Raw genomic sequence first — 72089 nt, 5'->3', positions numbered from 1 at the left:
GGTAGTCATCGGTTCCACTCTTCACGTCAGCTCAGGCAGACGGAAAAGCAGTGGCCAAGCGGTTGGCCGTGCGGTTCATAATGGTGGCATCTGAGCGTACAAGGTACCACCAGGCGTCCTCTTGCTACATCATCGCGCAAAACCGGCTACACAAGTCGCCGTGTTTCTCACGCGCTCACGGCAAACGTGAAGCGCATCACCGGGACCGGGATGTATCTCGTTTGCACTTCCATCGCATTGCTGCTAGCCGGGTTGGCGAAAATTAAACGAACTGTACCACACCGGTACACTCTGGCAGCTCCGGAGTGCAATGTCAGCAATGTGTCGGCTTTACAAAAGCATCCTGCTCGTGTCTAGGCGCCGCCGTGTGTCTATCACCGGCGTCGTGTCCAAGGAACGCTCATTGCCAATCTTCTTGCCATCCGTCATATTAGCTTTGGCTGTGGTGGCAGAATCTGTGCTGTACACAATTTATGTATATTCAATTCAACCGCACAGGAAATTATGCTGCTAAGAACAATCGTTCCCAACCCCTCCCCAACCGTGCCCAACAATAAAAAGACAAAGGCGCCGGGAAAAGTGCACGCAGGACGGACCAGCATGCACCGACCTTGCATTCCGGCCGGCTGGTGCTACGGGGTTGATTAAATTAAATGAAACTGGCGAGAATAAATTAAAGCAGTTTTGCCGGGGAGCATTCGCAGCTCCCCGTCGAGCGTACGGCAGTGCTGGTGCTTTTGATATGCCGTTAGTAACATTGTTGCTTTTTCCATTCACTCAAGGTGGCGTTCCTGTCATAACTATGGAGCTGCTAGAGCTGCATTGGTGATTCAACATTTAAAAATCCTGAGAGTGTTAATATAAAACAAGACCTTTAGAAGAAGTAAAAATAACTAAATGTATGCAATAGTTATGACAAAAATCGCATTATACACTTACATGTGTATTTACAAATCGGGTTTCAGCAACCAGCTATCAATTTTGTCATAATAAAATGCTCAAAAATGTTATATCATGTTCATTTCAATCACTGTCCTTATTTTCAAAACACTGTTCTCTATTTTATTACACTTTAAAAGAAATAATCGACCCCTAGAGTAGTAACAGCCCCTAAATGTATGCAATAGTCCAAATAAATGACATTTTATTAAAATTTAATGCGTATGACAGCAAGCAGATATCAGTTTTGTCATAATAAAATGCTTAAATATATAACAGTAGTTGCATTAACGTTAAAAGAGAGTACCAGCTCTGCCAACCAACGGTGCTCTAGGGCCGTTGTGTCTTTGGCACATCAACCGTTACCGGTCGGCATGTTGTTAAGTCGTACGTGTTGACGACTATACCACGAGACCGGCCCCAATACAGTTTTTTTTTTCTATAAATTAAAAAACAATAGATTAGCTTTTCAATAGACTTGAGACATTTGGAATTGCCAAAGATAGCTAATGAACTCCTGTCTGCTTCTCTATGTCTAATCTATTAAAGATAATTTAACTCATTACAAAAACTTTAAAAAATGATCATTACACTTATAAATATAAAAATACATATTGATTGGTCCGCTGTAATTTACATCACTACGCTGTATCAAGTAAACACAACCCTCCCTTTTCATTTGGTTATATGATTTATTAAGCAATTATTCAAGCCTCATTTCAACAAAAATGATTTGTTCACGATTGAATACATCTATTGCACTCTCTATCGTAATCTCGATTAGGTCAGCATTCTCGCCCTCGACCAATCAAGTTGATGATCAATTGAGCACAAGTAAGGAATTGATGAGCCATAAGTTATGCTTTTCTTTCAGTTCATACCACTCTTCTGGATCCCATTATTGAGTGCACTTTTGCAAAGCAAACAAAAAGGCCCTCTCAATGCAATCGAAACCGCAGTACGCATTCCAATCAGGCGATGGGAGAAAAAAGAATAGTTTAACTTCTCACCGGGGATAGCTCAACGGATGCAGTGCGCGAATATTCAATGATACCACGATGTTCCGTATAGTTCGATTCGGATGGAAAAAGTTGCGTCGAAAAGTGTGCGATATTTTCCCGTCCACCTCCACATACCACGCATTACGCTGCTTTTATTTTCCCCGGAAGTTATGCGCCACGGGGTTGTGGCTATAGCATTGCAGCTCATCGGGACGGGATAGGGCCGAATTCGTCCCACACTTGATAAGATGTCGTGAAATAAAAAGAAAAAGGCATCCGGACCCCCGTATCGATCATGCGGCAGAGTGGAATAAATCTTACCGAGCAGCCGAGCAGCTTCTTCCTGCTGTTTTTTTAGAGGGATCTATATTTTATTTTTATTTCTCGACGTTTTGAAGAAGCAAACGATGCTGCTGATGCTGCTGCTTAGGCACACTACATACATATACGGCGCACCACTCAGTCCCGAGAGCTTTTGCCGGTGCCATTCCCGTGGACGTGCATCGGTGTGTCCCTAAGGGATAGAGAGCTTCTTTCCTTTGCCCCGCATACACACACACACAAGCACACACTGCCGGAATTTGGTTTCATCGTTACCGTTCAGTTTGTTCGTTATTTTGCGGTGCTTTTCTCCTCGTTCGCTCCTTTTTCTATGGCCCGTGCGGGTGAAAAGTGAATATTTATCAATTTAGCTACAGCAAAAGCCAATCCCGATGACGGACCACGGCAACTGCGGTGGAAGGAGGCGAGGCAAACAACACCGAAAAAGCTTAACGATGAAGTATCATTCGGCACCCGCCCGCAGCCTGACATTCATGAGAGACGAAATTGAAATTTATGATTTTTGATACACTTCATGCGGAGAATGTAAATTATGCTGGCGGCAGCCAGAGTGGCAGCGCTTTGGAGGCGCTTTTGCGGAGCCCAGCGCAATTGAGCAGCTCGAGATGAGCAACAACAACAAAAAAGCAAGATAAATAATAAAACCGCTTGCTTAGCACACTCAAACTCTGCTTCCTTTTTGCCGTGGTAAGCTTTGCGGCGGGAAGCGGAAAAGAATTAGACCCCCAAAACGAAGGGCTCGGGTGAGTGAGCGCTGTTCGCGTATCGATCATGCGTCGTTAGTGGATTTCCTTGCTGTCGCTTGTGGCCTCCTGGGGCGGGAATAGAACACATCACGCCGTCACAAAAGCCCACCACGATCGAGCAAGAAAAAAAAAGAAGCACGACGAATCCCAAAACATCCACTCACCAGTTCGCTAACAGGCAACCAGGAAAGCACTCACACTGAAGTTTGTGCTACCGCCACCGGGCTGTCAACTCGGGCCGGTCGCGGAGTGGTTCGCGGAACAAAAAAAGGCCCCTCCGAGCACGAAATGGATCTGACGTACATGTCGTACGTAATGCGATCAGACAAATGACGAGTGACGTGACAAAGCGACATCTCACCGGGGCCGACACACACACGGCAAGCCAGCCAGCCGTCGTTTCCGTCAGTTCTCGTACGGTTCCCGTGGGGCTCGACCTTCACGTGGATCGATGTTTTGCGCCCAGTTTCCGAAACTTTTGCCCGAAAGTGTTGCCAGAGTGCCGGGTTCGTGATAATAGTTGGTTTTTTTTCGCGTGCTCTTGGTTTTCGTTTTCTTGTATATCTTGGAGCTGGCCAAAAAGTCGACACTATTCATTAGCGTCCGTTTTCCCCCGTTGGCAATGTGCTGCTCGTCGCCTTGTACGTGATGTCAATTTAAGAACGGGCAGGGAAATTAAGACACCGAACAGCATTCGTTCGCACACACTTTCTCTTTTGACACATGAGCTTTCGTTGCTTTCGAAGTAGGAAGTGGGAGGTTTTGGGTGGGGATGGAGTGTTTATTGATTTCTAAGAAATTTCTAATTGAAATTGATTTCTAAGAAACGCAAAGTATGCACACAAACTGTGGAAAGGTTATGTTGATTAATATCTCAAGTCAATCTTAGTTCCTTATACCAACTAAACCATGAGCGATTGACGTCGGGGAGGTTTTATACAGCATGAAGAAGATTATGTAAAGAATCATTGGATCTACTGCGGTCATAATACGAAGAAAGCTACCTAATTCTTGAAGACATGTTCAGGAAATGATTAATAATGGTACACTGCACCTTCCTTAGATCAAATTTTAAGAGCTTATTACGTTGAACTGAAGTCTTTGAAGTCTAGATATATTAGTTGTATTAAGTTCTATAGCTACCGATTTTCGGAATAAGTGACTTTTATGCAGCGTTTGTTGAATATGTGTAATTATTTATGAAAAGAAAACAAATTCAACCCAATGTTTGCCTTCAATTTGCCGAAAAATCAAAAATTAAACAAATGAACATAAACATTTTTATGTAGTCAGCAATCAATAATTAGAAAAGGATCCACAAATATCATCGATGAAAAAATTTATCTACCAGTGGTTTTCAAATTAATTTCCCGGGAGGCAGGCGGATCTAACGCCTTCTTCTTACATCATTCCCAAAGTAATCCACTTCAAATCCCATGCATATTACATTCCATGTAGAAAAATTGCTCAAAGGTAGGTACACATCTACAACAAAACCTCAGCGTTTTTGTACAATGAGCACGAGTACAAGATTGCACGATTGCTGCCATGTCATCAAGACCATGCTGCACATTCAATAAACATTTGTTGTGTAGGTTGTTTTTTTTTACTTCATCATGAATCCAACCCTTTTCATGTGTACGTGAAAATATGTATTGTATGCGCCACAAACATGTCGTCCCGTTGACGGCAGTACCGCTGTAATGGGCGGAAGTGAGCACGATGACAGCGGGTTTGCGCCAGAAAGGGCTACAATGGAAGCGGCACAGATAAGCCGCTAGAAGGTAGACAAATATCTTCAAGTGGCTGGATAAAACCAAGATCCGCAATCATCATTTCAAGCGGTTGGCCTCTGACCCATCATCATCCACCCGAACGCGCTCCCCCCCATGGTGCAATATTGTTTATCTCGCAGGGATCCGACCTACCCATCCGACACGGCCCGTCAAACGTGGCTGGGAAGCAGGACAGCTTAAACAACGCTCCGGAAGAGCGTTATAAAAAGGCAGAGGGCGGAGGCCACCGGATGCGCAGGCAAACCTCCCCGATCACGGCTCTTCATTATTCATACACGTTCCTCGGCACGGTGTTGGATGGAAGATGGATCGCATACAAAACACATCGCCGGCTATCCAATTCTAGACACTATCGGGCGTTATCTACCATGCAACATCCTGTAAGGCAGTTCATGAAACGGCAACTGCCTACCGCTACAGCATAAGCCCGTATCCCCGCAGTGCGGGGGTTCGCACGATATGGAAGGGTCGCTGTCGGAATAGACGTCAAAACAGCTGACAAAATAATCACGCTTCATCCAGTGGGCGGAGAGCATCACGGACCGGCTTCGGGATAAGGTTGCTCTCCCTTCGGTACAAGAAGTGATGACATAATATTTACATTATCTTTATGAAGTCGGGCCAACCCACTCGCACGAAACGCCATGCCGTGTATGTGGGGTTCTGTCAAGTGTTTTCCCCCAAACACACACTGCTCAAACTGTCCTGTCGCCTGGACACGGAAACGATTTGCTCGCCTCAGTCTTGCCTCAGTTTCGGTGCCTTAAGCGATCGTTCGATATGATTTTCACCTCCTCTACACTATGAGTTTCGTTTTTTTTTAGTAGATTGTAACGGGGTAAATTGAGCGAGATGAGCCACAAGAAAAAGGAAGCAAAAAAACAGCGACAGTATAGAGTTACTAGCCATAAAAGACTGTCTTGTGGAAAGGAGGTAACCGAAAAAAAATACAAAATAGACACAAGACATGAAACCTATATGCCCCAATGAAGGCTGATATTGGTCGGCGCTAAACCGAAATTCAGTATTGATTAGGTTTTGTGATCACTTTGTCAAAGTCCATCCCAGGTCGTTTGTTGGGTGTTCTCGGTTGGAGGGTTTGGGATGGGTTTCGGGGGAAAAGCTACACGACCACACTACAAAGTCAATCGCCGATGGGGTGATGGGGTAAAGAAGACCGTTGGAGTAGATGCTGCAGCGGAGCGGACTCGGTAATGATATTTATCTTGGCCAGAGCACGATTCCATTTGTTTGACTACGTCGTCTAGTGCGCTGAGCAGTGTACGATGCGTTTGGTTTGAGCTTCCCCTTTGGGTGAGCTCCTTAGAGAGCTAGAGAGGGCAACGTTCGAGAGCTGTCGTGGCAAATGTCGTCCGGTGCAGGGAATGTCAACCAGGATAAATCGGACGAAGGGTTTAAAGGGAATGTTTAATTAGAAGGTTAGTTTAAATTTAATCAGTAAGGTATCGTACACATGCCTATCGTGGTAGTATTTTGATAGATCATACCTATGTGACTGTGGAAACGTCTGTTTTTCCAACATTTGTTTGGTTTTGTTGAATTCTGTTGGATTTGCACCGATCAGTTCTGGGTGGTGCATAATGGTCAATTGATGTTGAGTTTTAACGACCTTCTTAGGGATACGACGTCTAGTGGTGTGACAAAGTGCTCGTTCTGATACAAAGAAGGTCTGGAGTTCAATCCCTAGTCACAGCAATTTTCAAGAAACACAAGGTTTTATTGTTCAGTTTTAGCTTACGAAGGAAACATTAAAAGGTTAACGGAATTCATGCAAAAACCACATCAGATCGGATCAGATTCTTCATCGAGTAAAAATGCAAGATTGAGAGAAGGGCGACATAATCACTACGTTCCCCAAATTTGTTTAAAATTCATGGAATTCATGGAAGTTATTGGTCAATACTATGACCCTGATTGGATGATATAATGTGTCATTGAGAAACATCAGCAAAAATGATTTCCTTTGTAATTGTTATTCAAAGTGTACCATTTCCTAACGTTACAGCTTTAATACTCCTGTTATTATGCAATGACGCCTGACATTGCTTGCCTTGCTGGCACTAATATCTTCTCCACAGTTGTTCAACTCTGCCGTAGCAAAGTATTCTAAGCTAACCAACTTGCAAACACTTTCCACTGCCCTTACACAGCCTCGTTACGCTCTCTCCCTTTCCTCAACACAAAACTGGTGCGCTCGCTGTGCCCTATGTCTTACAGTTGACACACAGCATCACATCGATACAATTACTTTTGCCACCGGTGCTGCACTGGAATCGACCGGAAACCCATTCCCAAACACAACAAACTTTCATCCTTCCTTAGGACCGCCACAACCACCACCATCACCACCACCGACGCTTTTGTCATTGATGGCGCCAGTCAACCCTTTCTCCCGTTCTCGGGTTGACGGTGGCGGTGAGGAGAGATAAACATTTTCCTTCCCTCGTCTGCTTTCAATTGTGAACCGTAAGCGACTAACCAGCCAAAGGGATATCAAAATTCGCTCAGTCGACAGTCGGCGCTGCTTCGATTCGACTCTCCTCCGCCCACGGGCCACGGGAGGAAACATATTACAGCGCCCGGTGTACGGTTTTGTAGACGACGCCAGCACAGTCGTGCCAGCACCGTTTACACTTTCACTCTACCGATAGACACACACAAACACATTCTTACTCACGCCCAAAGACATGAGCTCCCATTGGGAGCGGACGCCCTGTTTAGTTTCTGCGTTTCTTCTTCAACGAAAAGGGGATTGGGCGTGAAGCGTCCGTCGGTGCTTGTGATTGCCTTTGCCCAACTGATTTGCTGAGATTCTCATCCGGCTGTACACGGTCACACGCAAAGGGGTTCATATGGCAAAGTGTTTATGCTTTCCGGACGTACGTATGGTACCGTACGGTATCCGTCGGTTTAAGCCGGACCAAGGACCTGGGTCTGTGTCTGCCTGCTCACTGATGATATCTTTCCCTTCGCTTCTCGTAACAGCGTCCATGGTAACTGGTAAAGGTTTGATAGTTTAGTTATCCCTGTACCCTGCACTGTTTCCTGCACACACTCACCATCACCCCATTGAATGCTCCAAATTTGTTTGAACTGCAAGTAGCCCGGTGGGGTTCCGGTGTGTCCATTCGATCCAAAAACAGAATGCAATCCACACCCTTTCGGAGTTAGTTGTGTGTTTGTACGTGTGGGGAGAAGTAATTCTTCTAGTCATTTGCTGCACTGTAATCTCTCATTCTCTCTCTCTCTCGTGTTCTCTGTAGTCGTCACCGTCGCAATCACGCCGGCTGCGGTGCGGCTGATCGAACGCTTTTTAAAGTGCATTGCAAACATTCCGCTGGCAGCAGCTGTTAGAGAAGAATGTGGTAAACCCCAACAACAACAGCAGCAGCAACAGCAAACAACCAAAACAGACCAAATCGTTTCACCCGAAAAACCTCACCTCATCGATCCATCGCCGGTGTGGTGGTGCTATTTGTTTTGAGGAATGGTAGGCTATCTAAATACTAACTGTAACTAGGAGCTGAATGGTTTTGTGTTCTGTCTGGTTTATAATACGGTTCGATCGATTATTGCGTTCGATCAGGCGAACGATATGTGCATCATTCATACTTGGATATGTTTTAATCGAATGGGTAATAGAAGCGAGCGAGCGCAATTGTGAGGAGTTGAACTAAATTTTCGGGAAGACCTCGAATAGGGAAGGTTTGCTGCCTTTTTGTTTGATGCGCTCATGTAGGTCATTTTTAAGAGCATTGTAAACTGGAGGAAGATAAAAGAAATGGAATATACAGGGTTTTACAAGTCAGAATCGAATGTCAACAAATCAATTTCAGAAGCTCAAGATGCAGTTTAGCTGCCAAAAATTGTTGTATCACCGCACCGATGCTATTTTCAAAAGCGTAATATGATTTTTAAATCGCTCAAGTTGTTATTTTAGAGGCCCTTTGCATCGTTTTGCAAATTCAATCACGTATTTTGAGATTATTCGTATGCAATTCAATTATTTAGAGCGTTTCTAGCGTTATACTTATGAAATATTACATATTTAATATAAAAAAAATAATATTTTCTGTGCAAAAAACTACGAGCACTTGCGTATGTAAACATGTACAATGTTGATGTAGCTTTTTGCACAGAAATTCGTCGTTTTTACCACAAATACGTAATATTTCATAAATATAATGCTTAAACGCATAAAAGCATTGATCTCAATCATATAATCTCAAAATGCGAGTATGAATTTGCAAAACGATGCGAAAGGCCTCTAAAAAAACATCTTGAGTGATTTAAAAATCATATTGCGCTTGTGAAACATAGCATCGTTGCGGGCAAACAACAGCTTTTGACAGCTAAACTGAATCAGCTTCTGAAATTGTTTTGCTGACATTCGATTCTGACTTGTAAAACCCTGTAATGATTTCTATTTTCATTTGATGATGAATGTCTATAAATCAATCAAATGAATGAATGTCAAATCACAATTCTATCCTACTGATTGTTCATCCAGGGCCGCTGTGTTTATTTTGATGGGTACATTCGGGAGGATTTTTACGTTTCACTATCGTTTTTTGTAGGACATTTACTCTAAATGCTGACATTCTGATTCTGAATAACGTCTCTGGCTGAAAACAATCCTTGTAACATGAAGTAAAATATAAAAACTGTATTTGATGAAGTTGCCAGTGTGTGTGCAATTGGCCATTCTTATCAGAGTCCCTTGTATTGGTATTTATACCTCTCTTGGGCCCTTCTATTGCTTTAGAAACTACTGTAATTCGGTAGAAGGTCTACATAACGCGTTTCAAGGAACTCGACACACCCATTTCAATTCAGGAACTAATGCTATACCTTTATATTGTGATTACAACTGATAATTTTGTAATTTGTAATAATCTCTTTGCTGATGTTATTATATATATATTTTGATATATTTATGATATATTTTGTGATATCAATCAAGAAACCTTTGTGTTTTTTTCGTATGTGCATTACACTTTTCAAGCTTTTCAAGTTCAAATGAAGTAACATAGAATTGTTTAATTGGTCTATTCCAATCTCGAATATTTAATCATAATCATATATAATAACATCATGTTCCATTACATTCCATTGTTTCACTATTATAATTTAATATAATTCAATTATTTTGTTTGATACTTATGTATGAAGCATATTGAATTACAAAACAATTTGAAATACTTGTTAATTAAAACCATTCTGCCAAATGAGCCTTTTAATTACAATTGATTATTTTAATCTTACAATTATTCTCAATTACTGTATGTTGATGACATCAACCATTCGTACAAAAATGTCAATAATTTTTAATCGATTTAATACAATAAATGTTCATAAAATACTTCTTTATAAATGAATGTGATGAACTACCAAATGAACGAATTCGCAACGATGTTATTGAGCAAATTGAACGAAATTATCTTTAGTCCAAGCTGTTTATTCCCATCCCGATTTTTGTAGCATTAATCCTTCCAAACCGTTCAAAATCCATCTAATCTAGCTGTTCAGCCAGCTCGCCCTCCCCAGTACCAGGCTATGCTACTAATGATCACCACTTGTAACGCACGAACGACAAAAAGCATTATCGTTTAGCTGCCATTTACCAGCGACCAATGGGGTTTGCCGTTTGGCTCTTTAATTTCCGCAGCGATTCCATTTTCAATTATCGCCGCTTCCGATCAGTGTAATTAAATAGACGGTTTTGTTTCGCTGGCTTTTTTTTCAAAGACAAGCAACCGAGTATGGTAGCTTTGCGGTGTAAAAACTAGCGTATATTTTTTTATTTTTTTTTTTTCATGTAAAGCACGTAATTGCTTTTCGTCATGGTTATTGGAAGTTAATTTCCCTAAGCTAATAGTCTGCTGTTAAATTAGCGTGGAATGAATGGTTGTGATATAAGAGTAATATTTACACTTTTCTTAGTACATCTTGGTAAACGAGTGGTTTATATTGATTGCAAGCTTTCATATTTATTCACAAAGCCATTTGCTACACGATCGATTTTCATTTAAGCTCAGCTCGTTTCGATCGCTTTTTGCAAAACGAAAAAATGGCCCCTAATCAATGCAAGAACTTTTTCCGCCTCACTCAAAACTATCGAACATTTCAACCCATTGTGGTTGTTGGCCAGGGAAACTGTGGAGCCCTTTTCCAGGGCAAGGAAGAATGAAAAAGTTTAAACCCTCGCCGGTGCTGTGGCCGCCGGCTGACCATTGCAGTCAAATGTATTGTGAAAACTTTCCTTCGAGCGAAAAAAAACCGCTCCTATTTTTTCCCGTGCTTAACGATATCGCCCATGCCTGTGCAGGCGGTCAGTTAAGGGGCACGATTTCAGTGCCGTCCCGAAAACCTTCCGGAGTGGCCAGGAACTTTTGAACCGACCCGGCAATCGAACTGCAAATTGCTATCAGTGGCGTTCGATTGTGCCGAAGTTTTTGAAGGAGTTTTGTGCCAAAGTCGAATAAAATTGAAATTAATCGGTCGAAAAATTACATAGAGAAGGCCAAAAGGCCCGGAGGCGAAGCGGAAATGAACCGAGCGAAAATTCATGCATCAACCACAGGGAGACGGGGTTTGGGTGTGTAGGGTGTGTAACACAATTGACGCTGAGGTCAAGTGTTGGCATAATGTCCGATGGTGAAATCGGACCAAACAATTCCGGTGGTACACCGTACTTTGCTGGCAAGCGGGTAAAGTTTAATTGAAAATATGTAGCCCAGCTATATTCGGGCAGCAAACGGCAAAATGGTACAAGAGCCCAAAGTGAAGGCTAAATATTTGCCTTCGGGCGTACCATTTTTGTGTTTGAACTATTTTCAAACAGATTTTCACGTCGTTCATCGTTGGTACAGAGAAAAAAGTCTCTTGTCGAATTTTTATTCCGTTTGATTGTTGATGGAGAAAATGTGGAATTTGATTTCAAAGAATTAAAATGTTATGATTGCTCCAACAATGAAACATATACAAATCACAGTTGGAAGTTGAATATTGTTAAGGATGGCTTTAAATGATTTAAATCTAATTTTCCAGTCCTTTTTGTCCCATTGTAATTGCTTGCTAGCACCACCGCACTAACTTTCAACTAGCTTAAATTATAACGTCTAAAGAATCCATTCTCCGCCGTTTACCATTCGACTCAGACACGCTGCTGAGCCCCTCATCTCATCGCTCTGACATGACTTTTATCGAAAACTTTATCATAGTACCAGCTCTGCAGCTCCGTTGTTTACGCAAACGGAGTAATATGCATGAGTTACAAGACACCACTTTACAATTTGGCATTCAACTCGAGCCAACCAAATGCACCGAATCCCGTCATTCTAGCTTCTTCCACGCCCACCCCCCGACAAGAATGCACCGACGATGTGTTGGTGCTTAAAATTTTATTTCAAACATTTATTCATCTGAGTGCCATTTTCATCATCTCATCTTCACGTTGGCTCGTTACCGGCAACGCAGCGGGATGCACAGCCCAGCGTAGGGAGTGGAGAGCAGGGCCTGCAAAACATTGAATGTTGTTAAAATTTTTGCATTCATGATTACGGTAAACAATTTGCTCTTATCTGTGTGGGCAAGTGTCGGTACCGTAATAAGTACCACTCGGGCTACCTCAACCATGGCTGGGTGCTGGTGTTAAGCGTTGGACGAGGATCCCGAGGCCCCACCCGAAAACTCATTGACCAAGCAGGAAGAATAAACACTCCGGCAACGGCCTGGCACCGGTTCGGTTAAACGACCGTCGGCGACTTCCTGGGCATTCCTGGGACTCAGGGCCTGTCCGAAACTAATTGCTCTCACTGGCAAGACAAAGTTGTTGACCGGTTGTCCACCCAAAACCTGGCTCAGTATGGCTGCTCCCACCCATTTGCATCAGATCCTTTTCTGTCTGTGCATCTTTATGCAATCAGCAGGGGTGAAGATATCATTAAAAAAGCGACCAAGCTCATGCACACACAGAGCGAAGGATCTTCCCTGGGAAGGGTATGTAGACCGAGACCGTGCAACATAGGGGCATTCGGAGGGGTGGTTAAGAGCAACTCAAATTTACATCGCAAACACTTGGGTTTAAAATTTGCTCCCCACAGCACGAGCACGTCCGTGTGTGCACGCCGGTAGGATACGTTTTCCAAGTCCAGGCAGTTCCGAAAGGTATGAACGACAATCAGCAGGGCGATTTGCATCCAGCAGGCACTCGATTACGAAGGCCGCTCATGAAAATGGAAACGAACTGTTCATGATTCAGAGTTGATTTAGGACATGGCAGTTAAAATCCATGACGCATCAGTATGGCGTAATGTTTGCGGTCCAAATTTTGGTTCAACAATGGGGGTTCAACAACAGGGTTTTTATCACATAAAGTACATATAGCTATGTTTGCGTCGTAAAGCGCTGCGCCTCTAAGAAGAACCTGATTGAACTGACATTGTAGTTGATCAGCATATCTGGAGCTTGTCGTATTTAGTACTCTGAGATGGACACAACATCCTTATCCAAACTAGCCAGGATTCTGAAGAAGAATGTTCTCAATTGAATTTTAAAGTATTGCTTACAAGTGACATATTTGGAACAATGTGCATATCTAGAGGTGCAAAACAATGACCCTATTTAATTTCAACTTCAACATTCACCAACTCTATGTAAAGAGTTCTGTGTATGACAAAGTATCGTTATGTCTAAGATCTTCGAATTACAGGCCACTCTCGAGATACGACCCACTGGAGTTACGACGATACTCAGATACGACGATTTTAATTTTGACAGTACGGAATTTGCATTTGGCTGAAATTGATAGATTTTTTTGACATTTTTTACTGGTAACCGTTACATAAATGTTTATGAAGATTTGATGAACTACCCGAACTTATATATTTATGTTGTGTAAACGATTTCTATATTAAAATTATGGCATTTAATTTTTAATGTTCAGTTAAAATACACGATACCATAAATTTCGACTCTTCAGCTTCAGCTATAAATTTTGCATTGACAGATATTCGAAATATGTCTTTTTCGACTTACTTTTTGTTTTGGGACATATTTTTGGTCCCAGATACAGTCGTTCTTCGAGGGTTTCCTGTATAGAATAAATAAAAGCTCGAATGAACATGAGCTTGTGTCAGATAGTACCTAAAATCTCAATTTTTTATTCCAAATGTTACTCTGTATGACAAAAAAATAATTTTGCAGCTCATACATCAGCTAAGCACCGAAAACCAAGATTAAAAAAAATCTCTATTATAGCAAAATCAAATATTTTATATTAATAAAAAATCATGGAACATCCTCTTTTCCTAAATAAAATCTACTACCTGCGACAAAAGTAACTATTTATACCATTAGATGCAATTTAAAATAAGCATAATATTAAGTCTAGATTTCATATGTTTTCAAAAGCGTGGAATATCCAAAAGCTCTTGGGAGCATCAGCTTTTTTTGGATATAAACAACAACAAAATTACACTAATAAAAAGTACAATTTCCGACAGAAGCTCAAATTTGCTCGATGAAAGAAGGAAATTCGTCATATTCAAAGGAAAAAAATACATCACACCAATACTAAAATTGCAAAATTGTGCTTCCTATTTTCTTCGTAAAAAATCATCATCATGTAAAGCAAACACGTAAATTTGCATAATGCACGGCACGTGTCACGTGTTCATTAAATATTTTGTACCAACCATCCGGTCACGGCAAACCCATGCAACCCATAAACCAACACCACCAGAGCTGCACCATTACGGTGCATTGCAAACTACACTTTTCGGTTCTCATATTCGTTAGATGCTCTGCACTTTGCCTGTACGAAATTTGCATTCATTTCAAGATGGATTATGTGTGGCACAGTCCGGCGCTCAGTAAAGTAACATGGCTTGCATGAGCTTTTCGCTCCCAAAAATCACGACCACAATATGGGTAGCAAAAGGAAGGGAAAAAAATAACACCACCACACACACACCGCATGTTAAAACACGTCAAAAACGGGGTGGCATCGCATATCGCGCCCGCCCTACGCTAAAGATTATGTGCGATGTGTGATAAATCCTTTGCCATGGTAAATTCCGAGATATTTTTATTCCCTGCATCAACACACGATCCGCACGTTTGCCCACTGTGGGGTTCGCGGCATCTTTTTGGCTTCTTTTTTGTGAGTGTAGGTGTATGTGTGCGCGCGCGCCGGTGCTTGTTACCACGGTTCAGTGAGCAGAATTCAAACGTTTCAAGGAAAGAGTGGTGGCAGAGTTTCATGGAACGACCCCATTCCGCAGTGCTGTCTGTTCACCCGTTCTTCTTCTATTTTTTTACTCTTCTTTAGCTTGTAACATCTTCTCTGGCAAGGGTTTTCCCACACCCACGCCATGATAAAGCCCCATGCGGGCTGAAGGCAGTCTGATCCGTGGGTCCTTAATTCCGTGTGAGCTAGCATATGAGCTCGCCGTGATGCCGAAATTAACTCCAAAACGCCCACGGTCGTCCGGCACCGTCTGCTGCCGAAAAAACCTGCTCCATCCCCATCCCTGTCACCACCACCATCACCACCACTGTGACGGCTTTTAAATGACTTGAAAGACCGGAATCACCGGTTTGCTGCTGCTGCTGCAAAACCACCGACAGCGTCTGATGATCTTCGGATTTTTGCCACGGAACGAACAAGAAAGCGGGTCACAGGGCGGGAAAACCATGAAGCGCGGTGGCGCTCGTTTCCATTTTTACACCGGGCGGGTCCCATTTCCGGCAGGGATGAAATTAGCGTAGCCCCTTCGAGCTGATAATGGTTATGTGACTGCGACGGGAGGTGGTGGATCGGGTGCAAACGTTCCACACAAAGTGACACTCTGCGCTCTGCCATAAAGACTTTAGCTTGGGCGACCTCCCTCTCCATTCCCGCCAGAGGGAGTGAGGCGTCTTTTAGTGCGACAGTGAAGCTAAAATTTAAATTGTCTCTAATGTTCGCTGACACGGGAAGTAAAATGTTCCCGGGGCCCCCGGTTTTTGCATCATGTGTTGAAAGTTTTACCCCACCCGGGAAGAAAGCTGACAGGCAAATTCTAATCGGTTGCTGAAGAAATTGGTGGCTTTAATAAATTGCTATTCCTATTTTAAAGGCTGCTGATACGAATTTAGGTTGAAAAGCATACGAATATAGCCATCAAGGAATAAAAGCATTTTTACTATTATTATTTTCATTTTTGTAGCATAAACTAAAGCGAAAGCCAAAAAATTCGTTACATAATGTTAACCTTAAAGCATATCCTATCATCTTTAAGGGATTTTCGAAACAAAATTCCACTCAAAAATATAAGGTCATATAAGGTCACCTTGAAATAACTTAGGATTATAAAGTATAAAAAAGACATACGCTAATAATTTTGAATAAAATTTCATCTAAGAAAAATAACATTTGAAAAAAAATTTCATTAAAACTCTTCATCATTTCGCTGTCACATTACCTTTACAGCTCATCCCATAAATGATGTTAGTACATTTGCTAGAGCACCATAATAGTGGTTCAAAGCCATAATAGTGAACTAATTTGACATATAGCCTAACTTTAGGCGAAATGACTCATCAAATGATAAAGAGACGTTAGGCCACATGAAAGGATTGTTCGATATGTGTAATGTTTATACTTTAAAGTTTTTTTACCCCTGAATATTTGAAAATATCACTACAACACCTTTCACAGTAAATAAAAGGAACGCATTTTTCCTCCCACAGCGATCGTGAATGTATCAAGCACTACGCGGAACACAAACTTCACAGCACGTTAGCATCTTCACACCACCTAACACGCTGCTCATATTGCTTTTCTTAATCTGCATCTAATATGCAACTCCCTTACCAACCTGCCTGGGGTGTCCTACCCATCCCCAATAGTGCTAATTTCAAAACTTTATAGTCTTCTTTCTTTCCCTTCTCTCTCTCTCTCTCTCTCTCTCCTGCTCTGGAGCTGGTTAGGATGGCATAAAACACGACATGCCTTCTTGACGTTGAACCATAAATCACGCACAAACACACCCACACGAGAGACACGGATACCTTCCATCTGCTGAAGCAATCATCAAAACAGGGCGAGAACGCGCCCTGCTCCCTTGTGCTGCAAAATTAAATCCCATGTCGTCGGCACAGTGAAGTGCGCGAATGCGTATAAATTTAGCAGCACCCGGTTTGCTCAACCGTAAAGTACTTATCGTGTCTTATTAGTTGGGCTTGAAGCACGACAAACACACGCGAAGCGTGCAAAAGTGCATTCCGGTGTGTTGTGCCTGACGGGGTTTGTGGCAGCAAGTGGCACCAACGATGCTGTGCCGCTACCTGTGCTGTTCTTCTAAACATTTGCCATGAAAAGACAGTGGCGTAAGAATTCATACCTTCCAAAAAAGGACAGGTTCTTTCTGGCGAGAGGGAAGCGAACAAACTGATTCGAGTGTCGAGTTATCAACGGGAACAGTTGGGCAGGCAGCCAGGCAGGCAGGAGTTGATTGCAAGCTTTTGCCCAGAACTTTTGCCCCCAAAAACAGGTCGGCATTATTACTATTATTATCATCCCTGCTTGAATTTCTGGAAGCAATGTAGCCAAATATTTTCCGTGCTTGCGCCTACGTGAGTGAACAAACTGCACACAGGTGCACTCAACGGCATCGCACGCCCGTTTGCAGCATGCAGTTTGCGCTACTGAAACAGAGCCACTGCCAGTCGGTGTACGAGATAAAAGTCAAACGCAGCAAATAAAACGGAAGGCACTTTGCCCACAAAAGGTGAGGGTGGGAGTGGGAGGAGGAAAAGTGAAAGAAAAATGAACATTAAAACTCGAAACAGTTGAACCCCCCCTTTACCCCCCCACGAAGACAAGTTGCTGCGCGCTCGGCAGACCGAATTTGTCGGAGAAATTATTTTTCCGTCCGCTCCTCGAGATAAACGCTTCCGTGTGTTTGTTGGCATGCAAGGAGGAGAGTTGAAGCGACACGGGAATGCTTTCGGCCATAGTTTCTCCCTTCACAGTGCCTTCACAGTGCTCCTTCCATTGCCCTTCCCACCATGATGCTTGCAATTAGTTATTTCATTTCGTAGAATTTAACTTTCACGGAACGGAAGTGTCTTAGCGAGAGTGTTGACTAACGCAGTCGACTCAATTCTCGAGCACGGAAAACTTCTCCACTGCCTTCCAATAACTACCCAAGCCAGTGTGGGTGGGTGTGTGTGTGTATATATTTGAGCCGTCCTGTTGAGCTAAGCTTAGGTTATTTTTGCGGTTTTTGAGCTTCCCCGACCAGAGAAGCTGAATGCTTTAGGTGGAGCGGGTGTGGGGACTTTCGCTTCGCTTATTTACACTTCGTTACAGCGCTTAGCCATCGAGCGAGAACTTCTTTTCTATTTTCCACTGCGCTAGAAGCATCCTCTTGCCCGAGCATTCGGCGCGCTACCGTTGAGTGGTTGTGTTTTATTCAAATGTCAAAAGTGGCACCGATGATAGGAAACTTAACAATGTTTAAGTGTGGTAGTGTCGCAACAACACGCAGCTTTTGAAGAAGCACGGGAGGAAGGGGAAAGATGACGATGAGGAACTTTGAGTGGTTGGCCAATTTCTGCACTTGAAAGCATCTTTGGCCATTCTGCATCACTCCACAAACCATTGATTGAGCACGATAATCAACGTCCCTGGAGTGGTGTGCTTCGGGGATGATGATGATGACAGTTGACGGAATGGGGCCCGGTCCTGAAATGGAGCAATCGTGGAAGCTTTCGCGCTTAATGACAGCCGGTGAGCATGTTTAAGCTGTCTTAGGCAATGAGTGTGTTTTCGGTCAGTTACTTAGAGAAGATGGATGGGGCTGGGACATCACAAACGAAACTTGCAAAGATGAAAGGCTTTACCTTGATGTAAAGTGATGTCTTTGTTAAGCCTTTTTGATGTAGAGCTTGATAGTTGGGCTATTTGTTATACTTACTAACGTGTTCTCAACCTAAAGCTTTACACTTTGATGCCTTTTTGTTAATGTATGTTTTTCTTTAAGTGATTCTAAAAGATAATTTCCCTTCTTTTTAGGTTCAAAGCAGCAAAGATCGCCCTGTTTAGACATTATTCTAGCTTAGACGTTCGACAGTAGTTCGAACTTCAACGAAGACGCATTGTCTGTTAGATGAAGGACTAAGATGTAAGATAAAGAGGAGATATTTATTAAACTAAACAGCTTTACATTAACTTTAAAGGTCAGAAACAGCCTATTACTATCCGCTTCTTACATGATCTTTGAACTTTTTTAACCAATGATTGCCTGAAAGGACATATACTTTATTATACACTTTCCACCCTTGTTTTTTTATTGACGGTTATTCTCCCGCACAAGCCATTCGTTCATTTCAATGCAATCAACCACTAGAAAACATACTATTAGTTTTTTTGATATACTAGTTGATGATTTCTACTTAAAAATGCGTGAAGAAGACTCGGGGTTTAGGGGTAAAAAGTTTGAAGAGTCGGTTCACTTTGAAATTGGTTTCCTTGTTTGTTTAAGTTTCTTTTTTTTTGTTATTTAGAAAATAGTTTTATTTTGCACAATTGTATATTAACTTCATACATGAGGTCAGAGTTGCAAAATTTTATGAGCATCTCGTGGTGATCGCAACCAATAACAATGAACATATCCGTGGTAGCTAGATGTTCGATGGGTAACATTTTGCTGCACTACATGAGGCCTTTTTATCATTTTTATGTGTCGTAAGAAGTATTCTTCTGCTCGACTGTAGTTCTCATTTTGCAGCTATTACAGATTGCATATTGCAACAGAAATTACACAGAAAAATTTGTTTACTGAACTTCAGTAAATTTTTACTGATTTTTTTTTAACTGAAGTTGCAGTAATCCTGTCAGTAAAAAGAATGTTTACTAAATCATTCAGTAGTGTTCGATGCTCACCAAAATGACAGCTCGTTTACTGAAATCCCAGTAAAGCCATTTTCATATTACTGATGTTTCAGTAGTTGGTAGCGATTAAAAAATGACGAAATATTTCTTTTGAATTGAGTTTTGCCAGAGATTGCCAGTTCTTCAATTCATGTTCATACATGTTTTGTACTGTTTGATACAGTTTTTATACTGTATTTTGCCGCCGCAAATGTAGATGGTTAAGTAAGCGCTCGCAGACACCACGCAATTTCAGCAAGCACAGTGGATTGTATCAAACATTTTACACACCAGCACGGCTGCCAATTGTTTGAAATTTATCCGATAAGCCGAAATCTCACCTGTATTTTAATCGTGGAGCCTGTAAGCACCTACCAAATCAACTTTTTGCACATCACGAGCAAGTCGGTACCGCATTGTTTTATTTTGATGTTCTGACTGACAGGTCGATTTGACAGAATAAATTGCGGCATTTTCAGTAATTTGTTTTAGTGATATCCAGTGAAATGACTAATATGTCACTTATTTTACTGATTTTTAGTAAAATGCGTATTACAGGAATGCATTATTTTGCTGAAGTCCGTAAAAACATTACATTTTTGCTGAAAACAAGTAAAATATTCTATTACTGAACCGTTTCAGTAAAAAACTTTACTGAAGCTGGATGAGAAAATTTTCTGTGTAGATTCACGCCTCCTCTGTCCTTGTGGACGGTCTAAAATTACTTTACAAACTCTTTCAGATCTATGTATATGTCAGGAAAAAAAGAGCATATAATAATAATCCATGTCTCTAAAATGCGAAAGAATACTTAATCTTAACTTATTCCGCACTATTCGCTTCTACTTAATCGTATTGCTGTTCTATGCGTAAAGTAGCTCTCCAATTACTACGATATACACTGAAAATTTCCAATGCAATCATGTTGCTCGATACATAAACAATAGACCAATATAGATATTATAGTTACCGCCAGATTATACCATATTATGCGTTCAACAGTCTAGTTTTAAATTTTTATTGTCCTCTCGTGCACCCATTATCCTGGCAATGCACAGGTTGTTGAAGTTGAGAAAAAAGAGACACATCATTTAATACCTGGTAGCTAAAGACTGATTATGTTCTCATAGAACAATCAAAAACCTTTCTCCATCTCATACGAAAGAATTGCAACAAATTCGATTCAATCAAACTCAATTGTCATGCACACTTACCGCACGCTTAATGCTAATTACGATGTAATTTCTAATAATTCATCCAATCCAACCACAAACAGATATTGATTGCCTATTAATTTTATCTCATCGCCCTTCCGGGTCACTGGCGGAGGCCCACCTGTCCAACCTTCAGCCACGCAATGTCATGCTATCCAATCACAATCACTGTTCCAACACCGGTTGTACAATCATCTCGGACAACATCATTAAGATTGACGCAAACCGGAAGAGGTCAGAGGCTTCCGGGTTGGTTCCCACCGTGGCGGGGTGCGCGACCGCAGACAAAACGCAAACCCGTAGGATAATTAACAAATCTCTGACCCACCTCCAGGGACCAAGACCGTCTTCAGATGGTCTCGCTCTGCTTCGCCCTGATCGTGCTAATGAAACGTCACCGGTGCAGCGGTGACGCTACCGGTGCGCGAAAATCATTACGTCCACTCAATCAATCATCCAATCAATCGTTCGATCAATCCGCTGCCAACTTACCGGGTGGGCCAACTGGCTCGTCCTACACACACACACACATACACTATTGCATATCCATCGTGGCCGCTCACAGCGCTTTCTCTGGGGAGAGGTGCTGGAAGATGGAAAATCTCTTGCCATAATTTACTAATCCCACCACACAACCATCCAACCCACCCACTGAGCTGACTTTACATTCGTGTCGCTCCCCGAAGTGTCGAGCAATCGATTGCAAAATCCATCTACCGGCCTGTTACACCGTCTCGCTCCGCTCGCACGTCTCACACAATATGCATCAAATCATCCATCGCCAAATATCGCCATCCAGACGTTTACTCTCCCCCCCCCCCGTTTCACTCGGTTTCTTCCCGACCGATTCATACAAAACGGTTCATCCCGTGACCAATTCAACCGTGGCAACCATTTGACGGGCGATAAATTGGGTCTATATTTCAGCTGGGCAGAGCATAAAAGGTAAGGAAATTAATAAGCTATAAATTGTACGCCCCACCGTCCCGCCGGTTCGGGGCGACAATGATTATGTTTGCTTGCCAAAACCCAGCGAGTGGTGGTGGTGGCGTACGGTGAAGTACGCCCTTGTCACCAGAAAGTCGGCAAGTCGGCCTTCCAAGACGGAAAACCGGATTTTGTCCCATGTTACCACACTCCCTCAGCCTGAGATGGCTGCAGCAGTTTACGCCGAACCTCCAGCAAGCGAGTAATCAGAAATGATTGAATGATTCCATAAATTACACCGCATTTCGCAGACGTGAACTAGCGGGCTTAGCGGAGCGTTCGGGAAAGTGCCCTTGGAAGGGAGTCATCCAGCGAAAACTCCACTTCATTTTGGTGGTAGGAAAAAAAAAAGACTCAGAAGGTTTCTTTTGCTACTTTTCCCTTGCCTCCTGCACCTCATTTGACGTCGCAAGTGACAAGCCTCGTGCTTTCTTTTTTATGCCTTCCACTTTTATTGTGATCTTTTTGCAAACATTATGCTTTTTTCTGCGCCTTCTTTTCATCTCTGCGCCTTTTTTTACTGTTTTCTATTTGTAACTCCAACACTTGATCTTTGCTTTTCTTCAATCTCCCCCCGTCGAACATCAGGTTTTTAGAGGACTGTTTTTGTCCGTCTTTTCTATTCTTACAGGTTTTCGTCCGTCTTTTCCCTTCACTTGTGGGGTTTCCTTCCGCATGAATGGGTTTGATGGTTTGCAGATTTGTTTCACCCTCGTACGTAGGGGTTTATGCGTCACGTGCTTTCTTTTTTGTACGGCTGCTTCTTTCATCCCATTTCGGGATAACCTTTTGCCGCACCATTGAGAAAAGATGCGAAAACAAATACATTCAGGCAGTCTTACCCCCAGCTGGGAGTGGTTTTTTTTTTGTTTGTATGTGTTGAGATTCTATTTCACTTTCCCTTAGTGTTTTTTTGTCTGGCGGAGTGGTTTCGTGAAAGATGAAAACATCCAACACAATCCTTTTGGGGCAATAAGCATCACTAGACGGACCAGATGATGATCGCTTTTTATTTCTGGATTACATGCTGCGGGAGGAAGAAAAATTGATCCGCAGTGTTCCTATGTGTGTGTGCGTGTTTGTGTGTGGCCGTATGCTAAGAATTTTCAGGATTGATAGAGGGTTATGATTTCCCTGACAAGGGGTGGTTGATTTTTATGAAACCGAAGATATCGTTACCGCAGGGGTAGAACACTGAGTACAAATCACGCTGATACATTTAGGCCGAAGGACTGTGGTTAGGATGTTAGTGGTTCGTTTTTCACATTTCTATTAGATTTTCCGTGTATTTGTTTTATCCTTTCAATACCTTTTCCGCAAGTGTTTGGCTCGCATCGCTCTAGTTCGATTGATTTATTATGGAAATATTTGCCGTATGCGTCACTGTTGCGTTTATCATTGGAGCAATTGACAGTGAATGCTCTGCAGTAATTGAATAATATAATATTTTACATACTGCACACAGAGAGCTCACACGAAATAATAGCATAGGATAAAGATAGGAGTAATCTGATATTTTCTAACACTTTTCAATGTATATAATGTTTGCTCTAAAAAATGGATAACCATAGATTAAAGAATTAAAATTCAAGCCAGCTTGTAAAAATAAGTCTACGAACTTGCTAATTTCGATTTCTAACAATTCCTCTTCAGTTTCACGACAAGATTGTTGGAGATGGAATGGGCAGATGGGCTGCTGGGAGATGTTGGACCGGTTCTCTGAATAGGGTGTCATGTCGAAATTCATCCGAAACTCACTTAAAATGATCACATTGAGTTTTGGCGTCATTGCTTGCCACTGCGAAGCCAGTGGACGCAATTTCTGCTTCCACTATGTATGTTTGTTCATGTTCCCCATGTACTATTTTACTCTTTGGCGGGTTGCATCAACCTACTTACCAAGCAAACGCAGCAATATAGCCAAACGTAGACGCTACGGGATGCCGTTGTTTTATCACGTATGCTCCTGAACAAAGTTGCTTCACTTTTTTGGTCATCACGGATAGTGTTTGACTGAGGTACTTTTGTTGAAAGTGAAATCAACGTTTTGTTAGTTTTGATCACGGGAAATCAGTGTAAAAGCGGTAATTGTTACCCATTCATTTTCATCATCCAATTAAAATAGGAAATATTTTATTTAATGTATTATATAAAAAAATATTTAAAACTATAAAATAAGCAAACTTAAGACTTCAAGAGATATTTGTGCTTCGTTACTGCATCGAAAAATATTCTAAGCTTTTATTATCTTTTATGTCCGCGTAAAACCCTAAACCAAATATATGTGTAGCAACTTATTCCATCACCAACCCTATCGTGCAGCATATTAGAACTTTTGCCATAAAAACAAAATACAAACATTTAATTCGAACAAGCTGTATTCCAAATGAAAGCTAAAAAGTTCTCAGATAAGCTCAAATATTAGCATAGAATGAATGGATATTTCCTTATTTACAAACCCTTACGCATTACACGAAATTCTCCATCTGCAAATGAGGAATCTGCGATAGTGATAGAATATATCTATGTTATCGGTGGTAAAAATTGTTAGTGAGTATTTTCAAGTGCAAACCAATTGCGAGACATCAATCTATGAAGGGGTATCAATAATTCATTTTTCAAAATTGCGATCACGATAATAATGCTACCACAAAATTAATGAATAATATCGTGACCGTACAAACTAGGCATGTTTAAAATGAACGAGAACCGCACCGTTCGAACAGTTCGGTAAAGTGCACGAACGAACGAGATTCTTAAAAAAAAAGAACGATCAGAACCTTTGGAAGAGACTGACTACACCGTACGCGTTTGAACGTTCCGTTCAGTGTTCGACGGCACACATAAATGTGACAATGAAACGTTCGTATTGCTTTCTCGCTCTTTCTCGCACCGTGCGAACGGGTCGTCAGAGATCAAAATGTACTCTGTTGGTGTTGAAATCGCACCCATACAAATCAATTCCTCGAACGCCGTTGAATTTGTCCAGCAGTGTTCGATACGTGTGCTGTTGGTGGGTAAATCGTATCTATACGACCGTTCGAACTGGTCGATCATTGTTCGATCTGTGTTCTATTGGTGTGTAAATCGTACCTACAAAACTCAATTCCTCGAACGCGTTCGATCTGATCCGTTAGTGTTCGTTATGTGTTCTGTTGGTGTGTAAATCGTACCTACACAAATTGGTTGGTGTAAAAATTATACCTATGCAATTCTATAGATCGATCCCGTTCAAACGGATTCGTCATTGTTCGCGAATGAACTGAACTGAATGGATTGTGCTCATCATGTTGATCCATATTTAAGTTTTTTTTTTATAGAATCTTTGAGTGTGTACTAAGCATAGGGTACAATAAATGCTGGATACATTTTTGCTCGTACTAGTTTTTTACATGCTAGTTTTTGGTCGGATTTGCGATAACTTGTGTTGACCAGATGTTGAGCAGATGGGCCGAGTGTTTAATATTTTTATATTATTGGTTTCAACCGCAGAATGCGTACTTCTTTAGCTACAGTATGCGTATATGGTGGGTAAATGAAAAATATAACGAGCGTTCTTTGTGAATAAAAACCCCATGAAAAAAGAACGAAAGAATCGTCGTTCACGTTCGGTTCTTTTTGGTGAGCGAACTAGTTCGTTCGCGTTCGGTGAAAAGAATCGTTTTGCCCATGCCTAGTACAAACGTTAGTAATAAAGAAAGAGTTGATTTTATTTACGCGTGTCTCCATAATTTTCTCTACTCCGTGCGGATACAGTCAATACAACACAACGAACTATTTAGAACACAACGACCTATTTATTGTTACCTATGGATAGTCAGTCCTATGTATGAAGGCACGATCAATTCGGGGCTTAAACCCATGACGGGCATGTTGTTAAGTCGTAAGAGTTGACGACTGTACCACTAGACCGGCCTTATAGTGGACTGTATAGTGGGAAGATAAACTGCTGAGCAAAAGCCTTGAAAAAGGTTGGCACCCCGATTCGAAACTCCGCCTTGCTAACTGCGGAATTCTTATTGAGGTCTTGCCAATAAGGTAACAGGTTGGCTGATAAGTCCCCGGTCTGACACATAGATGGCGCTGCTAGTATTAAATGCATTTTTTTTTTACATAGTACCAACCTTCAAATGATTCGTATCAAAATTTGACGTCTGTATGTCAATTAGTTTGTGAGACAGAGCGTCTTTTGTAAAACAACTTTTGTTATTTTGTTGTTTCACCAAGACAACGCACCGTGCCACAAGTCATTGAGAACGATGGCAACAATTCATGAATTGGGCTTCGAATTGCTTCCCCACTCATCGTATTCTCCAGATCCGGCCCTTAGCGACTTTTTCTTGTTCTCAGGCCTCAAAAGGATGCTCGCAGGGAAAAAATTTGGCTGCAATGAAGAGGTGGTCGCCGAAACTGAGGCCTATTTTGAGGCAAAACCGAAGGAATACTACCAAAATAGTATCAAAAAATTGAAAGGTCGTTATAATCGTTGTATCGCTCTTGAAGGGAACTATGTTGAATAATAAAAACGAATTTAGACAAAAAAATATTTTTCTTTGTTAGACCGGGGACTTATCAGCCAACCTATTAATTGCCATCTTAAAATCCAACAGTCATAATGGTCATGCCATGACCATTTCACTGTTAAAATACTTCATATTTATTTGAAAAATATCACACCAAAAACTATTTCAAAGCTGTGACATAATAACCATAACGTGAAACACGTTTTGAAAATTGCCATTTTGTTTATCTATCATGTAAACTATAAATTTGTTTGTCAAAATATCAACATGGCTGACATATATTAAATACACAAACACATAAGATCAGAAGGACTTTCCTTGTCATACGTTTTTTGATATGTGATTAGACGATTTGACACTATTCAAACTCAGGCCATTTGAAATGCAATATATGTGGCTAAGTAGTGGCTCTGGTATAATAGCGGGGCACCACGTGGCAATAGTAATAGCATATCTCAGGTACAGCCTGTATAATCTGTTCCAAGTTCGCTTCATCCAAGACTGCATATGCATTTAATAAGATCAATTGATATTGATGCCGTAGTCGCAAATAATATGTTCTGAACCGTGCTTTGACGTATGTTTGAAAGACAGTCTTATAAGCGTCTTTTAAGAACAATTTTAAGGTTTTACAACTTTAGAGACTATTGAGCATTTACAAAAGACATGTTAAAACTTGGCTTAGTACACTCATAATAAAGCATTCTTTAGGCATGTTTAAGTGTAAAAGGCATAGTAAATGTTTCTTGAGCTACGAACAGTAGGATGCAGCTAGAAGATGGTAAGATACACATAAGAGACAAACTTTCTATCGACCTTAGATAGGGACAAACTGCAATATTTTTTTAAACGAAAAAGGAGTTGGGTGGTTCTTCGGTTGCCAACGTTCAAATTTCCTTAAAAAAGAAAATAAACTTAAAATTGTTCTTCAAAATGCCCAATATGTTTTTTTATAAATCTATTATGATGGATTACCCAACACAGCGGCTGATTTGAGTGAAAATAATAAAAAAAATCCTTGATATCCTGGATAAAGAGTAATGCTTCTCGCATAAGCCTGTGTGGGTGAGCTCGTTAAATGCATCAACCTACCGAGAAACGCTTCATGAATTAAAACAGTTTTAAAAAGGGTCTCACCTTTCCAAAAACTATTGAAAAGCCCTTCTGAGCTTTACGCTGAGCTCAACCCAGGGTAAACATCTGTGCCACTCTACCGATAGGATTATAATTACGCATATAATTACGCACTCACACACAGTTCCACAGCTATCCATCGTCCTTGTCGATGGAACAAACCCGGTCCAACCTTGCTGGGCGGAAAGCGTAGCCAAATTATGGCAACGATCGGTAAGTGGCGAACGCTCAAACTCTCGGAAGGGTGCTTAATTAGAGGGCTCCCGGGGACGGGCGGGCATTGACGATAGACCTGTACACCCTCTACATTTTAGTGTCCGTATCTGTACTCATCGTTATTATATCGATGTATTACAGTACAAGTATAAGTCCTTTCTAACGAACTAACGATGGGATGATTTGATCCAATATCTACAACAAAAAACGGAGTGAGCAAATCTATTGGTTTTTCATTGAGTACGGCATGTAATTGAATCTTCCAATCATAATGCGCTCAACCGTGATGGTGCCCATACACACACATACTGGTAGAGTGTCGATTGGAGTGGTCCCATCAGCGCATCAGGGCCATTTCCTGACTCCTTCTTTTCGGTACCCTCGTTTCCTTTATCGCTCATGGTCGTATTTTATCTATGTTTTTATTCGTTTCCCCTTTTCTCTCTCTATCTCTCTCCTTCCATCAGGCATCATCTAGCAACCTTCTTTTCAACGGCCCATAACGAATCAATCTGCTGTGCCAGCGCAGGGAGCCCACTTTTTTATCCAGGTACGTTCAATCACTTCCTCTTCCTTGCAATAATTTTTTTTGTTATTTGCTCCTCTTTTTTGTCAGAAACCAGAACCAGAAAACGATTACGGCTTTTCTTCATTTCATCCCTTTAACGAAGCCTCAAATTGATTCCCTGTCGAATGTAGCACATTCCGACGAAATTAAGTTCGGTAGTAAGACGAAAAAAAGGAAACCCCTTCCATCCCGATCCGATTGTTTTTTTTTCGCACCTTTTCCAGCGCTTCTTGTTTCAGCCGAACCGAAACCTTCCCGTGAAAATCCCGTTCGTCTTCGACGAGAGTAGGTTACAAGTGTAGCAAGAAGAAATGGAAGGGAGGAGACGTTAGGGTTGCATCGTACTTTTCATGTTCGGGACCGGCCCAGCCATTCTTTTATCGACAAAAGCTCAACCAGCTGTGAAGAGGCAACGAAGAAGCAAGTGGTCGGCCCCGGGACCGCTTCATCAGGTGGAAAACAGGCGCACACACCAGCCAATAATGGACTCGTACAAGCTGGGAGGCCTGTTTCCTGTTTCCTGTTCCCCTGTTCGGCCCCTTCGTCCCACACAGCTGACATATGGGATCACGAGTAAGCTGAGGTATTTTTTTTTTTGTTTCTTTTTTGTACATTTCCATCCTCTTCTGTAGTAGCAGCGTCGGTGATGGTCTGATCCGAGTCCAAAGGAATGAAAAGACAGCTCGGATAACGGAATATGAAATTGTAGTCTTAGCGGCAAAAACTCGACAAAGGCGACGGAGGGAGTTGGAGCACAAAGACAAAGGAAAGAGATACAGGGAAGCAAAAAAAGGCACAGACACCCGAGCCCCCTTTGCCCAAAATGGAAGATGTTATTATGATCCTTATGTTCATTTCTTTACATTCTTACTGCTCTGCGTCTTGCTGTGTCATTGCTCTTCCCGTGTCTTTTGAGTCTCATGCCGGATCCGAAAAAACAACACTGATCCTCTGCCACAGACAACCGGACTGAGTGAAAATGCTCCAGCCCCGGCCCAGGTTCAACGGAGGTTTGGGGGGGATAGTTGGTGTTTCCAGCTCCGTTTTCGGATTAGACTCCGAGCAGGCCATAAAAACCGAAGCTCGAAAATTGATGACTCGTCCAAAAACATGGGTTTAAAACCGACGAGGAGGCTCCGTCGTTGTTGTTTGAAACACCCGAGATCTTCACATTTGTGCCACATCATGCCGGTTAGCCGGTTTGGCAAAGCTCACCGAATCGTATCCACGCCCGGCATGCGGGAGCTAGTCGTTGCTTACCCTGGCACACCTTGACAGATGAACGCTGACGGATCAAATTTTATGTGACAATGTTTGCTCGGCGACGCGGGTAGGGCAAAGGAAGAGAGTGATGGAGAAGATTAAGAAGTTGTAATAAAAGATTTCATAATATGTTTAGACAACGCATTCGGTTGAGCGAAGAATAGCTACGGCCCGGATCGTTCAGCTTCCCATACCCGTAGCTCGTTTTGACTGACTTCGTTTGTCATCTGTTTTTTCTTTCTTTTCTTTGTAAAGGCCGGTGCTTTGAATTGGACACTATTCAAGCAGGGGCACACTAAAGCATGGGTCAAGCAGGGATGAAGATATCATCCGTATTTTCTTGTCCGTTTCACAAAACAGAGACGGAAGGGCGACGAATCATTGCACCGCAAACAAGATGTGTGTGGACGCTTTTACAACACGTGTTTATCATCTTTCTTGGAGGATGAAGATGTGGCTTAGTGCTCCCTTAGTGCTGACCAAACGGATCGGGGTTTTGAGGGTGGGTCGAGCCTATTACTTTCGAAATGGCGAATGGGATCTTCTGACACGTTCATCACAGCTAACATCGCTAGCTTATGTGGTTTATGTGGGTGTGTGTTTAAATTTAGAAATAAAAGATTCTATTTTTGATGGACTCTATTTTGTGAATGCTACAAACCGTATCCTTTTTGACGAATTGTATTCTATGCGAACAGGACGGTCTATTGCTCAAAAGTGGTTTCATGTAGATTAAAACAACATGTTTTATCAAAGACCGTCAGTGCGGTGAGTTAATGCTTTCTATACAATGTGAGCAAGGTTAAAAAACTCCCCTTAACTAACAACGAAAACAAAATACATTCTGTAGGATCAAATATTATTGAGAAATGTTTCAATAAGCAATAAACACGTTATTTTGATTGCTACGAACTAAGAATTCATATAATTCAATGATAAATTTAAAATAATCCTTAAGTTCAACAGACATTACAAGCATACAGGGATGTACCAAATGAGGTATTTTCAATTTCGGGAAAAATGTCAGCCTGTCACCTGTTTGCATTGTATAGCAGTTTTTGAACAGCTATCAAAGTGGGTATAATATAAAGATGGGTTTATCCCAAGGTGTATGTATTTAAAAGGGTGATTTATATTGCTCCTGCCTCCGAATGAAGATTTTAGGAGTATTTTTTGTATTGGTCAAGCCTCCGGAAAACTTATTTGAACAAAAAATTTCACCCATACTGTCAAAAAATGGCATTCAAATTTGGTCAAATTTGGTTATAAAAAACATGCTATAAGACCACCTGGACTACATACACTTTGATTGTAGATTCCATCACCTGATCTCTTTAATGCACCTTGGGATAAATGTAAACACCACCTTGTTTTGCCTTTTTTTTGCCAGGTACTCGAATCTAATTCTATCTTTGATGCTAGAATAATCTAGACTGATAATTGCTGGCTAGTTTTATGTGTGGTTTTGGAATGAGTGTTTACATGATTTCAGCCTCCATCTGTCAAACTCCATACAAAAAACTGACTAGAATCGTGAAGGTCAATGTCAGTTTTTTCCTGTTGTATGTAATTGCTATATATGACATGGCTGCGATGAAACGGTATCCAAAGAAAATTTGAAATGAGAAAAGACATGGTAACAATTATGGATGCACGACGTTTAAGTGATTCCAGTACAACATATCTTAAATGTAGAACATAGACAACTTCTATGAACATCAGTGCTACAACTTCTAACTGAAAGCGTTTAAGCACATGCAAAGCGTCAGCAGAGATTGAGATTTAAGTTGAAAGATTTAAGTTGAAAGAATCATATTCATGTGGCCATGTTCATGGAAAATGTTGTTTTACTTGTTGAAAAAGGCATCCTTGTTTTACATAAGCAATGTAAAGCAATGCCGTTGTAAAGGAAACAAGTATAAAGGTATCTTTAGTATGAATTTAGTATTTATTTGCTCATCCGCTCAAACTTACTATACAATCTTTCCACAGTACTCAATTCTTCTTTAAGGCCTGTTAAGGCTATTAGATTTGATATGAGAAATGCCAAATGTACCGCGTAAAATGTTTTAATTAATCGCGTTCATCTTATTAATTCATTAAATAAATCAATCAAAATCCTAGAATTCTCAAATTGAGGAAAAAGTATTTGCAATGATTGAAGATGTTGCAATTTTATGAATAAGCGACAAAAAAAGAATTAAAAATTCAAGCAAAAATACCCTATATTACCCGCATAAAAACAAAACACCCGGGTAAAGATCCGTTTCAAAACCCAAACACTAAATATTGGGTAAAAAGAAAGCTACCCCACGGTACAGGACAGCATGCATATATATCTTACATGTGTTTAATTTTATAATTTGATTTTACAGTATATTAATGCCAAATTTATAAGTTATCTGCCAAAAACTAATGTTTCAAAATGGAAGGTTTGCTACAGTGATGGGCACCTTAAATCGGGCACCTAGTTTATCGCAAGCTTTACACCAGATATGTGCCGATACTTAGGCTGCATCGAAAGCTACATAACCTGGGTATCGGCATACCCACGAGAAGGTTACGGGAAGGTTTTCCTATAGGTATGCTAAGGAACTGTTCAGAAAGCCTCCGTTAAAAAAGGAGATGTTCGAGTTTAGGTGGCCCTCGCTGTATGTTTGATTATACTAAAAACTTTTTTTTTGTTCATGACAACGTGTAAAGGGTAAAATGGGCTTATTTAGATTATCATGCAGAACTGCAAATGTTTATAAGTTATTAAAGCTAGAAATTATCAAACTCAATTAGTAAAAAAAAAAAACAAAAAAGTGAGTCTGTCGTGTAATTGGACTTTCCTTGGGAACATAGGAAGTATTGCAGTGCAGTATTTTTATGAAATAATATACTTCTTATTCGCAGGTAGTAGGGATATTTGGTTTTGCCGCTGCTATCTTACTTACTTACTTATCCGGCGCTACAACTGCTTTGCGGTCTTGGTCCTCCTCAGGAGTGTCCGAAACCGCTCGCGGTCTCGCGCCTTCGTCTGCCAGTCCGTTATCCCGGCCTTAATGTTAGACCATCTTGCCACCTCAATTTGAGCCTACTACGCCTCCTTTGTCTTTTTGGACGACCGAAAAAGACTTTACAGGCTGGGTCGTCCGTTTCCATGCGTACAACATGGTCAGCCCTGCCGGAGTCACTGCTAGTTGATTCTGAAAAAAATACTTGAAACATCTATCATCAACTCATGAATTAAACAACAAATTCGGTAAAACTGAAATTATAAGTAAAACTTCAACACAAACCATTAAATTGATTAAAATCCTTCATTCAACCACTTGCTTTGAATACACCTGTTTGAACAGCATGAAACTGACACTGCCGAGAATCATTAACGTTCATGTTCACTAAACAGAATGTTATCACAGTTGGCCAGTTTTCACATCAAAGCTTTTATCGTTCCTGATTTTATCGTGTGTGACACACGCTACATAAATAATCACTGAACTAATGCTCATTTTTAAACCATTCATTCACCCCCAGTGTTTGTGCATTCATCATTATGCTTAATTGATAGTTTTGCTCTGAACAACGGTGGTTGTTTGAGGGTGAATAATGCAGCCCTTATTGAATGTTTAGTTGAACGAGGGCATGCAGGGAGACGAACAGATTGGCAGCTGTTTCATTGATAACCTTTTGCTCGTGCGTTAAAATCGTTGAAACGTTGCAACGGAATTTTAAAACAATGTTTTTTTTTTTTGTTAAATCTCCCGCACGAACTGTAAATTTTTTACAGTAAAATCCAATAAACATTCCATTATGACTGAAATATTCTCAACCACATTACACAGCACGTTTTCGAAATCGTCATGCATCACGAGGCCCTTTCACAGCAGGACGACTTTTCACTCGTCCGAAATTATGATATGTTTGCATTAATTTCGCTTAATTACAGCGTACATAGTGCGCGCGCGTGACCGTGTGCGATGCGTATGCGTCTATTCCACGTATCTCAGCACGGGCGTACACAAACTTTATCATCAGGGCTCCAGCTAATGTGACACATGTTCCGACCATTTTCGGCTTGCTTTAGCTGTGTGTTTGTGTGTCTTTACCCGTTGCCGGTATATCATACGTGTGGTGGTACGTACGCAACAATGACACGTTGAGTTTGGGCCGCTGATAGGCGGTTGGCTGGCGTTTGCTGTCGAAACGTGCCATTCGCAAATGTATGTACAGCACGGCGAATCTTTGACCCGGTGGAAGGTAGGATGAAAGTGGAACCACTCTTCGAGGAACCTCCGACGATACGCAGAACGACGGAGAGAGCGGGAAGCGGAATGCCGTTGTGTTTGTGTTTGATTTGAAATTCATTTGCGGCGTGCAGATCTATTTGCACACCCATTATCAGGCCCAGCCTTACAGATGAAGCCGCTCGTAAGCCTCTCTCTCTCTCGCCCTTAACATTACTTCCCACCACCCTGGTTCAGCCTGTTTAACTTTGGCTTGCTGGTTTCTGATTCGATTGTCGGTTGCGGAAGCGGATCAATTGCTCACTTTGTTGTTTTCTCCCGAGGCAGCCAGTTTGTGTGTCGTTCCGTTGCGATGGCAGAGGTAAATATTTTTCCAACAGCAAATCAACACAATTATTTATTCAATTGCACTTTGCCATTTGATGGGTGTATGTGCATGCGCTAGTATGCTGCTGCTCCGGACGGGTTGCGTTTGATTGCAGCAATCCGCCGGGAATCCATTCACTTCCGGTATCATGAAAGCTTCATTTCCTGACCAATGTTTGGTGGCGAAATGTTTGAAAATAATTACGAATTTATTTTTCACTCTTCGTCTAAAATAAAACATTACATTCATTTCCATTCAAACGATGCCCTAAATGTATGCACTCAATTTATATGCGTTTATATGTATTTAATATGCATTTTATATTAAATTTTAACTTGAAACAACCATCCTTGTTTGAGTATCATTTCTTCACACTCCACTGCCCGTTTTCAAATGAGCTTCCATGGTGAAAAAGCAACGTAGAATGCAACCAAACGAAGCTTCCAGCGGCATTTTTAAACCATTCGAAAACTCTTTCGCTCGCAATTGAAGAATGTAATTTTCATTCACAATGCCGCCCAAATAACGAGTCGCACTGTGCTAATGCAAGCATAAAAACACAATGCCTTCCTCAGTGATGGAGGAAAAATTTAAATTAAATTGTAAAATGTGCACACACACACACACTCTCAGCCGCATATGCAAGTCCAAATTATCGCTCGCGCTTCAGCGGTGCTTAATATTTTATCGCAGCCCAGGTTCAACGCATCCATCGTGCGGGTGCATGCGTGGGTGTATGTGTGTGCATTTCGCATTCGAATTGCCTTTTGACGAAGCGGCTCTTGCAATTTGCCGGCACGTTTCGTGGGGCCTGATTTTTTCCAACGCACTGGCAAACAACAATGTAACTGCATACACGTAATTAAAATTTCGATTCGAGCCGTTCGCTTGCTTGCACTCCCTCTCCTGCAATTGTAAAAGTGGATTGTTTTTGTTCACAGCCCAAGCCAGGAATGCATGGTGGACATGGATGTGTCAACGTTTGGCGAGGAATCACATTTGTAAGGAACGCCTGGGCACACGATTTGCGTTCGTTTGGTCACCGGAAACGTCGCGCGGACAATTGCTGTGCACGCTCCAGCACCTTCGTGCTGGCGTTTGTGTGTGTGTTTCCATTGGGTGATAATGAATTATAGCTGTGTACTAATTAAAATAATTAAGCCAAAGCCAAACGAATGGCCCCACGGGGATGTAACGGTTTTGCACACATGACAGCGCTTCACAGCGCTATTTGCCTTGCACACTTTACTTTCCAGTGCCCCGCGTGCACGTCGAAGCAAACACTCGCCGCACCGTGTTGCAGGGTACAAAATGCAAACTGATGACACCCTCGGGAGCACAGGTGTATTCAACGCTTGTGTGAGTGTGGGTTTGTGAGTAAAAAGGAAGAAAAATTGAATTTTCTCCAACCCTGACCGCAAAGTGCCCGAGTGTTCGATGAAAAATAACCTTTGCCGGCTATCGCTAGCTTCATGCCATTAGTTTGCATGAAAAATATCGAACCAACCTCTCGGGTTCCTGTCTCGGGAGATCTAAACTTTATCTTTTCGTTGCTGGGACGCAACTCGTTGCGCGGAGAATTAAATTACTACAATCGAAATGGGTAAAGGTTTGCTCCCAGTGGTGTAATTTTCAACCACGGAAAGTGGTTCAATCCGATCTATGATACCCTTTTTTTCTTTTTCTTTCGCCCGTAATCGGTCAGTAATAGGTAACTTTTGAGCAATATTTCTCAATTAATACCTGCTGCTATAGATGAAACGTACATTTTCCCATGAGTATCTCATGTTCAGTGCATGTTGCAAACAGTGGAATTGTTATTGAAATGACGCTGTGCAGCTGCTGAGGATGAAATAAATTCATATTTTTTAACTTCGTCTACAAACCCGTACAAAACACCAGGCTGCTCCATCAAGGTACATTTTATTTTGTAAAAACAAACGCAAACGCAATGAAATATTAAAACACGTTATAAGCATTTCAAAATCAATCTTCAAAATCAAGTTATCAATCTTGTTAAATAAGAAACGCACGAACTATAACATTTTATAAATTCTTAAAATAAGTAAAAAACACCAGGCTGCTCCATCGTTTAATACATTTAATGTTATTTTTGTTCGATGAGCTGTCACATGATCTTGAAAAGTTACCTTGAAATTTTCAGTTCTCATTATGCATACAATTGTGCAAGCGACATGTCAAGTTTAATAAAAAAGAGTATTTTAATTTATCCTCTAACAGGTCTAACAGGTCCGTCTCGGATAAGTTCTGAAGCTGTCCCTGTTTCCTACGCTTCGATGTGTCAGGGATGCATTCTGGAAACTACTGACGGTGTCCAGTGTCGCATTGATTAACAAGTGTATCGGCAACTCTCACGGTTGCTCACTATCACGCAAAATCAGCGGATTCTTGACTCGTCACGTCACCATGGTCGACACGTGCGGGTGTCTTATTACATGTGTGGCCACATTACTATATAATAAAAAATTCTCAAGTGTTTATGGTAAAAAAACTCAACTTTGTAACAAATTCCACAATATTTTCGAAACATTTTTCACTGTCCAATCTCATCCTTTACTAAACGAAATACAAGTTGACTATGACTGTCGTCTTGGAGGTGAGTATGACTCGATGAGTTCTTTCTTCATACAATGCCACCATTTGCTCGTATTGCAGTTCTTTACATTAGTGCACAGGGAAAGTAGAGTAGCTTTGCTTTGATGTAGATATTAATAAAGTAAAAAGGCAAAAACTTAGGCTTCTAAACCTAGTGGATGGCAAGATAAAAAAAAATCAAACTTGACAAATGTACAATCAACGCCTATAAGTAAAAAAACTGCTTTGATTTTTTAAGTTGTTACTGTTTCAGAGAGGTTTTAAATAACCTTTAAAATTATGCATTATTTACTTTAATTTTTAAATTATCATGAAAGTTATGGGAAGAACTACAGTGAACCCTCTCTTATTTGAGAGGCGATGGGACTGTCGAATAAAAGGGGTTTTCAAATTACAGAGGTGAAAAGTGAATGAAAGGTCCATCCAAACAAGAAAAAGACCTACATTTATTATGCAGCCTTAACTGTTGCTATAGGAAACTGTGCATACGATTGCCAATTTGAGCATACATCATTCAATAACCATGGCAACACCATACACAAATAAGAGGGACACAGATTTCAGAGGTTTTCCAAATTAGAGGAACAAAAATGTACTGGAAATCAAGGGACTGTGCAAAATGTTCAAATAAGAGAGGTTTTTCAAATTGGAGAGGTGTCAAATAAGAGAGGGTTCACTGTATAACAAAAAACTTAAAATAAACAAAAGGTTTGTTTTCAACGTGGTTAAAAATCATTCAATTTAGTTTATTCATGTTTTCCCTAGTACTGCACATTGTAGAATGATTTATTATAAAGCTTGCGTCCAAAACTCAAAATGCACTTTTTGAACCTTTGGAAGTTATATCATAATTTGTAATTATCAGTTTGTAAGATGTCTAGGCTATATTACATTTTCTAAAAGTTGTATTTCGGAAAAGATGATAAAGAATAAAGTTAATTTTAATGACGGGCATGTGAATAATAGGTTTTTAGAATTGCAATCATATTGTAAAAACGATGAAGATGCATTTAAGCAAATTTTGAAGAATAAATCACAGCCCAAATGTTAACCTTATTTTGAAGCTTTTGTAGAGATGTAAATATTAAAAAAAAAAAACAATAAAATATTCGTAGGTAACATTTAAGATAAAGTTTAAACAAAAGTAAATCACTAATTGTCATAAACCGCGAAATACTAGTGTTACCGCTTTAAATTTTAATAACTACGTTTCTGTTTACAGTAATACGAATATTTTTTTTTGTGGTTTGATTTTGGTTGTTATTTTGTTTGCAACTATTTTTAGAGACACATTAGCCTTTAAATTATAGCTTATAGCCTAAATTATAGCCTTTACATGTAAATAACAATATAAATTCACTCTGTTATGATTTTTAAATGGGTGATACTTTACATTTCTATCGTAATGTACTATACTAGCACAAGGAAGCTTTTAGAAATGCATTAAACTATCGAAATGAAGCTAATTATGTAAAATTTCAATAGTTTTCATGGCAAAATAGCACATAACATCCTTGTTCAATAGAAAATATTCAGATTTGCTAACAAATTGTTATCACGGTGTTTGTATGGACTTCCACTGTACAGTGGCCTCCAAGCTGTGGTCCGTTGCTTTATCAGTCGTGGTCCGGGAAAGAATTTATTTTTGAAAAAGAAAAGCTTATAAATATCGTGGAGTGTTTCCCCACAATCGATATTACATTTGCAACAGGCATGTCTAGAATAAGAATTCAGCATATTTTTAATCAAACACTTTGAACTAAGTCAATAAAATGTATGCCTTCAATCGATATGAGCCTAGGTTGATGCATATTTAAAGCCAAGTGGTCTGCGATCCTAAACAGGTTGGAGAACACTGCTTCACACCAACCTTTAAAGTAACATTCAGCCGTACCGGCGAACTCGTTCGTCGAGAAACATTCGACGCTCATTAGTGGACAGGGCAGTAAAAAACCCAGACGGTTTTCTAATTTTTGATCTAGAGGCCTATGAAATGAGCGAAAATAAGCGTCACGGCGAACGTTCCTGGGAACGAACGAGTTCACCAGTACGGCTGATTAGCTTAAAGATACTTCCATCCTTCTTGAATCTGTAAGGGGTGGAACTTAACATCATTGTCATCAACAGTTGTGTTGCTATAACTCACAATTTGCAATTGTTGTCAAGGGCTTGTTCATTTCAGATTATGCCTGAAGTTCACTGCAGCATTGCGCGACTAATTTAATGTATGCTATTTGTTATATATACAAACAATCAGGCCTATTATTTTACTCGAATGACATTCGATTCCGTTGGAAGCACTCGAGTCTAGCGGGAGAATAATTGGTATCGTTTTCGCCATTCGAATCGATGAAGGTTTCGTCGACATTTTTGTTCTAGTATCTGTGTGTTTGACAGTTGGTCGAAGCAACCGGCGGTCGGAATGAGTGTATACAAACGGATTCGGTACTTCTTTAAAATAATTTTTTTCAAAATTTTGTTGGAAAGAGGGTAAATATGAGTGTTGAGAGTATTGATAAACTTATGTTAAACTTAATTACACACATAGACAGTGGCTTAAATTCGTTGTGAGGTTAAATTTGTGCGTTTCTGACAACTTGAGCTGTCGGCAAAAAATCTCGCGAATGCACCTTCCTGTTTGAGCAATACGGTACCGATTTTTACTTTGTCGACTCGAATCTGCCGATGAGTTACTCGAAGCGGAATGTCGCTAGCAAAACGATACGAAAATGAACAAAATGAACGTGCGAGTGAATATTCTCGAATAGGCCTGAATGACAACGGTGGAAAACTTATATACGATTTTTGAAAGACAAAATACAAGCTTCGAACGCTTTTCGTTCCAAAAATTGAAAATCACTCATTTATAACAAACCATTTATTTATAAAAAAAACAGTAAAACTATCAAAAATCAATTTTAATCGTATGCTGATCATTCATAAGCCATTAATTAAACTCAAGTTAATAGGAAATAAAAATGACAACCTTCTTCCGTCATTGCCTTTACAACTAAGACCATGACTGGAACTATTCATCTGTATCGTTTGCTCGACTGCGATTCCCCCTACCATCTAGTGCGTTCCGAAACGCAAATAAGCATGAGATGGATGGGAATCGTTTACCGTTTGGCCCAGGCTTGTAGGTCGATTCAAAAGTACCACTTTTTACCGGGTGCCGGGTACCGTGCGAACGTGATTGGCATATCATATTTCGCCCTAAAGGACCATCATGGGACGCTCCTTAAGAATGAAAAACGGCACACAAACGACTCGTCCACGCAAACACCCTCCCTCCCAGCTTCCGCGAAAGGTCACACAGCGAATGACAGCGAGTCGAGGTCCAGCAGCAACGGCACCACAAGCACTGTGCAGCAAAATAACTTCAAATAGTGCTGTCCCCATCAACGCAAAACACAACAACAACAACACCACACACAACCAGTAGAATAAACTGAACACAAGCTGCTTGTTCATGTGCTGGAATGGAGGAAAAGAAAAAGAAGGAAGAAAAACAGCAGCACCAGCAAAAGCAGCAGCAGCAGCTTCTGCTTCCAATAAAGGTGCACACCATTTGTTACTCGCACGCGGCTATTTTACATCCGGCAAACGGAAATGTTTGCCAGACAGACGGCAACGCTGTTCTTCTTCCCTTTCCCACTAGGGTCTTCTCCACTCTCCCGCATACTCTTGGAGTTGCTGCGATGTCCCTTTTTTTCTTTCGATGTGAGAAGATTTGAATTCATTCATGCACAGTCAGCGCCAACCCACTCCCACTTCCATTCAGCGTGCGGGGCAGTGTGCTGTGCTTACTGGTGCCAGCTGGGAAAGCGGTCGCTTGCGCGCACAAAAGAAAGGAACCACTTTCCTATCAAGCGTGGCATATGCATCTGAAGGAGCTGTAAAGCAGCAGCAGCAGCAGCAGCATCTTACAGTTTGCTTGCCTCAACAAACTGCCGCCCGTTCCGTATTGGGTTTTCTATCTTGCCACGCGCGCGCTGCACCAGTGAGTTGGGGTGGCAATAAAAAAGTTTAAGATGTATATAAAATGTCGGCTTTTGTGATGCCAAATGTGAATTGCTTCCCTTTACAACAACAAAAAACCGTTCCCAAAGCACCTATATTGGTGCTTCGATATCGTTTCTTTTTCCTCTTTCTTTTTTGGGACACGTTACGGACATTGAAAATAGTCCATCGGAGTCTCCTTCCTGCTTACTACAGCAACACAGCCGTAAACACTTGAGCTTGTTGTCCCCGTGAGCTGTAACTGTGAAGGCAAAATTTGCTGGAATAAACAGCCGTCAGCATGAGAAGATCGAAGTATGCATCCGATAGAGTGAGTCATGGCTGGTGAAAGGCACGGGAATTTAGTAGGAAGAGGAAGTTTATTTCTTTTTGGTCAATACGATGGAAAAGCGTAATATTGTGTTTCGTTGAATTTATTGACGAATGGCAAGAGGGTGTTACTGCGTGGTGTTTGACGAGCAATGAGCAACATGTTTTGCGTAAGAATGGATTCCAAAGCACCGGGTAGCGCTCAGCGCGATGAAAATGCCAATAACAGAGCGGGTTTTGCAGGCTCCCGCCGTCAAATAGGGGGCCCTCTTCAAAGCCCAACGCACACCGCCAGACGAACCGCAGTGAAATCGTAAATATTTTGACACTTTCAGCTGTGCATTCGATTCGCGGAAATCGCAACCATAAAAACCCACGCAGAACCGTGGGGAGCGAATACAAGACGATGTACATTGTACATTACAAGTGCTGCTGACATTGCTGAGAACGATTTGGTTCATAACAGCTGGCTGATGAAAAGTCAAATAAAGGTAAAGAATGGTTACGGAAACATTTACGACGGTGAAGTGCGATGTACAACCGGGAAAGAACATCCCAATTCTAGATTAATAGGCTCAAGTATTTTTTGCAAACCGATGAACGTGAAGCACCTCAAGATCTTGCAAAAGCTTACGATATACCAATGAGAAATGGCCTTACGTTACATCTCCAGAATATAGGATGTGTTTTCTATAATGCACTTTACATAGACTTCCACGTACAAAAGCCTTAATAATTCCAGTTTTCCAGTAGCTTGTTTATTGTATGCATTTTACTGGAATGCGTGATTAATCTTTTTGTATGTGAAGGTGTTGTATTCGATTCAAGTTAATCCTTGTCTTAATTCTTTGGAAAAATTCTTTGGAATGGATATGACGAACCTTTACACTGGAGCACTAACGATCATCGTTTTCAATTGAAACCTTGGCTGCAGTAAGGTAAAGCGGGGCAAAACGGACCTGTTAAGGGTTTTCGTCTGTATCTTATTGGTAAAACCACTTAACACTGTTATTTTAACGGCAATCGATACTTCAACGTCTTATTCATGAAAAGCAATCGGAACAAACGATAACACATTAATAACAACGATAAATGTTTAAAATGAATTTTATAAAAGAACGTTCAAATTCGAGGCAATGTATTGTTGCGGAGTGTAAAATGGTCTTGGTATGGGACAGAATGGTCTTACACGATAATTCACATGTTGTCAGTAATATTACTATTATACTACTATATTACTATATTATACAGTTCTTGTCAATATATTATACTTGCAGCACAGTTTTATTTATGTAAAGCTAGTACATTGTAGCGACCTTAGCTTATACCACAGCCTCATCATGTTGCTCCTGTCAAAACATTCCATTTTGCCCCGAGCTGAAACGACCATTTTTCCCCAAGTGAAACATTTCTCAAACTTTAACTGTAAAAACTTTGCATTTAAATAAAATGGCTCATTTTTCACATGAACCATAAATAAATACCATGTGCGTGGATACCCAAGTGACATTTGCTCGAAATTGTTTTCCCATATCTGCTCGATTAGTACTCGATACGCTTGAAATTGTGGATTTGTGTGTGATCAAGTGTGTTGAAAGCGCCAAGATTTTGTGTGTTCTTAAATTAGCCGTTCCTCTATCGATGGACCATGCCGTCGAGCTCATTTTTCATTCATAGCTATGATTTTTTGATGAAAAACAAAAGCTAATTTTGTGTGACGTTATTTTATAAAAATGGATATTATTTATGTATAAAATAAGAACATGGCCGACTATGACGATAGGAGACATCATTTCCGAGGGAATCTAGAAGAAAGTAACGTAAAAGCCGCTTCACAGTTGATTTTAAAGGACTTTTTCTAAATTCCCTTAAACTGGTGCAGTTTAAGGGAAGTTTAAGGTTCCAGTTTAAGGGAATTTGCTCGATTTCCCGATTATTCGTGCTCGAAAATGTCAATTGGGTATACATTCTTTATTTTGCTCTAATTATATGTTAAATTCTTATGAAAGCTTATTTTCGAGATAATGAAAAATACATCATTTTGAGAAAACATTTTTTTTGCTAATTTATTCAATTATTTTAGAATCTTAGGTTATTCCTAAAGTTATGGGGGCTTTACACATTGTATTTGACATTTTTTAATTATTAGAAATCATTATAAACATGTTAATTTGCCAACTATGCAGGTGACCACTTCGCCCCATCCAACCATTTTGCCCAAGGTTCTCCAACCACCGGTTGGTCCATTTAACACTATTAGCGCTGGCATTCTTATCAGGCTTTCTGCGGAGAGCACAGTACAGGATAAGAGAGCGGATAGAGCGTTTCGTTCTCTTACGATTGTTTACTCTCTTTCTTCTCTTCTCGCCTATTCTGCAATGTGAGTTTTCTCTTTCTTTCCACTTTCTGCTGATATGCTGCTGAGAGAATATGCGCAGAGAAGGAGAGTAAAAAAACCGTGGATCGAAAACGATCCACGTAGCGCCCAGAGTGTTTATATACTTGGACACACCTTTATTTGGCAGTCGTTGATAGGGAGGCTTCATGCATAATCCACAGCAACCCATTTTTCATCCCGAGAGAAATAGAAAATTAAGGCGATTTAACAGTAATATGTGACACTTTCAGAAATATTTCTAGTGAGTAACGAATGCGGGCCAAAATGCTACCAATAATCATGATGATGATGATGATACTGAAAATAGTAGAACGGGCTTCAGCCTAGTTTTTTTAATGATATTACATGATACAAAACTCAGACGGACATACTTTATTTTGCGATAACGATTACGTTGCAAAAGTCAAAACTTTGATGTTAAATAAAATAAAAGATTTATAAGATTTGCATTAAGTCATAGACTTCTAATATTTCCAAAATGTTTTGTGCCAAAACTGGCCATGACTAATTGCGTTGGTATATCTAATACAGAATAGTAATTTTCTACTTGATATTGGTGTCATTTTGATTAACATTTTGTTTGGGCTGGTATTGATTGTGAACAGCGTTTACGTACGTTAAAAACAGTGAATTCTTCCTTTTGATACTGCCCAAGCTCCATAAATTACTGCAGGTCGGTTCGTCCAGTCCAGCTCAGACCTGGACAGTCGGGGAGTGCAAGAAGTCATACAAGTCCTTCGTAATCGTTACTCTCGTCTTGCCAATATCCCTAGATCCTCATTCATTTTTTCGATCAGAAACTGAGTCATATGCCAACTGTATTTTATCTAATCACACTGGTCTTGGTAGGCTGCCTCAAGGAAAGCTTGAGATCGTTTGTAATAGCTTATCAAAAGTAACACGCGTTTGTGCTAACATCTGATTTAACCTGTCATCTAAATGTTTTGCAGAAGTATAATGTTCTGAGCTGCAACTATACCTAAAGCGGGACTCGACCTTTCCCAAAACAATATGCCGCAAAATTTAAGAGCTTGCATTTTAAATTCCTGTTGGTATTTTTCCAAGTATTTTTCTTATAGAAAATACTCCTAGCCTTTTCTTGTTTTTCCTATTGTTATTTATCTGCTTTTTACTATTTGTATTCTTGTCTGACATGAAAGCTTGACTTTTTACTGATCAAAATAAGGTATTTCAGCTTTCTTCATTTAGTTTACGTTTCATTTAGCTTCAGCTGTTTAATTTAAATATTACCAACCTGAATCATACAAACCTTCTCTTTAATACTTCATATTTCCTATTAAAGCTCCTTCCTACAAATCAATGGATCGATGTGCATTGTAATCTAAAACACCTTCCCCCTCGCATAAATCAAGCGATGGCAACGTAAATGCTCCCTGCGATCGGTACGCTTCAATAGAACTTGTGTTATCCCCTCTCCGTGTATCGTACAATCGAAAAACCTGTACCTGCGTTCAATCTGCAGGATGGAAATCATATGTTTTTCCGATTAAAATACAGCTATCATGCAAACATAATCACCCCTAACACTCGGCAGCATCAACATTTCCACGCACGTAACATTATTGCGTGCCGATCGGTAAAGAATCACCATACCTGTAATCCTACATTTTTATTGCGTACACACACACAACCACACACAAAATACACACAAAAGGAAAACGATCATAATTGCTCCCAACACTGACACACCCAGCAGCCCGGAAAAACATGCCTAATCCTTCCCAACTCCCCAGGCCACATAAAATCTAAATAACGAGATTTAAATGATGTGCTGCCCTCGGGAGCGGTGCGCCGCGCGTACGTGAACAGCACACGTAGAACAAACATCTCATCACGATAAGCCTCGCCCCGATCTCACGCACAATCGGCGCGAGCGGGGTGTAAGTGAGTTTGAGTATAAGACACGTAATAGCACAATCGGCATTAGAATAAAAATGATCGGTACATGGTGCGTCCTTCCGCCATGGGTCGCTTTCCTAGCGACGTTTGAATTGGTTTTATTTGAGAATAAGAGAGAGAGAGAGAGAGAGAGGCAGGAAGCCCACGAAGTAAGGTCTAATGCGTGTTCGTGTCTTCACACCTGTGGTGTGGCTAAACTCTCACCCTACAATACCATATTTTCTTCCCGTGTTTTTGTGTGTTGTTCTATTCTTCACCTTTACCCTTGCGTAAATCCACTTATGTCGGAGCCTTGTTTACGGCGAGGGAGGCCCGATACGACCTTATTTGCGAAATCACGATCCCTCCAAGAAAAAAAAATCCGGAAAGATATTTACTTTCGATGGTAACGTGGGCACAGCCCACAAAAGAAAAAAAATTTTCCCCTTTTTCAAGCAGTTTTGTGCTGTCCCGTGCAAAAGTACCCAAAATTCGTCCCCACTTTCCATGCTCGAACAACGGATTGTGAGACGTTTGTTGAGGTTGATTTTGGAAGGGCTGGGGACAAAAATTTATAGTCACAAATAAAATCGATCCACAATCGCATCGGGTTGCGGTTTAGAGGGCGTTTAGTACTCGAACTCGGGTACCCGGCAACCTTTATTGCTGGGGCGTCGCATCATTCGTCTTAATGTAAACAATACCACGCAACGCCTCTCCATCCCAGCCCAACAACAACAGAGGAAAATGTGTAGAAAATTGATACCTTACACGATACTTACATCAAAGATCTTTGTGCTTTTGTGTATGTAACTGGGCCCGAACTGGGTGAGGAAAATTTACCTTTTTTCCTCCACCGACCATGATGACCGATGACGAGCGGATGAATTTCGATCACAAACTGCCAAGGAAAGGGCTTCCTGTCCCGCTACTGGAGCGATTTTCCACCCGTTTTCCCTTCTCCATAATGGATGTGTGCTCTATTTTAACATCTCCTTTTAACCGGGCGGGCCTCTTCACGAATCACACGTTTTATTCCACGCACGACACATCGGAAGCGTAAGTAAGGATGGATAAATCTTCCATGCGCCCTTTTTCTTCGTTCATCGTTGTCCGGCACGGCAACAAAAATGGTGTACGGTAATATATTCGATCATTTGGTGCGACCCCGAAGGGAGAAAAAGCGAAAGCAAAAAGGAAAATACTCATATCCCAAAACACATGGAAACCGTGTTCGGGAGCAAAACAAACCGGATGGGACCTTTTTGCCTACGCACGCACGCACGCATGGGTTGGGAGCGACAGGGCCGTAGAAATCGTAAATCCTGCCAGAAAGTACTTTCGTTTCATTTTAAAAACATGATTTGCATACAGATGATGCGGTATAAATTTCGCCATCGACTGGTTTTTGGGGATGGAAGCTTAGTGGGAGATGAATGAGGGGGGAGAGGGGGAGTGAAAAACAAATTGATTGTCTATTTTACCCAGCACGAAACCAATTTTACTGCCTGCCCGCTCAAGATGTACGCACACATAAACAGGAGGGGGATACACATTAGGCACACACCGGCTGGTGGCTAAACGAACGACTTTGCCACTGTGGGTTTTGTGGGTGTGTTAGTGGGTTCTTTTTTTGCATTTCGTGACAGCTTAAAATACGCAATAGTACGTACCGCAGCTCCACAGCAAGACAAATTATTCTTCTCCGAAAAAAGGCAACCAAAATGGAATGAGCAATCGATACCGGTTTGCGAAATAATTGACAGTTGGGTTTTGTTTTGTTTTCTACGTACGTGGCGAGGGACTGCTGTACACGATGTAAATTGTAGCAGTTTAGCATTCAAAGCAGGCAAACATTGACGGTGACAGTTTAAGAAAGTGATTGTTGGCCCGGCAATTTATGGGCTGCAATTAGTTGCTGCGGTTGTTGCAATCATTCAAGCCGGCTTGTTTGCAATTTGCATAAAGGCGAAAACATTGACTTGTTCGGGGACGATTGCTATCAGATTTACAATAGCCCAATGTTTTCAGTAAGATGTATGCCTTGTTGATGGATGACGCAAGCGTTACTGATGATTGAAGAAGCCATTGTATTGGTATGTCATTTTCAAAATCACTTATATTAATTGATACTCGCAGTATACGGCACGTTTAGCCGTCATTTTGATGGATATTTTAGATCAAGAAACTAATTCAATAATATGTTTCATTGCTTTCTCACACTATATGAAATTGGTTTGTTTTAATACAGTAAGTATCATTAGTTAACAAGCATTAATTTTACATTTTCAATAAGCATTTATTTAACAAAATCATCATCACTATACACATTCTACTAAATTTCCTATGCTAAATTCCTACGCTAATTCCTACGCTATTTAGTACGCTAATTCCTACGCTGCACATTTACCGCCGAGTATAGGTTGTCGACTGGAACTGGAATTATATCGGTTCCATACCCGCACCAGGACCAAGTATCGTTCCGAATCCAAATCAGGAACAATTCGAGGTACGATTCATGAAAATAAATGAAATCGGCAGCTATTTCAGGAGCAGCATGGTCTCATGATTAGTTCCAGGACCGGTATGGTGTCAGTATCAGTTCCAGGTCCTTTATGGGTTTACTTTCAGTTCCAGGACTAATATTGATTCATAGGTAATTCCAGGACTGGTATGGGTTCATGATAGATTCCAGGACCGATACCGGTTCATGACAGGTTCTAGGACCAGTAAGGTGTCATGATTGACTACAGGACAAGTATGGGTTCATGATTAGTATCAGGACCAGTAGTGGCTTCATGCTCAGTCTCAGGACCGGTATGAATTCATGCTAGGTTCCAGGACCAGTATGGTTTCATGATAGGTCCCAGGACCAGTATATGAATTAAACATACAATTTATGTTACTTGTAATGTTACTCTGTTGGTTTTGTCCAACTTTTATTCACGCACTCGTATAATACCGCACCGTACAATTATATTCTCCCGCACTCGCACCGTGCAATTCGAAGGATAATTTAGAAGAGAGCGATCGTCCGATCGAACTCCTACTTTTATGCGCACCTGCTTTGCTCTCACGCGCCTTGCTTTGCTCGGCCCTACGCTTCGTGTACTACGCTTCGTGTACCATACTTCGTGTACTACGCTTCGTGTGCTAGGCTTCGTGTCCTTATCTGTTCTAACTCTGTTCTAGATGTTTTAACTCTAACATCTGTGCTAACGGCTTGTAACGCTTCCGTTATCCAATCACTACCTTTCCTGCTGACTAACCTTTGAGGTCGGAGTCACGACAGCGATAGGTGTAATGCTGGGGACACGGACTTCCAAGCCTAATTATGCCATATTGCCACCAGCGATTACACCACAGAACCCCCCACCACAACTCCACAGCAATTACACCACAACTCCTATGTTACAAGATGCCCCTCATAATTAGAATGCTGCCATTCTTTTAAATTTACCTATATAATTTTTTGTTTGATAAACCACATGCTAATAACAGTGTAATAATTTGTCTAAATATACAATCAGTTTTGGGTGAACTCTCAGAATGAATTAAAGCATTTAATGACAGTTTTGCAACGATTGACAATATCTGAAATAGTGTCTAAAAAGATACAGTTTGTAAATAAATGCCATTTTTGATTCTATTTTAAAAAGGATATAGCGTCATAAACCCAAAAACTGTCCTTATATGTAGAGCAGCAGCACAGCACAAATGTAATAACCATTTTCGATGATTTCGCACTCATCAGTGGTTTTCCAACTTTCTGTGCATTGTTACAATGCTCATAAAATACTACATCTAGCCACTACTAAGTGATTCTGTTTCCAATGAATACTGTATTCCACCAACAAATAATTCATTGAAACATCATTTATATAATCCTCTTATTTTCCACGATTTTCTAAACTCTCGTCCTGCCAGGCTTTGCATGCTTTTGCTCTCCCTTCTGCTTTTGCAACCATTATCCCCGCATAGCACAGCAGAAAATTTTCACCACCGCTTCTATTGTTCTCGCTTGGGTGGGTTGATTTGCTTCAAACTAAATTATCTCACTCACACTCACCTTTTCGGCCTTTCCCTTCCCGTAGTGCGCACAAAAACGTAAAATTCACCAAAACCCAAAACCACCACAACACAGTAAGTGTTGTCGGTGTTCGTGCTTTTCCAACACACTCACCGCTCACACCGCAATACACACACACCCAAATTGTACTGTTTTTTTTTTGGCTTTTCGTTTTTGACCTCCAGCAGCACAGATTGAACAGGTTTTCCAGATTGTTTTCGGTGCGCATTATACACTTGCACCATAAACATCCCGCCCCTTATTTCCAGTGGCTTGGTGAGGTTTGGTGAGGTGGAAAGAAGCAAATAAAATCAAACATCTCCAAACCCCGTGTACCGTGGAAACTTCTCAACAATTTCAGCGTAATTCTCGCTGAGCTGTTTTGCCCAAAAAACCGCCTGGGAAATGGAAGGGGGAGGGAGAGATCTCTCTCACTCTGACCAATTCTCCAGTTCTTTGCATTCGCTTTCATAACTTCGACACCCGAGCCACGACGCGCTCAGAAAGAAAGTAAGGAAAAAACCCCCCAAAAGTCAACAACTTTCTATCCATTGTGTCCGCAAATGCTGAAACCATTCATCCCCTCCCTTCTGCACTTGAGGATATTTATGTTTCGGACTGAAAAGTTTTGAATAATATGCTGTTGCGCAAAAACCGCAACAGAACACAACTGCTCCCCTAACTTCCCTTTTCCGCTAACGCGGTTGAACTCGGACTAAGCACTCGTAATTCCCGTTTAGTTCTTGCGTTGCCTTTGACTTTTCCTTTTTTATCAGGATGCCGAGAAAAATACACGAATCCAACCATTAGCAAATTAGCATAGGAGAAACACTTCAAGGTGCAACACGGTGGAAATGTTCACATTAACATCGTTGGGATTTGCATAAAATTCAATTCGACTCCCCTCTCCCCCAGGGGCAATGCTCACTGGTTATTGAAACAAAATCGTTCCCAGTTAATCATACGATTACAGCAACTCGGAAAGGTCAATCTCGGTACAAATCTCCTCACAAATCAGGTATAAATTGGATTCAAAATAAATCACAACATCACAAGCACAAGCAATTCGCGCTAAAACACTATTCACGCTGGTTAATAAACTTACGCTAATCTAAATTGCTTACATCGTCAATTACAACACGCCAAACCCACACCCGGATGTTGTACCATCCAAAACACTCCTTTTCGCCACGCGTCTACTAGCGTTGGTGTTGGGCGTGGGTTACCGTGGGATAAGCGCATCATGCAAAAAGTGTTTATTGCTTCCGGCATTCCGGGAACGGGCATTGGCTCGCCATAAACAGTTGGTTGAGGCAAATGGCGCAAATGGTTTCAGCGAGCGCAGATTGTTTGGGAAAGCTTTACACAGCCAGAACTATACAGCACTGGTCAAAAGGTAATGCGTGTGTGTATGTGTTACCGTTTTGCAAAAGCTTTTGCTTTGCCAAGTTTGTACCACGGAACGGACGTGAGGAAAACAGGCACTGAGTAGAGCGTTCGCTTTCGCTCTCTATTTGCTGATTCACACACACCATAATACTGGCCAAAAATTCACATTCAGCCGCCAGACACACACACACACACCCGAAACCCGATACCTTTCCCAGGGCGTTTCCCTAACGAACTGCACACACGCTCAACCCATTCAGACCAAAGAAAAGGATAAACTTTTCTTCCACCACCGAAACACCGAACCGCTTCAGTGAGTTTAAGCGTGCGCTTGCCCGCCTTTCCCATCCTTCTCCCAGTTCCATCCTGGGATGCTCGTTCTAATAAGCCCTTTCCTGTGTCGGCCTGCCCACCAAAAGCTTCCACCGTCTGGGCTCCCTAGGCTCTCGATACACTCGGCCGGGAGTGCTCCGGGAAGCGTGTTCGGAGTTGTTATTTTAAGCGTGCTCATAGCGTGTTTTTTTGTTAACTCCTCTCTCGACTTTGCCTACAACAACAAGGGCAGGAGGAAAACAACGCATACAGCTAGGACCCGGAACTTCCGTGGCAACGCACCTCTGTGCTGTGGTACTCGTGCACTCTTTCACCCCTTACGGGCTCATACGCGACTCACTTTTCTTAGAACGGCAAAACTACGCCACTGCTAATTGCCTTTCGCCACTCAACACGGGGTCGCCCTCCACCCTTCAGTCCTTCAGTCCCGAGTCTCACCAACAGGCTGATAAAGGGTGTGAGAATATTTTCCAAAAACTTTGCCCAAAGCCTTCCTTTTTGCTCGTCGCTACACGGCCAAGGGTTTTTGCCGAATGTTTGTCTGGAAAGCTGGCTGGCAGAACGCCCCCTTTTAGACCAAAACGAACTCCAAAACACTCTCACACTGTACCCCGAAGTGGGAAGAAAACAGGGGCTGGGGAGATGTGGTGAAAACGAAATTGTATCCCACACCAGGTCCAATCCTCCGATCCTGCCTGCCACTGTGCGATACGGGGATGGAATTTAATTTATACCTTTCAAACCTCTCCAGAGCTCCCGTGTGTGTGTCACACATGTATGTGTGTGTGTGCGTACGAGCGTAAGTATGGGAAGGTTTAAAAGCCTTACAACCAACCCTGACCAGGACAAGTGCGTGTAGCTGTGTTCAAGCAGCTCCCCGATAGGGTTGAAATTTGATGATGACGAGGTGCGTTGGTACACATAGAGCACACACAGTAAGTACGTTCTCGAAACTTCTCTAACAGACTGTGTGTGTGTAGCACAGACACGTCACAGTTAATGAATCCCGAACAAGTGACAGACTGTCAATACTCCACCGGAGCCGGATCAAATCAGCATCTCGAGGCATCACGTACGAAGCCTCACGTTCAATTAGCCCGGGTTCAAGAAAGGGGAGCGATCCAACTACAAGTACATTCTATAGCGCCAAGTTTCCAAAGTTTTCCTTCCATGTTCCATGGTCGGGGGGGGGGGGTTAAATGCTAGTCTCACTATTCGTATATTGAGTGACAGATCTTTACACCGAGCGCAACTAAGCGCACTACAAATTGCTAAGTGCTGCCTACATGTCGAACTACTTTCGGGCACAGAGAACGATACCGTTAAGGGCTGGGTTTCGCATGTTTTAAACCGGGTGGAAAAAGATTACTGAAAGAGGCAAAGTTTTGAATGTCTTAGGGCTTAAATTTGATGCTCCGTGAAGAGTGGTTTGATACTGTAGGAGTAAGTCTTTGACAACATGAGATCTAGTCAACGACAGGTTGCTACTTTATATATTTGTTTCAGCGAGCCATTATCCATTAGCTGATTTATTTCTGATTCAGATTCTGTTGAGCAAGAAACTGAAACTGCATTTGAACGATGTCCTTTCCACAGAAATCTACGGTGGCATTTACTTGCTGTGAAAGATGATGCAAGCAGAGCGCAATCACGATTATTTTATCGAAAAAATAGCGATACTTTCTCGTGAAATGCATTTGTGTGACAGCTTGCTCAGAGATTGAACAGTTTTTATTTTCTACAGAAAGGTAGCTCAGTGACAACGAACAATACTCGCCAACTGACATTGATAATGTAGAAACATTGCCATTGGCAAATGATTTTATTGTTCCTCTGTTCCAATGAATGTATCGCTGTTTGAGAGCCAATGATTGCATAAAAAAGGAATTTGTAAGGTTTTATTATACGTTCATGGGAATGAAAAGTGATGTGGCTGAAGTAAACTCGAAACAATTGTAATGTATCTAAGATGTATTCTCGCAAATTGGAAATGAAATTGTGATAATTGCTGATATACTGACGAATTTGTAGGTCATCTCTGGAGATATTTCCCAATTAAAATGTTAAAAATAGCGTTGTTTCAAGACTGCAGTAAACAGTGCTGCAAAATGTCACTATCAATGTCATAAAAAAATCTGACTGAAACAAAATCTATATCAGCGTCACGTACTCAATTGTGACAATCAGAGGTGATACTCAGAACGATTGGTGTGACTAATACATGCTCATGACATGTTTGCGACCATCGCTTGGTCAGTCACTATATCACGACTTTTTTTCTGCTGTGATCAATTTTGCAAGATTTTTTCAAGAATTCACATGTCGTGTTCAGCATGTCATTGCGCACTTTTATTGACTATCAGCAATGAGCATCAAGCTACCACGGATATGTTCATTGTTTTCGTTGGTGAAAATCTCGTGATACTCATGACATTTTGCAGCACTGGCATTATATGTATTTTTTTTATATTTAGGTTCGTCTTAATACGTTAATACGTCGATATTTGTGTTGCTTTTAATCGCAATAGCCTCATTTAAGCATTCAACACCTCCAAAAAGGCATATAAGTTGTTTCAAATAAGCTGAAAAGAATTGTACTTCTTCCAACTATCGTAAGGAGCTTATGTTGGTTTCCTAAAAATCCTAGTACAGGTATGGAAATCATCATATCTAAAACTAAAAATGGTTTATCGTATTCTTGAATTTCACCCAAGGGATGATATGATCCAAAGATATGGCAGAAATCGCTTGTCAAAGCTTCAGAAAACCCTATTCTTTAGAGTGTCTTAATGTCCGGCAATACAACAACTTTGCTGGAAAAGCTATTAGTTTAGTTCTCATTCTCCCACAGTATTCAATGAAGTTTTCTAATATTGCCATTTGAATAAAATTTCCAGTTAAATGATGTTGAAGATTCTAAATGTGCTTTTTAACAGCTACACTGCACATACAAATCCAACACGTAAAATCCTGCCTTAATTGCACTGGTACACGATTCAATAACGCAAAATTTGCCTCGCCTCTGTCCACATTGATATCAACGCAACGCATGTCTCTTTTTACCGTTTCATTCCTACCGGCAGCCAAATGACTCCCGCACTAGTCGTTAAAAGTAACGCAAGGTACAAGTGATCGTTCGCTCGGCACCAACTGATAAATTAAACACATAAACATTCCATTCGCCACCAGCGGCAGAAGCAGCAGCAGCGAAGGCCCACACTCGGATGAAATTTACCCTATTTCTCGGCACACAACTTTCCATCGCCCTGGGAACTGCATCAAAAATATTTCCCCCCGTGAGCTTTAACTACTTGTTTCAGGGTTCCCCTGTTTTTTTTGCTCGCTGCGTTCCTCTTTGCTACTCGTATTACACAAAACTCTTTCACATCACCCATGCCAATATGCTGTGTGCAAAATTTGTGTAACTGCCTGCCTGGAAAGATAACTGAAAAGTTAACCAAAAAAGAGATGCAAACACACACACACATACGCTAGACCACATCAGGCCAGCTTTCATCGGTGGGAACTTTTTCAATTTAGTTCAATTTTGGTCCTTGTTCGCTGTGCCATCGGTTCATCGTAGTCGCCGTCGTCCTCGTTTGTCAGCAGCAGCAGTAGCAGCAGTATCACCACCATCATCATCATCAGCATCATCATCACCAGCGTCGTCGATGTTGTCGTTCTCGTCGCTACCGTGGCCACAATCAAACGAACTCCCATAAAAGTGTATGGTTATGAACAGCGCCCCCGCGCATATTCACTGCCACGTCGTCGGCCATTGTTGTCAGTTAATTTTTGGGCTCGGTCCCCGGTTTCAACGATTCTTTCATACTTTGGTCTCAGTGCTGGTTTATTGCAGCGGGCCGAACCGGATACCTTACCGATTGCCGTACACTCTCAGTCCGTTGCCGACAGTGCTTGAGTGTGTTGAAGGCGGATAGAACTCGGTTGAAACTCAGTTATCTAAGGTGTCTTCTTCACTTCGCTTCTCCAAAAAAAGGCAACAAAACTCGCCTGCTCACCACCGCAAAACTTTGCAAAACACCAAAAAAACCCTTCCGAAGTAGTCGAGCCAGTCGAGGAGTAACCGGATCTGAAATCTTTCCGATTGCAGCAATCGAATCGAGCTGGGCCTCATCCCAGGAAACTCAAGACTCAGAAACAAACACACACACATCGAAAAAGGGATAGCACAGGAGAGTCGAACGATCCAAAACCGACACCAAACGCACCCCCCGTGGAGCCGCCGGTCCCGAAGGCGTAGTTGTTACCCGCTCAATAACAATCTAATTTTATGTTTAATGTTGCTATAAACGTTTTCATTTTATTCAATTTCTGTCTCGGTCGTCTTGTTCGTCCCCTTGCCGAAAAACAAGACAAGCGGATGGCCTCGTTCGGCTTGTTGGCGCCCTGCCAAAACGCATAACCTCTTCCCGCTGGTGTTTTATCGCTGGTGCGGTGGCTCAGAGGGGTGTTTCCCGCTTTGCAGAGCAGCAAAGCTCCCTCGGTGTGCTCGAGTGCTTTCGCTACTTTCGATTGCTTCGTATTTAACGATTTATGATTTCAATCGATTAAACAACTGCGCCTTTCTCTTCACCCTCACCGGCCCTTTAAGTACGCTAAAACCCTTTCATCATTTCGAATTGCTGATTCGACTGGTGCGACCGGTACTGAAACGGTACTGCGGGCCCGTTCCCGTTGAAACTGGGACAAACTGTGCTTCAAACTTGGTACGTACTTAAACGGGGAGGTTGGTGGTAAAGTGCCCTTGAGCAGGTACGGCTGAAGCTCAGACACACACACACACATTTCACCATCGTAAATCCGCCCTCCGTAACAAGGAAGCAAACAAACGTAGCGGAGGGCTTCGAGCGGGCACGACCGGGTGGACAGATTGTCAACTAATCCAGTTGGTAGTAAATTACATCCAATTCCTGTTCGCGTTCTTTCTCGCTACGATTGCAACCACTTCCCCGGCAAAGAAAGAAAGAAGAAAAAAAGAATCGCCGTTTCCGCCTCCTAGTTAGTTGCACCACTTGTGGTGTGGTGTACCTATTATTTATTTTTTAATTTCTGTTTCCATATTTGCTCATTTGTCGCCGCGCTTGCTCTTTAGCAGCCGGTATTGCGCACTTACACAACCACAAAAAAAAACAGTGGCGCCTAAAAATGTTGCAGAAGTTGAAATTTAAGATAGAAATGAACGGCATAAAACAACAAAACTAATCGAACGGACTATTTCGGATCCAAAACTATTCGTTTTTTATTCACAATTTAACATTTACTGACCAAAATTATGTTAAACTGCTCCACAGAAGCACTTCAAATAAGCTTAACATTTCATTTTTCTGTAGCTGTTAAACCTTAAGGTGGAACATGAACCAGCCTCTAACATATCAAACTAGACGGCTGCTTTTCGGTTTGCAGTCCTTAGAGAGACGTTGGGAGGTAGCACAAGCAGTTTTTGTAGCAAAGTTAATAAAAGGCGAAATTGATGCTCCCAAGCTTCTTCTTAAGATCAATTTGTACGCTCCTGACCACGCACTACGTCCTCGGAATTTTCTGATCAAAATAGACCGGGCCCGTACTTACAGAGGAGCTCATGATCCAATTATCTCAATGTGTAAAGCTTTCAATAAGTTTGCTACTGCTTTTTTGACTTCAATATTACCGTTACCACGTTTAAATGTTCATGTCTGTATTCAAATATATAGCAAGTAAGGTTATCTTAAGTTTAATTTTATTTTTAATATTGCAAAGGCCCCTGCGCGCGCCACGCAATTATCTTCAATAAATAAATAAATATATAAATAAAGAAATATTTAGCTTTAAGCTGGCGTTATTATAGATATTACTACAAATTGCCTTATTGTCAGCAAAAACAAGAGTTTAACGTGTTTCAAACGATTATGTAATAAGTATGATTCATCAAACTTAACGGGTTCAAAATGTATTATTGATCTATTATTCAACAGATACTGAATCGGACCACCGTGAACCACCAATTACACAAACCAATGTATTTTACAAATATGTACATTCTTGAAAATATTAGTAAGCATTATTTGGTGCTCTTGAAATGAATCTTCTACTCTTTATTGCATTTCATTTAAATCGTATTAATTATTTAGCATCATAGAATACGCCCAATGCTTAACATAAAAATAACAACGACTACAATCAAGATAACAAAATGTTTCATAACATACGTTTTTAAGTACCAAATTGCTTTTCAATCAGTTAAATTTAAAAAAAAAACTCGTTTTGTTTACAGTCCCATTAGTAATATTTAATTATTGTTAATTCTTATTCACCTAAAAATCGTTGCAGGCAAACAGCGTGAACACAACTGTACATACATTAACGATCCCGGCAGCACCGGCTGGTTGGTGAGGGAAAGCGACGAAACTCCACAAACGGCATCAAATAATTACAGAAAAATGTATAATAAAAAAACCAAAACGTGCACACTCACACACACATTTGTACACCATTTCCGGCTGTGCTGTAATTTCTCGCCTGCAACCACAAAATTGTATTTAGCGCGCTTGCCCGGTTACTTCCCTTACGGTCACTGAGCTGCAATTGCATTTCCCCATTTGCCCATTACAGCAGGCAACCAGGAAAGCGAGGGGTTGAATGGCGCAAAGGAAACACGCAGCAACATCAAACGGGAATGCCACCACACAACACCAACTCGTACACACACACACACATATATACATACATACAGCAACAAAGCTCCACCACTACAGCACCGGCCAAAACGAAGTAATTCAAACAATTAAAAGGCATTGCTTTCATCTCTCGTTAGCGACACTCCCTTTCCTTTCTCGCTTTTCTGTTATTTCCCTTTCATACCGTTCCCTGTGTCAGCATCCCTTTTTAGTTTTGTTTTGTGTCCTCTATTTCCATTGCCTACCGGTCGCTGCTTCCGCTTTTCCGCTCATCAGGCGACCGTTTCAATCAAGCAATCGGAAGCCGGGAAATGCGCTTAAGCGCTGCTGCTGGTGCTGCGGCTGTGCTGTGTCCTTTTTAACTTTTGCACCTTCCCATCCCGCCGTGGTCCTTTGTTTTCTTGCCAACTTGTTTTTTTTTTCATTTTTTTTCTACACACACACACACAGAGTCGCATTTAAAAAGCTCAGCCTAAAATGGGCGCCTCTCCGTTTTGTGTTTCGCAAAACGAAAAGCCCTGCCACTTGAGGCGTTTGTACTGTTTTTTTTTGCCTTTTTTTCGTTCTCGACAGCCGAGCAAAACCAGCAATCTGGAAACTTTTTACTGCGAGCCCATTTTCCCTTTACATTGTAGGTGCGTTTCATTTTTTTGCCTTCTTATTTGTTTCCTCTTTTCCTTTCACACGGGCTGTGATTCGTTAGCTACCTTGTTGTTAGCCGGTTGTCAAAAGATTTACGGCACTTGCCCTGGGGCGGGAGGGGTGGAGGAGGTAGCTCTGAGCTCCGTGCAGCAAATGTAAAAAAACACGACAGCAATTAATGTTTATACGCGGCGCACGGCTAAGAACGGTTGTGAAAGGCAGCGTGTTGTGGGGAAAGTGGTTCGTGATTAGGAAAGTTAAAAGTCAATACAATAGAACGCGGGAGGTAAAAAGGTTCAAAAGTGGACACAAAGTTGTTGGGTGGCAGAGCTTTACGTGTGGGAAGATTTTCGGGAAGGTCGCTAATTTTGTATGAATCAATTTTGGAAAGTTTTAAATCGTGTTGCTGGGTTTAAGATTCCACGAAAGGTTAGCAAAGCATGAACCGGCACCGAAGGCTAATGAAACAAGAAACCTTTCCTCGTTCTTTTCTGTTCATCGAAGATTGTTGGTTTAAATTACGTTAACCGGTTTAAATGGGGTAATTTGTAAATTTTTGTACACTTTACAATCACTGCACAATGCGTGTAAATTGTTTTATTTCAAAATATGTATAGAACATTTACTAAAGCTAGCATTGTTCCTGAAATGTGCAGCATGTCTTCCGCCATTATTTTTATTCAAAAAAAGGAGCTCTGTTAAGTTTTGTTTTATAGACGAGTTATTTCTCGCGATTAGCAGAAAAAACATCCAACCAATTCCTCTAAGTGTGCCCTAATTGGCAAAACAATTACCATATAAGATTTCTTTAACGAAGGCTCTAATAAGCGCCTGAATGTATGCAGAAAACATGTTTTAGCTATCCTTCCTTGAACTACTTTAAGCCTTCATTTTAAAACGCTTTCAAGCTGCATCAGAAACCAATCGGCAGTAATACGCGAATGAAGAGGTAACCCTTGATCCTTAAATGTGGCATTTGAACCTTGAATTAAATTACACTTGATCGTTGTGGTTCCATTGGCACCCAAAAAACCAATCCACAAACGGACGAACCACGAACCTGAACTGGTAACTGAAGCACATTCTTACCTCTTATTCATTTTCGATTGCAATTAATTACTATCCACCCTAAAAAACACACCCACACACATATACTCGATTAGTCTCGATCTGCCGGATGCATGGTAGCGACAGAAAACACCTCAACCTCTCATCAACCCACCCATGCCCTTCGCCGTGTTGATCGCAAAAGGTTCATCTAAAAGCAATTAGAAACTCATCGCGGTCCGCCGCAACGACCGCGCAGCGTTCGAGTGCCGTGGCTGTGCAACAAATTAATTGCTTGTACTCTCGCCGGGCATCCTCAGCCCCACCGATTGCACACTCGGCACGGTACACTCTAGTTAACGGAACATTCCTATCCCGATTGAACCTTTCTACCAGTCCTACCACTCAAAGTTTGTTTGATCTGATTAACACTAGGCTGCTTGAAACACAATCCTTACAGCTATGTAAGCCCCGGCCCGTTGACATTTGTCGTCTAGCAATCGATTTTTATCGCACAAACCCCTATCGGGTATTACGTGTACAATTAATTATTTACACACAGCACTCAGGGCTCGTTAGCCACTTACTGGGCCCTCCATGAACAGGGTAGCGGCGGTGAACGGAGCGACAAGAGCAGAAAGGATTTTCATGTGACACCGTGCTCAAGAGTGGAAGAAATCTGATCCGAAAACCGTCAGCGGTGAAGTGTTAATGTGGAAAATTTTAAACTTTGCACATTTTACACGCCAAACGCGCGCGCGCCAGTTTTCTGTATGTATTGAGATCGCGTGGCGAGATATCTGATGAGCGGCAAATACTGCGGTGCCGCCCCGTGCCGTATCACGAATTTGCAAGGGAATTTTTTTTTATTCCTATGCAACCAGATTCTGGAAATATTTTGCAGATTGACATTGATATGGTTAGTAAGTAGGGTGTGTACGATTGATACTAACATACAATGATGTAATTAAAATGATATTAGGTATTAGGTTATACCACGGAACGATTGTTTGATGGTGAATCTTTCCCCTCCCCTCGTAAAAAAAATATTCACAAACGTTTTTGAGTTTCCATGACACGATTCTGGTGTGGTTTCGAAAATGGTACTTTGATGAACGGATACACATCCAAACAAGTTTTTACCGTATGAAAATCACTAAAACCCTTTAAACTGTTCTCCATGCGCATGAATGTTCTCCCATGCGCAGGAATGCCAAAAATTGATTTAAAAACGTTTTTTAGAAGGGTAAAATTTGTTGATTCAATGTAAAAAAATTGTCATGTACAGAAAATAAGCAAACGTCTAAGCACCTTCAACCATATCAATCATGTTATCATAAGAATGAAGCTATTAAATATCATATTTAACGAACAGGAAGCCAACTGGTCGTATGGTTCAATCAATAGCACGGGGAAAGAATAACATGCCAAGCATAGGTTCAAGCCTTGCAAGGATCGCAATAAACAACGTAAGCAACGGTGTATTATATAGGGTAAGTGTACCAATTGTGGCTATAGCACCAATTTATGGCTTATAACAAACTCTATTTTCGCTCTAAAACAGTATATTTGCATTCTAAAACCACGGAAGGATTTTTCATTTTAATTATGGACATTTTAACACATTTGTGTTTCATTAGTTTCATGTTGGTCATTTCCGTTTGTTAAATATCACCATTTTAAAATGTTTTGCCCAGATTTTTTGTATCTCTTACCATTTTGCTAAGAGCAGCACTGTACGATATTAGCGATTTTCAAGCACCGAACCATAATTTTATCTCAAAATCATCATTTTGGTGCAAAATATTAGTTATTTAACGACTACACATCAAAATCTATCAACTTTATATATTATAAGAAAATATGCCTTTTTTCTGTACGTTCATAATTGGTACAACTAACCTTCGGTGTCCGGTAGCCGGTCTCGTACAATTTTATCAATTTTTTATTTTTTTTTTCATCAATTTTACGTACAGTACAGTCGTCAACTCGTACGACTTAACAACATGCCCGTCATGGGTTCAATCCCCAAATAGATCGCGCCGCCATACGTAGGACTGACTATCCTGCTATGGGGGAGAATCAATTAGTTACTGAAAGCCAAACCCACAAGTGGGTACAGGCAGGCCTTGACCGACATCGGTTGTTGAGCCAAAGAAGAAGAAGAACCTTCGGTGTACCAAATATCGCAGTATGCTATGGATGGTTTGTTGACAACTGTCGTTTTAGTCGTAGCGCGTAGTTTACAAGTGATCAAATCGGAGTTTCTCGTTGTTATTTTCGCAATACAAAGTGTTAATATGTGTTTTAAACATCATTTATTTGTAAAGTGTTATTGCCAAATGCGCTCTTGTTTTTCCCTGATCGATAGTTAGTGCTAATCTTGGCCAGAAGTATCTTGGTCAGAAGATAGTTGAACTATGGCTACGATTCTTCATTTAAACAAATTCAAACAGACCACCCTGATTTGTGCTCATCTTCGTATCGCGCTGAAACGGTAGTTGGGTTCCGTATAGCTTCCAGGTGATATGAAGGATGTGTCCAAGCACGGTATCATCAGAAAGGTGTACGAAAGTATTTTTTTTTTAGGATTAGCCTCATCAATTGTGCGAGTAATTGAGCGTGGATATCAATACAGCCAGTGATAAAAAACGGATAATTTAAAATGGTAATTTTACGTATTTAATGGTGGTTACATACTTATATTGGAGCAGTGAACTTATTATTTCTTGATTTGATGTTGAAACAATGTCACAAAGTAATTTTTGGTGTAAATATCCACGAGTTTTAGCATACAACCACAATAGGTCCATCTATCGCGAATTGCTAGGAACACTATAGCCATAATTGATACCTTGAGATGCAATTTTGAATTGAAATTTTCTAGTATTTTGATAAACACTAAGTGAAAATAAAAAATACCCTCGTGTTCTACACATTGTAGGCTACATAAAAACATAAAGTAGTTTGAAATTATAACCCAATACTTATTTTTACAGTATATATTTTTATTTTCGGTATATTGGTGACATATTATAGCTATATTTGGTACTCTTACCCTACCTTGTTTGCCGGTAGATGCTGTTTTCATGAATGATTGTAAGCCGCTGCTACTACAGTAAGTCCTGAATAAGAGTTAATTCAAAGCATAAAGAGTCTCTTCTATTAAATTTTTTTTAGAAGCTTTCATTTGGTTTTACTTTCAAATTTCAAAAATTGAAGAAGATTGACGAAATGGACCTAGATATAAATATCCCTGTTTGTATTCGCAAACTTAATATGAGTAACTTTAGTATGAGTGTTTGATAAATAAAAGTCATCTTTTACTGTTAGAAACTGGCACTCTAACAAAAAAATAAGGGAACAAAATGAATTGGTTAGGTAGAATAAAGCACTGAAGGTGCACCAAAAATAATAGTTTTTTATCTTTATTCTCGATAATCTTCGCTCTTGGGTGTTTTTTTGCAATTAACCTATTTTGCGCGGTTTTCTCCTTTTTTATGCTTATGAACACACACAAAAATATCGCCTTAGCTGACAGTTTGTTGGAACCTTAAAACAGTTTCCACCATTAACATTATCGAATAATCTCTCCGATATTAGTTTCTTCCGTCCAAATTTTACTATACCATACGATTCATTTGTACCTTAACTTAACGGACATCAACGCTAAAAAACACAAATGACATCAAATAGAGAACACACAATAACACATGCAAACGGTTTGATTCAATCGCATTAGCAACCATAAGTGGTCCAACAAAATGACAAACCTCTCACCCGCCCATACATCCATTCACCATCGTGTACTTCCAGCCTTGACATGGCATCGTGTTTCCGTTTTGTTCTTCGTTTTGAATTCCACGAAAGTCCACTCCACCCATCATCTATTCCATCCCAGCCATGTTGGAATGAATGGAAAGTTATACACAATTGTCATTAAAAGTTGCATAAGATTAGCTGTATACGTTCGAGCCTCCAGTCGGCAGCGTGCTGGAAAGGAGTGCGCGCTTATCAAAGGCGACAGCAATGTGCCGGAGAACGACAGTGAAGATACATCATTGGCTTATTAGCATTCCGAGGCACTACACCGGGACAACTGTGTGCAGCTGAACGAGCTACAACGACCTTGCAGCAAAGGCAAAGGAGTATCATTTAACATTTCCCAACACTGTTTGCCGCGAATCGACCAGAGGGCCATCGCAAGCGCGCAGAAGATTCTCACCGATAGAAGCACCGTGCGTCTGTCGAACGAGATACAGCAGCATACGAGATGAGCACAAGTTTTTAATGCAATTTCTCCAACACCACTCGACGACCCGTTCACAATTGAGTGCCACACGCTGCAACGACGCGTAACGAGGCGCTGCCTGGGTGCTCTGCTTGTGCTCAAGGATGCGCCACTTCAGCACAACGCACAACACGCTTGATGGTTCGCGTACGCTTGACACTTTCCGTACAGCACGAAACAGCAGCCAGGAATAACCAGCAACACAGCGAACGGTTTCGTGTCGTTGGTCGATGGATTTGCCCCAGCTGTAAGGCTATCGCACTGGCCTTGGTGCGGTTTCAACCGTACTCGTCGCTTCCGGTTCACGCTACATCCCTTCCTAGCTCGACCAACCCTTATCGACCGAAACTGACCGACCGGTCACAAAAGGGAAAGATGGACATGGGGAGGCAAATGGATAGCAAACGTAACTACGGGTAGCCACTCCCGAGTCCATTATGTTATCACTGCGGGGGATAAGATTTATTTGCATAATTTAACATTAAATGTTTTGCACACCGAAGAATAATGGCGAACATGACTTTTCGGTTACATTTAAGTGGCGCTACACACCAAACACTCCCACTCGTCCCTCACAACTCCATAAGAGGGTTGGTTATAAGAGAGAGAGAGAGAGGGACATGTTCGACAGTAGCAGTCGTCTCTCACTCTCTGGCCGCGTTCGGGACCAATTTCGGTGGCCGCCGCCTGTCGGTGGTTTCGCTATCATCCTTCGAGGTTAATGCAAATGCACTGTTGACAGCGCACGGTGCCGTGTCCGTTCCCTTGCCTTCCCTTAGCGCGCTGGCAAAATGGGGGTAAAAACCGTGTCGAAACGGTGGTTAGTTATCACACTCCCCCCCCCCCCCCCCCCACCAGCAGCAATCACTCGGTACGATAACACCACAAATCCAGGCAGCAGTACATTACTGTGCAGTTCCACAAACTCACAACACTTTCGAACACTGCTGCTGTCCTTTATGGGTGTCCCATTATCGGTAGACAAACACACTCGCTCGCTCGGGATGCCGACCAGGATGATGATAATGATGTTGTGCAGTTGTGCATCGGATTCGCTTCATAAATATGCATCCCTGTATGCTAGAAGAATGGCGTAAGAAAGATATCAAGCTGGTTGTTTCAACGCTTCATCTAAAATCAAAATAGTTCAGAACGAAAGCGAAGCGAATGTTCGAAATCCGCATACAATCAAAGGGGGGCTCACCGGGTCGTCATCATCGCCACACACCGAGAGTGCACGGGCTCCTTCCCAAGCCGATGCAACAATGCAGTACAAATGCGTCATTGAGCGTCACTTTGCATAGCCACACTCGAACCCGCCACCGTCGGATGGCCTCCGGGAGTTCGAATGTGTCACATATTTGCAAATCGTTAGGAAACGATGGTGCTGAAAAATTCATAGCGAAATTGCACACCACACGACATGTGCCTGCGAGAGTGCAGCACAGTGAAAAGCATAACAGAAAGGAGGAACGAACGAACACAAAAAAGCACACTGTTCCTCATTCTCAAGGGATGGATCTGTTAGGAAAGATATCGCCACTTTTTCTTCCACCTACCCACATCCCTTCGTTTTTACTGCTACTGTATTACGCCTCCATTAAACATTCGAAGAATGGGGTTAAAAAACACAGCTACAAAAGGATGACACCGGAAAGGATCCTCCCGAGGACAATTTCTTCAAACAATGTCAGCCTGGAATCGGGAAGCGTCTTCGAAAAGGAGAAAGCGAATCTTCCCTTTTCCAGGCTTTGTTTTGTAAGGGAACGGGTTGCAGCGAGCGAATGAAAGTACCGTCCCCGGTACATTCAAATGCCACCGCCGGTAGCAGTTCATTAAAAAATCATACGATATGATTTGCGACATTACCAATACGTCAGGATAAGTCGCTAGCGCAAGCATTGTTTTACAACTTCTATCGTACGGGGTTGTTTGCGCTCGTTTTGTGCTTGCGTGCTGGTTCGTAGTAGTTCGGTGCATGCATGATGTGTGGGTCACAAGGTAGGAAAACATTGCCCTTCCAACCCATTAGGGATGGTTTAGGGATGACAGTGTTGAATGTTTCATTCAATTTCTGGAAAATGTTTACAGTATCAACAGCAAGATATAACATTGCTCCTTTCTGTGCTATTTATAAGAATCATTAGATTGCACTAGAGCAGACATGTCAGCAATACGGCTCACGAAGACTTTTTAGTCGGTCCGTGGCAGGAACTTTGGCAGTTATTTTAATACAGGGTTTTAATAGCTGTTTAGAAAGCCTCTAAGTTAGCGCATATCTGGAGTAATGCATGAGGATTATTAAATTTTTTAGAAGGGCCGAATAATTTTGTATCCATGTTTTCTTGTTTCTACACAATCAAAGATGTACATATGGTGAAGAATGTCACATTAATCTATTTGTTGGAGGCTATGCAAAAATATAGATTATATCCTTGGTGTAATGTGGTGTAGTGGATGAAATAGAAATCAACAATTCACCAAAAAGATAAAAAACATATTCAGTTTTGTTAATACAGGGGTTAACAAGTCATTTTACAATGTGTGCTGTATATTAGTGGTGTGACATACGATTCACCATTCGAGTCGACCCGACTGACCCGACCCGACCCGAACTCGCAGTACCAACTGGTCGGAGTCGCTTATGCTTTCCTGCACCTACCGGAGTCGTTGAACCTACTGAACCTACTTCTATCTGTCGGGTCAACCCGAACGACTCCGGGTAGCGTTTGGGTAGCTCCGACCCGATAGGTTCGGGTCAACCCGCCCATCACTACTGTATATTTTGTCGCTCACGAAATTTACTGTGGACCAGGCCAAGTACGCTCTAGGAGTCAATGTTAATTTTAGCCCGTCCAAGTTTAATTTTCACAGCCTTATGGAGGTGCAGGCTTGCCTATGTTTTCTAGCTGATTCTACACATATTGACACATTAAGTCTAAAAGCTTTAAAATGATGTGTCGTTTGACCCATAACTCGTTTTATTCAATGAGTAATCATTATTTGAAAATTTATACCAAAATCGATTTTTTACGTCAATTAAACAACCACATATTTTAACCAGTTTTGATAGTCAGAGAAAAGTGTTTGGTGGGAATACTGAAGTACATTAACCCCAAAACAGTATATCAAACCCAACCTATTCCAAGCACATTATTTTCTGGTCAAAAGGGAAGCGGTTATAGTTATAAGTTATAAAAAGTTGAATTCATTTTATAAACTATGCCCAATCTGATAATGATTTCATCATGCGAACAATTGTATTTAGTCGCTATTGGCGTGAACCGAAAACGTTGGTGTATGTGACATGCTAAAAGGATATCGGTCACTGCAGGCTTCAATAAACCATATCCCAGGGAAAAAGGAGCTGACGCCTAAATTTAGGCAATGACATGAAAACATGTTATAAAAGTAGAGATAGTGTTTCTAAATTGCCTTCATTTTTTACTTTTCCTCATCCATTCATTTCTTCTTCTACTTTTTGCTCTACTGTTCCTTTTTTTCTTAATCTTCCAGTGTGCATACACTCAGCGTATACACTCAACAATCCTTGTTTGTTGTTCTTCAAGCACCTGTAGATATACAAACTCGATTACAAATAAGCCGTAACGTAATTATAACATTATTCACCACTCAGGTGATGACTTTTTCAACTGCACAGCTGTTCCAAATATATGTCAGCTGTTAAAAAATCATCTCGCAAGCAGTGATAAACCCTGTTTTCATTGGAAACTGTCTCGGAAAACAATGCACACTAACATGTTGTATAATTGTTGGCTCTCCCAACTGAAACAAAAGGTTGAAGCCGACGAGGTTTGTGCTTAACGTGTGTCAATTTCAAAGCACTAATTCAATAATTTCATCACAAATTGTATTGCTCACTTCCAAAGTATTGTGATTCAAAACCGCACAAACCGCTTTCGAAAGCTTCAATAGTTTATAAAAAAAAAAGTAGTGCACCCACAACTCCAACCATCCCACCGATGGACACGACCACTAAATGAGCCGTTATTCTAATCCATTTGCGCCGATTAGCCGCCGGGCCCAATTCCGGCACATAATTGCACTAGAAGTGCAGCAATTAATCACGCCCATCAGCATCAATTTAGTGGAAATGTCAACGGAAAACAACTCGGAGAGTTATCTTCATAATCCAGCCGGAATTTATTTGCTAGTAGTGCCCCGTCACCAGTCGCGGTTACGCTCATTTCCATGGTCCACTTGGCATTGATGGTCACCGGTGTACCATCAATTCTTCGAACTCATTTGCGGCACACATTTCACAGGGAAAAACATTATCCAGTCGCAGAGCAAGAGACAAGAGGGAAAAGGAGAGACAATGGCAGACAGACAGGCTGAGTGCATAAATGTTTCCTCTTTTGCTTGCGTTGAATTAAACATGGACATGGATCGATTTCTCCGGCCAGAACACTCGGCAAGCAGAACCCTGTCAGCGAAAGCAGCAGACATTTGCCTTCAAACGCGAAACAGTGTATCGTTATGAAGTAGAACAATGTACCAACCAACCATCTGGTCCTGTGAAGGTTGATGGGCTATGTAACTCTATCGATAAGTGGAAATTCTACTCTATTTTTTTATTCTTACCCACAAAGAACGCAACCGTACCCCGGGATGGATGTAGCCGCCCCAAGCATGGCTCTATTGAAAACGCAACAGGAAATGTAAATAAAACGTATTGTATCGATAATTACTGGCCGGAAGCGAGGCAGAGAGTGCTGAATAGAGGGGGTGGTTAACGACCCACTGCAGGACAGGTGCAGTGTGCAACGCATCGATAATGGCTATCGACTAAATCAGCGCTCACTGATGCACTCTCGATTACAATGCGGTGTGTAATAAATAATTAGCTATAAAAATTTAACCACTGCCGTCCACTCCTCATCGTCCCACGCTCGGACTAAATTAGCACCAGAAGAGTTACGTCAAAGAGAGAGAAAGAGAGAGAGCGACAATGCACGGGGGTAAAAAACGAGTGCACCATGAGTGCCACATAAATTGACTATTCCCCCCATCCATCGCCCGTTTCTGCCCCATTTCTTCCTTACAATTGCATGTTCATAAATAAATGTATTACGTCGCCCGGAAATGCCATGTTGTTTTATTATCAATGGCTTTTACAGTACACTCCCCTATCCAGTGATATAAAACAACGGGGGGTTGGAGGTAGTAGGCCTTGCCGAACACGTGCGCAATGTTGGCAGAATGGTGAAAGCAAAAATGCAATTATGCCATTAATTACCTGCATGAGGATTTAATGGACAGCGTCGGGAAACAGGGCCATCGCGTGCACTTTGATATGCGTGTGGGGCGGGTCAGGCAGCGCGACCGGCTGCTCCGTGCTGTCGACGAGATGATGGTACGGCACCGTCCAGTGACACTCGAGGCCGGCTTTCGTGGCCACCCGCGAGCTGTGTGGGTGGCAAGAGCAAAACAAAAAATAAACGTAGGGAGGTTGATGGTTTTTGTTGCTGCAACCTTTCATCCGACCCTTCCCGACTCACCTGTACTCGCAGGTGCAGTTCATCCGCACGAAGTGGAATCCCAAGTCCCGGGCCAGCGCAACCGAACGCTGCGTCAGGTGCAACCCGATGCCCCGGCGCTGTGCATCGATGGCCGTCGCGAGAAATGCAATCTGCACAAATATGCGTCGACGCAGGTTTTGTTGCATGGTTAAACTGTTTTTGACAGAGCCCTGCTCACACACACACACACACCAAACGCACTCACCTCAAACAGACAGCGGGTGCAAAAGTGCTGATGCAGGTTCGGTTCCGCCTCGACGATGGACCAGATGTAAAGCAGCTTACGAAGCTGGTCACAGCGCGTTCGATCCGCACTCTCGATCAGCCGCTTGCCGTCCCAGTGGCAGCTGCGCCGCCCAATCGCAACGCCTACGATCCGTTCGGGCTGCACGGGGTTGACCGCCAGCAGCGTGAAGCTGTCCGGCAGCAGCACCCGTATGTAGTCGGCCAGTCCGGACTCACTCGCGCTGGAGCGACACACGTGGAGCGACCGAACGAGCGGTTCGTGGTGCAGCAGGATCGCCTGCACAAACTGCACGATGGCCGGGCTATCCACTTCCTTCGCTAGCCGCACGTGACAGGGACACTTTGTTTGTAGGAAGGTAGGTAGCAGCAGAAAAAGAAATCCCTGTCAGACGAATTATTCCCGCCAGTGTGGAAATGCACACACACACACACGCATCGTACTTACGCTGCTCGATAATGTATTCGGCAAGTGGTTGTTCTCGATGCGACAATCCCCTTGTGACGGGGATTTTGCAAGCTTCGATTTTAAGCCCGACCGTAGCGAGCGCCAACGAAAATTTTGCACCCAACGGAGCATGTTCACTTTTGTTGCGGTAGCGCGCTACGGTTGCTGCGATTGCACATTCCAGATGCTGACAGCCTGTGGAAATACATACAGGGAAAACACAGGGCAATGCTTATGATAATGCAGAGTAAAAGTGGTTAAATGTATGTTAAAATCCAATCTTTAGACTCCAATAGGAACATCAAAAACATTAAGTGGCTTCCCAAGCGAAATTTGTTCTCTAATTCTCGAAAAATGTTTCCAAAGCGCCAAGAGTTTCTGTGTGCATAAACGAAACCTTCTTATTATCGATGGACAATGGCGTTTAGTTCAATTTCAATATATTTGCTTTCATTTTGTCATGATGAAATAAGGGATTTTTTTTTGCGTTAAGTATAGAAATTTCTGTGCTTTACAGAGTAATAATGGCTACACGACCAATTGGAGGAATTGGTAAATGGTGTCCCAAGGGACAACGAAGAATTCAATAACAAAGCCACTTCACAGTTGATTTTAAAGGATCTGTTCTAAAACTTATTTAACCCAGCGTATTTTCAGGGAAGTTTAAGGTTTCAATTTAAGGTAAATAACTCGAAAGCCCAATGTTTGTGTTCAAAAATATCATTTGGGATATTCAGAGCTGTAGTGTGATATCCTCGTTTCCTTGGCAAAATACATCCACGATGCCCTCTTCCTCCTACTTGGCGTTACGTCTTACGCAAACATGCGGACATATACATGGTTTGTGAAATTATTGAGTATCACACAGTCGGATAATCAGTCCTTGCTACGGGATGGCGCTCCATTCTAGACTCGACCCTCGACGAGCATGTTGTTGAGTCGTACGAGTTAACGACTATGTCACGGGATCGCCCTCACCGCTGTGATTTCTGAGCTATGCTTTTTTCATAAGAATCTTTTTTAAATTGATTTTGAATCGTTTCTTCAAACAGTTCATTAAAAACGGATGATCATATTAGCAAATTTATAAATAAATCAACTCTTTCACATGCTCACTATCTTTTTTCAAGCATAAATAACCAATATCTCAGCCTGCATGCATATTTATCACAAACTAGTTTTGGTTTGTTTTTTTTTTATTTCATTTGCTGATTATTTTTTGTTGATTCTTCCAAGATTATTTAAATTCTCACCACTACTTTCAAAACAGCTATACTTTTTTTGAGCTGAAAATTAGGTGATCCTTTCAGTAACAAGAATGTCTACAAATGAACGCTCGTTTACTGAAGTCATAGTAAAATCATTCTGATGTTGCTGATTATTCAGTTACTGGTAGCGATGAAAAAGTGACAAAATATCTTTCCAATTGAAGTGCAAATAATACCAATACCTCAGCTCATGTTTACCTATGGCTTATTTTGTTTGATACAGTTTTTATATTGCAGTTTGCCGTAACAACTTTGATCAGTTCAGCAAGCGCTCAGAGACACCACGCAAATTCAGCAAGCACAGTGAATTCTAACAAAGATTTTACAACAACACCTTTGCTGCCAATTCCTTCTCATTATTCTGCCAGCCGAAATTTCATGAGAAATTTTATCGGGGTGTTTGTAAGCGCCTTACTTACTTACTTATCCGGCGCTACAACCGCTTTGCGGTCTTGGCCTGCCTCAGGAGTGTCCGAAACCGCTCACGGTCTCGCGCCTTCGTCTGCCAGTCCGTTATCCCGGCCTTAATGGCGGACGCCTCCACGCCATCTTGCCACCTCAATTTGGGCCTACCACGCCTCCTCTGTCCTTGTGGACGGCCTAAAAAGACTTTACGGGCTGG

General features: G+C 41.5%; 1 protein-coding gene across 2 annotated transcripts; it reads right to left on the bottom strand.

Annotated features, from left to right (window-relative positions):
- Window positions 1–67200: 67200 nt before the first annotated feature.
- LOC120901732 lies at window positions 67201–70374 on the bottom strand. 2 transcript variants are annotated; one of them, XM_040309890.1, is made up of 5 exons: window positions 70200–70374; window positions 69714–70094; window positions 69488–69618; window positions 69226–69394; window positions 67201–67537 (listed from the first exon to the last, which is right to left on the bottom strand). In XM_040309890.1, the coding sequence occupies exons 1-4, from the start codon at window positions 70329–70331 to the stop codon at window positions 69238–69240; spliced, it is 801 nt and encodes a 266-aa protein (XP_040165824.1). In that variant the 5' UTR covers window positions 70332–70374; the 3' UTR covers window positions 67201–67537; window positions 69226–69237. The 2 variants fall into 2 exon arrangements, with proteins under 2 accessions (XP_040165824.1, XP_040165823.1); XM_040309889.1 differs by lacking the exon at window positions 67201–67537 and having other exon boundaries at window positions 69053–69394.
- Window positions 70375–72089: the final 1715 nt, after the last annotated feature.

Source organism: Anopheles arabiensis, chromosome 3 (assembly GCF_016920715.1).
Source record: "Anopheles arabiensis isolate DONGOLA chromosome 3, AaraD3, whole genome shotgun sequence".
Taxonomy (NCBI): domain Eukaryota; kingdom Metazoa; phylum Arthropoda; class Insecta; order Diptera; family Culicidae; genus Anopheles; species Anopheles arabiensis.
This window is presented reverse-complemented; position numbering and strand designations above follow the sequence as displayed.

What these genes read in the sequence shown, in the direction of transcription:
- LOC120901732 (XM_040309890.1), bottom strand. Translation starts at nt 70,331, where the DNA reads ATGCTCCGTTGGGTGCAAAATTTTCGTTGGCGCTCGCTACGGTCGGGC. An exon ending in CGAATACATTATCGAGCAGC is followed by an intron (nt 70,095 to 70,199) that starts GTAAGTACGATG and finishes CTACAAACAAAG; the next exon opens with TGTCCCTGTCACGTGCGGCT. An exon ending in GCACCCGCTGTCTGTTTGAG is followed by an intron (nt 69,619 to 69,713) that starts GTGAGTGCGTTT and finishes ATATTTGTGCAG; the next exon opens with ATTGCATTTCTCGCGACGGC.